The sequence below is a fragment of the Myotis daubentonii genome, chromosome 12 (genome assembly GCF_963259705.1).
Source record: "Myotis daubentonii chromosome 12, mMyoDau2.1, whole genome shotgun sequence".
Taxonomy (NCBI): domain Eukaryota; kingdom Metazoa; phylum Chordata; class Mammalia; order Chiroptera; family Vespertilionidae; genus Myotis; species Myotis daubentonii.
Window position 1 is genome coordinate 6,774,552 of NC_081851.1, and position 71,712 is coordinate 6,846,263.

The 71,712-nt window shown below is 46.9% G+C and overlaps 2 protein-coding genes across 8 annotated transcripts in view; both read right to left on the reverse strand.

Annotated features, from left to right (window-relative positions):
* Positions 1–438: 438 nt before the first annotated feature.
* IL18R1 (interleukin 18 receptor 1) lies at positions 439–32,576 on the reverse strand. Of its 5 annotated transcripts, XM_059658856.1 has the most exons (12): positions 32,249–32,575; positions 31,697–31,843; positions 27,898–27,984; positions 26,545–26,782; positions 23,175–23,340; positions 19,853–20,003; positions 15,042–15,104; positions 12,623–12,743; positions 10,182–10,321; positions 7,214–7,372; positions 3,945–4,103; positions 439–2,189 (listed from the first exon to the last, which is right to left on the reverse strand). In XM_059658856.1, exons 3-12 carry the CDS (start codon positions 27,953–27,955, stop codon positions 1,825–1,827), a joined length of 1,620 nt encoding a protein of 539 aa, XP_059514839.1. In that variant the 5' UTR covers positions 27,956–27,984; positions 31,697–31,843; positions 32,249–32,575; the 3' UTR covers positions 439–1,824. The 5 variants fall into 5 exon arrangements, with proteins under 5 accessions (XP_059514839.1, XP_059514838.1, XP_059514840.1 ...); XM_059658855.1 differs by lacking the exon at positions 31,697–31,843 and having other exon boundaries at positions 32,249–32,574; XM_059658857.1 differs by lacking the exons at positions 31,697–31,843; positions 32,249–32,575 and adding an exon at positions 28,114–28,375.
* Positions 32,577–60,858: 28,282 nt separating this feature from the next.
* The window catches only part of IL1RL1 (interleukin 1 receptor like 1), a 14,302-nt gene continuing 3,448 nt past the window's right edge, over positions 60,859–71,712 (reverse strand). The window contains exons 6-11 of one of the 3 annotated variants that reach the window (XM_059658860.1): positions 70,602–70,673; positions 69,159–69,300; positions 68,923–69,080; positions 65,144–65,290; positions 64,045–64,212; positions 60,859–61,244 (exon numbers count right to left, since the gene is read on the reverse strand). In XM_059658860.1, the coding sequence (XP_059514843.1) occupies positions 60,886–61,244; positions 64,045–64,212; positions 65,144–65,290; positions 68,923–69,080; positions 69,159–69,300; positions 70,602–70,673 (1,046 nt within the window). In that variant the 3' untranslated portion in view covers positions 60,859–60,885. Of the gene's footprint in view, positions 61,245–62,872; positions 63,181–64,044; positions 64,213–65,143; positions 65,291–68,922; positions 69,081–69,158; positions 69,301–70,601; positions 70,674–71,712 lie in introns of those variants that run through there. The other 2 variants (XM_059658862.1, XM_059658863.1) reach the window with 2 other exon arrangements.

Here is a 71,712-nt window from a genome sequence, read left to right on the forward strand (position 1 = left end):
TACTAAAAAATAATTCAATATATTTTAAAGCATACATAATAACAGAGAAAAGCACAATTATTCTATAAATTAGAGACAATGATGACAGCAATAAAATTTCTCCTGACCATATATTTTCACATCTAAAACATGTAATACAATTTTTTACTGCTTTTAGCCAGTACAGCGAGGACAGGACACTGTAAGCTCTACAAAAGTCAAATCACTTGCTGACACTGGAAATCTAATGAAAATGTCACCTTAGCTTTCAGTGCCATGCGCTCAGCTGTGTGAGGCCCTGCCTGCGCGGCTCTGGCGCATTCGCACAGCAGCCCAGGCTCCCCACCCACCCCCGTGGCCCTTTCTCTTTACGCTGTTTGTCACTCACTCTGTGCTTTCCCCGGACAGACTTGCTGTGAGGCATCAGAAAGACCCAGCTCAGCTCTTAGGGAGACAACTTGCACATGTGCAGTGAAGAGCCACCTTTGGCCCCCGGTACTTTTCTACATTCCCTGTGTGCACAGCTGTCGCCCAGGGTAGCTGCCTTTCCAGTCTCTTTCTCTCCGCTCTCGGCTCCCAGTGGACCCCACAGCTAAAACGCAGACCTAGCCCTGACTGGGTGGCTCATGGGGAGTGCCATCCTGTACAGCACAGGCTTCGGGCTCTATTCCTGGTCAGGGCATGTACAGGAGGCACCAATAGGTGTTCCTCACATCAATGTTTCTCTCTCTCCCTCCTCCCTCTCTAAAACAGTCAATAAAAACATATCTTTGAATGACGATTAAGAAATTGATCTAAGTACTAATCAATAATAATAACAATAATAGTAATAACAACACTAACAGAATGTTGTCTGACTTTATTCATTTAGTGCCCCTGAAGTAGGTATAGTTCTCATGTATTCTCATTTTACAGATGAGCAAACTGAGGCACAGATGCTAGGAAAGGCTCCAGGGTTCACAGAAGTAAGCAGCAAAGCCAGGACTTGAGCTCACGCCTCCTGGCTGCACAGCTCACACCAAACCACCATGTCATGCTGCTCCCACCTTCCGGCATCTGATATGCAACCTTTTGAAAACTCAAGCACGTAACTACCATTCTTTGTTGCCTAATGGCTAATATGATCTGGCACCCATCCTGCACATAAATATTTATGTAGAATCAACAAATGTTTGTGACCAATTTGGAAAGATCAGGAGAACTATTTTAATTAAAACCCGTGTTTATCCTGAAAGATACAAAGTTGTTTTGGGTTGCCTTTAAGAAGTTCCTACAAATAGGCCCAGTTAAGCATGTCCAGCGCAGGGCCGCGGCTGTGCTCCAACAACCGGGGCTGCAGCTGTGGCAGGGCCACACGGAGCACGGCTGAGCCTCGCCCTGCCCCGGGGCTCCCCATGCCAGCTCCCCGCCCAGCACTGTCCCCATGTCCCCATGTTGAGAGGCGGTGGCTCATGTGCGAGAGTGCCAGTGTCGGCACTGTGCCCGTCCAATGTCACCTACTGGCTCGTAGAAATGCCAGTAAAAAACTTAAAATCCTTTAGTTCCATGGTTCGCATTCAGAACTCTTACAGTGCCCTTTTGAATGGCATGCGGCGTTTGCATAATCCCCAGCCGCACGCCCAGCTGTGGAGGAGGAGACAGGAGAGCCCCTTCTGTGGGTCCCAGGGTCTTCTGGGACCTCGGGCAGCTTGCTCCCAGGGCCTCCTTCGGGCAGGCAGCCGGTGAAGCTTCCTGGGGAACTGGGAGCAGGATTTCCTTGGAGTGAAATGGAGGAGCCACCCCTGCCCGCGGTGGGAGCGGCGCCTTCCTCAGCCCCCAGCGCTCGCAGCCCTCCCCCTCGGTTCCCTAAGGGGAGGACCCGTGGGCCAGCACGGGCTCGGCTTCGCATTCCCCGCTGCGTGGCTGGACGGGTTTTGCAGGCATCAGGTAAAGAAGGCTTTTCCAGAACCTTGAGTTATATGGGAGAGATTTGTCAGCCTTCCACTTCAGAACTCGGTGAGATTTCAGAAGCTGTAGTGACTGGGGCAAGAATGTGAAGTCACTGACGGGTGTAAATTCAATTAAGATGATTTTAATTTTCCTTTCCACCAGCGCTTCATGGAGTCCACTCTCGAGTTCATACCTCACTTCGTTAAGCATGTAGCTTGTACTTAGGACAATGATCAGTCTTCGGCTTTGCTCTATCAGTGAATGGATTTCATCAACAACAGCTGGAAATGCAAGGCATGGATATTGATTTAAGAGAACTGAGAGGGTGAACATGAAATAAAAATCATTCTGTGCAGCCTAACTGTATTAAGCTCTGAAGTTCACAAATAAGATTTTCTTTAAGATAAACCATGTGTTCTCAATGTTATATGCCGATTAAAAGCAATTATCAAATATCAAGGTAACAAGAATAATGAGTACTTACTTATCACTTACTCTGTGCCACGCCCTTTACTACCCGTTTTCTGTATATGCACTCATCGAATCATCATAATGACCCCATAAGGAAAGTATCATCCCCATTTACAGGTGAAGAAGCTACAGCACAGAGTGGTTTAGTAACTGGCCCAGAGTCACACAGCCAGTAAATGGCAGAAACAGAACCTGAACGCACTTGCTCTCGTCTGGAACACCGGTTTCTAACTGTTACACTGTCTTCCTTTCGCACACCTGGAGGAGCATGCTAAAATCAGAATTTAAAAATAAAACCAAAACCTGCCATTATTTTAGACCAGCGGTGGACAACCTTTTTGGGGCCTGGTAGTAAATATTTCAGGCTTTGCAGGTCATACAGCTTTTGTCACAACTCACTCTGCTGTGGTGACTTAAAAGGCACCTGCCATGGCCGTGCTGCAGGGCGGGTGGCAGGCCTGGCACCCGGGTGGTAGATTGCCACCCTCCGCTCTAGACCTCCATCCCTTTCCAACTATAGGCTTTTAACCGAAACTCACCACCACTGAGGACAAACATTTTTTATTTTTACAGTATTTAGGAAATAAGAAAAAAAAAATCAATTTTTCAAAATGGCTCCTAGAAAAAAATGACAAAATAAGAAAAGGGCTGTAAAGGCCAGAGTGATGCTCTCTGAGTTCTGAGAAAGCGCTCACGCACACAATATCACAGGCTCCGTGCGTCTGAGCAGGTGGCGTGTCATTCCTTCGGGAAGCCGCTCATCATTAAGCAGCACACAGCTTCTCCTCCTAACTGAGGAGGAGGAAGGCACGCTCGGTCCTTGTTTATTGCCTCGTCTGCAACGCCCAGCTCAGACCTGGCGCAAGGGTGGCGCCCAGAAGTGTTGAGAGATGAGTGAGGGACGGTGACCCGTGTCACATTGTTGGCGACACAGCAGCCCCCACGGCCCCCACTTCTGAATGTTTGCTCTACAGACTTCAGAGAAAACATGGAACTGCTTCTCAATATCTTTGATTCTCACTGTGCTTTGCTTCAAGATATGTGTGATGGCCATTTGTATTCACATATAAATTGAAAAGTTGCATTTTATAACTCAAATATGATGTGAACCACCAATGTCCTTTGATTTACTGCATTTTCCCAACGTCCCTCTTCCCGCCGCAGCTCTCTCACCAATGTCCGCACAGAGGACAAGCCCCGCCTGTCTGTGCTCACAGGATCTGCTGGCGAAGAGGCCTTCTCAGTGGCTGCCAGAGAACCGCCTCCCGAGGGTGCCACTCTGGGCCGCTTCTAAAGATGCTGCCCGCCCCCCCCCCTACCCCAGACTCCCCCCACGCCCCCCCATCGCAAGGAGCTGGGAGGTGCAGAGTGGCAGGTCCTGGAGGCCCCACAGGAGCGGCCACTCAGCTGCCCTCACTGCTCACTGTGTTGACTTCGCTGGTTATTTCTGGCAAGAGGACCAGGGTAAATTGCTCGATTTTAAGCAAACAGGGTTAGCCTAAGCTGTTCATCTTATAAAGAGAAAGCGTCTCCACTAGTTTTCTACCTGCCCTTCCCTTTCTCACCTCCTCCAGGTGCCACATCCCTCTCAAATATGCATAGCTTATACCCAAAGTGCTCCTCCAGCACCCTGGGCAAGACCTCCACAGCGAAGGCGCGCTCCGCCCCGTGCGCAGGTCCGCATCCCTTCAGGTAGGACACAAAGGCGTCGTATGTCTTCCCATCTAGGAGGTAAGGTTTGTTCCTTTAATTCGTGCGGAAATAAAAGTTCAAGTTCAACTTTGAATGAAAGTCACTAAAAACGAACATGGAATTATTGAAAAAGAAAAGTTAAATATGTCATCCTTGTGTCCACACACATCAAATTGTAGAGATTAAATATGCGCAGGTTTTTGTATGTTAATTATGCCTCAATGAAGCTGTTAAAAAAATAAGAAAATACTTTTGAAAACAAATTGAAAAAACAAAATAAGACTGTTTGGGTTAATCCCTAAAGTCCCTACATAGTCTTTGGTTTTATTATTCTTTTTTATGCATATTCTTTATCTCTGAATTTTTAAATGTCAATAAGCAATGATTATCTTCAATTATCATTTAAAAAATAGCATCCTCAAAGCTCATACGATAATCGAGCAATCAATTAGCAAGTGTTCTTACTTTTAAGCAGGTGCATTAAGACTCCCGCTGTTTGACATCACCGAGGCTTAGAGAGAAACGCATGTCACAGGTCAGACCATTCACAGAGTTTAAAGGTAGCAGAGGACCAAGGAGCCCAAATGCTCGTATGTCCTGGGCCCAGGATTAGAAAGTGCATGTCACCTCGGCTCATTCCACCTCAGTCATCTAATCCCATAACCATCCCTTGTCCACCTTCAGGACAGCCCCCGGGAAGCGGTGATGCAATTGGTTGTTACAAAGTAGTCCTGGGAGGTGAGGTACAGCCTGGGGAATGGAGGCAACAGCACTGTGTCCACTGTGTGTGGTGCCAGGTGGGCACCTGAAATGCCAGGGCGTCACTTTGTAACGCATGTGATCGTCTCACCACGATGCTGTGCACATGAAACCAATAGAATCTAATACTGAATGTGAACTGTGATTGAAAAATAAAATGTAAATTAAAAGTACAATGCTGCGTGTTTCCACGGGAGAGTGGGAGGAAGCAGCAGAGGCAATTGAAACAGTGTGCCTCAGAAACCATGCTATGGCATGGTGAAATTTTATATAACGCTGAAGGCCAGTAGGTGGAGAGGTTAGCATTGCTACAACTGCTCCTGTTTTATTCCTAACAATGAAGCAATGCTGCATATTCAGATGACTAAAGACACATTCAAGAGGAATGTGTTACCTAAAAACTAAGACCATTCTACTAACTGCTTTACTAAAAATATATTTACGTTTCTTTCTTCTACCTTTATCCATTCTGCTAGAGACAAGTTCGCAGACAAATGCAACAACTTGAAAAAGTTTACAAATAACACATTGGCAGACACAACGAAGTGTAGCACAAACAAAACAAAAAATAATCTGGTCAGAGAACGCGGAGTCACCGTGGGCATGTGTTCTGAAAGGACATGTGTTCTAAATAACATGCATGCGAGGGGTTACTCCATCCTTATCCCAGGGCAACTGGTTAGCTGATGGAGGAGTTAGATGTATGTTTGGGTCTAGGATTGGGATTGATGAATTTGCTTCTGAGTTGAAGACTAAATATTATTGGCTCCTTTATTAAAATTGAATAGGATGAAACCATCTGGGCCCACATTCTTTGTGGCACCACATCACCTGTGCTCAACAGCCGGGCCCCATTCTTTCACAGCATCCAGGTTCACAAAGGAACAGTTTCTGGCAAAAGCTGCTTCAGTCCCACCTACAGCCTCTTGTCCTGCAGTTTGAGTCAGAACCCACCGTGGGTGTATCGTAAAGCAATTGCTCTTCAGAATTACGTGCATGTGAATGACAGGACATTTTCATCAAAACTGCAAAATGATTATGCTTATCAAAGACAGGTTAAAAGTTGGTAACAATAAAGCCAGTTGTTAATATAAGTACGTGGTCCTGGATCGTCTTGTCAGCTTGTCATGAAATACAGCTGTTACTGGTGTTAGGATAAGAGCTAGCGCTCCCATCAGAACAGTCATCATGCCAGTGAGTGAAACAGGCACCAAGATGCAAGAAATGAATGAGTACACCTTTGTCAACGTGTATTTTTCTCACAATCAGAATGTAACTAATTGCAATAAATTGGAAAGGTAAATCAGTCGAATTTACATAGTGATATACATGTGACATAGCTTTCAAACTCATTTTTAGGCACCTCTTTTCTTGGTTTAGCAAATTCCTAATCTATATTATAATTTATTTTTCAACCCAAGGAATGAAAGTTTTGGTGGCTGTAATAACCGGAAATTACGTGAAGTGCCCAAGCTAAGTGATTTGAAAGCTGATAATTTTGTTCTGCATAAATGAAACCAACATGTGAATGGATATTTGGGACTACAAAGAGTCAGGACATGCTTCTTAGACAAACTCTGTGTGGCAAGTGGCCATGTTTTAACTCAAGTTTAGTTTTTGTTGTTGTTGATTGGTTTCTTTCATTTCCAGCTATTCATAAACCAATAACTGAACACAGTCTTGGATGGTGCAGCAATATTAAACTGCTGTATGTAAAAGTCTTAATTTTTGCACTCATTTCTTCATTTTTACTTTTTCATGACTTCTCTCTGTCCATGGACCACACTCTTAGCAGAGCTGCTGTGGAGACATCTCTGTCTCCAGGCACCGCCACCCAGGGTGCTAAGAAGTGTGAGTTCTCCGTGCTCAGCAACATGAATTTAAAAAAGTATCTGTGCAGCTCTGCTAAGAGTGTGGTCCATGGACAGAGAGAAGTCATGAAAAAGCAAAAATGAAGAAATGAGTGCAAAAATTAAGACTTTTACATATAAATATAACCAATGGACACAGACACCATTATCCAATTCAAATCAACGTAAATGATCTTTATTGAGTGACTGCTCTGCATAAGGTGCCTAGATGGTGTGCAAACAATGACGTTGAGTCCCTAGGAGCAAGCATCTCAAAGGGCACTTAGGAGGACACGCATACGTACATACAGGAAACAGTTAGAGGGCAATCTTGGGCAACATCTAAGTACAAAAGAAGGTGGCACAGACAAGATGCATAATAATGATACATTCAGAGCAATTTTCCCTCTGGAAACCCCTACCACACATTAAGTCACCAACGTAATGTAAATAAGATGAAGATTAATGTTTCTTTATCAGGTTTCCTAATAAAACCATAGGATAAGAAATCCCAATATTCCGGTATTCGTTACCTGTTAATGTTTCATCTCTTCCCGTGAAATGTCTATAAAATAGAGCCAAGTCAATTCTATAAAGAATGCCTGCAATCACTAGGCACACGATTCCCCCTGAGATCACGAGAGCTGTGACCATCCCCCTCGTGAAGATATGGCCTGGGATGTCACCCCGACCTGGAAAGAAGGAGAGAACGGGAGTGCTCAGTCACGGGCGCGGTGCCGCTGCTCCCCACCATCACTCTGGGATGTCAGTGTTCACCATGAACACTAACCAGCTGCCTGCCCAGCGTGGCCCACCAAGCTGCTCCACATCCCCGCCTTTCATTTGGAGCAGTGATTTTTCTGCTCCCATTTTTAACAAATTAAAATGTGTGCAAGGTATTCAGAGACCTGAACTGAAAGCATGTAATGTCGTCTATCCCTGTCTGTGGAAGGTGGCCTCTCGGGGTCTAAGATGCTGGGTGGAACACACAAATCTCTGGCCGCGGCTGTGAACACAGATGGAGGTGAGAGTCTTGGGAGAGCAAACACTAGCTAGACGATCTGGGCTGTCACCGGTTTTGTGTCCTAGGAAGTGTCACTGGCGCCCTTAACGCTTAGTCCCTTAAGCTGCAATCGAAACTAAGGACACGGTGCTTCACTCACGGGGCTGCCCCTGAGGGGCAGGTGCGGTGAGACCTTGCACCTCAGGAGTGGAGACCACATCTGGCACACAGCCCTGCGGATGTCAGCGCACTTTCTATAAAAACCCCCTTTGGGGAAAAGTACATTTCTTAGATTGATTCAGCTCATGCTCAATATGGAAAATGCGAAATAGTACAAAAGAGTAAAAACTATAAAACAATTTTTTACAACCATCCCACAATGTGGTGATGGGCATGCTAGCATGCTAGTCTATTTTGTTTTAGATTTTTATTTTCCCTAAAAATATTGACTTAATTGGGGTCATAGGGTAATCACTCTTTCTTGTATTACACTATATTATGAGCAGTTCGCTAGGTCTTTATAGTTATAATTCATAATGTGCCAGTATTTAGATTGATTGCAATGTTTATAAATATACCAATGCGTCAATGAACAGATGCACAAACCTTTATGCTTGTGCTTGATGATTCTGCTAGAGCAGGTTCTAAACGCTGAGGATTTCCAGATCAAAGAGCAGAAATGCATAAAACTCTTGACATCTTGGCACAAATGTTAGGGATGATCTTTCCAGTAAAATTGACTACTAGGATGTAAGTAAGCGGCCACATTTGCTAACTAAGTGAACTCCGAACAAAGCCAGTCCCTGAAGATCCTGGTCTGTGAAAGGCCTGCCTGTCTGTGACTGTGCCACGTGCACATGCGCGCGCACACTCATTCACAGGGGCACGCGCACACACACACACACACACACACACACACACACACGTTCGCACGGGCGCACTCCCGCGGGGTGACAGTGCAGTGGGAGGCCCTGTGCTGGCTGACATCTGCGAGCAGAGCAGAAGGAGAATGGCCGGGCGGAACCCTCTGTGGCAGGGACAGGACATCCAGCACTGATAAGGGGGAGGCAGCTGGTGACGATCATCACAAACCCAGGCATGTGATGAGCACGCAGAAGCAATGCTGGAAACCCTCCCTGCACATGCCCGTGGGCCATGGCATGTGTGCCCCGTGAGGCGGAAGGGGATCGTGACGATCCTACAGAAGGCAAGGGCTCAGCAGTTAGTCTCACAGCCTGTGGGGTCTCACAGCCCGTGGGGTCTCACAGCCCATCAGGGTCTCACAGCCTGTGGGGTCTCACAGCCCATCAGGGTCTCACAGCCCATCAGGGTCTCACAGCCTGTGGGGTCTCACAGCCCATCAGGGTCTCACAGCCTGTGGGGTCTCACAGCCCATCAGGGTCTCACAGCCCATCAGGGTCTCACAGCCTGTGGGGTCTCACAGCCCATGGGGTCTCACAGCCTGTGGGGTCTCACAGCCCATCAGGGTCTCACAGCCTGTGGGGTCTCACAGCCCATCGGGTCTCACAGCCCGTGGGGTCTAGCTTTGCTGTCTACTTGTGTAACGTGTTGTACTCAGGGTGAGCGGTGGTCAGAGCCTAGCACAGCCTGTGTGGATGAGCATGAAGAGCGTCAGCCATCCCTGTGAATACGTGGGTGGACTGAGGGCCTCGAAGAGGTGCTCCAGGTGAGTCATGGATGGGAACCAGGACCCCACACGTGGGGGGGAGGGAGGGCTTTAGGTCTTAGCTTCTGTGCCCCTCACTCCTTCAGTTTCTCACCAAAGCAAGACACAGCATACACCTCTCTCTCTCTCTCTCTCTCTCTCTCTCTCTCTCTCTCTCTTTCTCCCCCCCCCCCCCCCCTGTCTCTCAGATCCCGGTCTTTCCCTGCATATGGGGTGGCAGCCAGCCTGGGAGCGAGTGTGAGTGAGTAGTAACTGGGCACAGCTGTTGCTGGGAAGCTGCAGCTGGAGGCTCTGGGTGGGCTACTAGTGGAAGACGGAGGCAGCTCTGGAAAAACTCGAAGGGTCCTCTGACCAGGGCCGTCCATTGTCCACTTGCCAAGTTCGGGGTCTGGCCCGAGGCAGGGAGGCCTCCGCTGGCTGTTATTGAGGAATGAACACTCCCAGGGCCCTGCCCATCCAGCTGCAGGAGGCTGCACCCCCTCCAGTGCCGCTGGCTGCAACCCACGCTGAGCTGCGCTTCCCCCTCTCTCGCTCCGTGTCCTGCGGGGACTGGACTCTCTCCTCATGGCCCACCTGCCTCCCTGCTCCGGGCCCCTGGCTTCTACATAGGATTGGCACTGAGGGCAAAAGCATAACTGTGTGCGTCCTGCTCTGCTTGGCATTGGGCCCGGAGTTCCGGCGCGGCTGACCCCACTGTGCACACCTCGCAGGCCCGCTCCCCGCATGCACAGTGAGGAAGGGGTGATCTTTGAGGAGTCCCTCAGCAAAAGCTCAAAATTCCCAGACTTCCAAAACCAACATTTTCTCAAACCTTTTGTCACTAAGATGAAGTGTTTGGTGTCTGGGCCTTTGTCGCTGGACACAGTGCAATTATATGAAAAGTTTAGATTTTTCTCATTAATATTCTCAATTCTCAATATTCTTGAAGCCTGCCACTTGCCTTCTGAAGTCCTGTAAGGGAGAAAAGGAAGTTAGCAGAAGCTTCCTTCACCGCAGGGCATTACTGAGGAGGGTGGGGCGCAGGCGCCAAGCTCCCAGGCAGCAGCCCTGTTGACCCAGCGCATTCCCTGGGGGTAGGGGATAGGGGGGTGGGGAGGCCTGGGGGGGGTGGGGGATGTGTGTAGGAGGAGTAGGTGTGTGTGGGGGTGGGGGTGGGGTGGAGCGCCTGCTCCCAGGGGCCTCCGGCTCTTCAGGAAGCCAGAGGCCAACAGAGCCAGCTCCGCAGCCATCTGGGGATGGTGAGCAGCTACCTGAATTAAAACGCGTGGCAGAAAATGGTGCTAAATTAAAAATACAGGAAGATATTCCTTCTCTTAAATCTGTTTCCTATTTCTCCTCTCCTAACTGCTCAGTGTTCCTTCTATAGTGAGGCCACTAATAGCTGTAGCCAGACTGTGAGGTGCCGGCACAGACCACTCACGTCAGCATTGACCGTGCAATGCTGAAGGTCCCTTGTATTTTGTTCAGCATTTAACACAACACTATTCCCAGGCACCACCCTGGGAAGATGAGGACCAAGTAGGCTGCTCAGCAAATGTCCCCTCTCGTCCTAGGGACTCACGTCCGCACTGGGTGCAGGGGAAGCGCCCCCATACCCCCCACCCCACACGGCTGGAGCAGGCGGGCAGGCAGCAGCACTCCCAGCCACTCCCAGCGTGGCCACCCAGCTGTCCCTCACAGCAGGTGTCCCCAGAACCTGGGTCTGGACCCCCTGTGGCCCCAGCATGTGGAGCGGAGTCACCAGCACAGAATGCCCACTCTCTGACACACTGAACAACCTGAAGTGGGGTCCGCAAGCCACGGAGAGGCCAAAACCATGACCTACGAAGCTCGTACACCGACAGTGAAAGAGACCTCCTCACTTCTTGGCTGGAGTCAGCTTCACTTTTAATAGCCTGCCAAGTGCCTGCCGCTCTCCGAGGATTACCGATGGGCACTGGGGATGGGCCCTGGGGGAACCCGGCTCCGTGGCCCACGCTGAGGAGCGCAGTCGGTGGAGCAGCAGCCACTGAGCCAGCGCTCCCGGCGCGCAGCCTGCGAACCCCAGACAGGCTGTGGCTCTGGCAGCTGAGCTGTGGGCATCGTAGGGTCATTGCTGGCCAGCACCGAGGGCATCTGTGCACCAGGAATGACCACAGTGACCCAGTCTCTCATAAACGCGGGAATGACCACACACTCAGCTTGCTTTGTTTTCCGAAGTCTGGCCATTCCTTAAGGAAGGAATATAGGTGATTCAGGGATCAATACATGTCACTTGGAACGTTTTGCACCCACAGTGCCTCCTAATATTTATATCTCATCACTGTCCTGTCTGCTTCTTCTTCCCGTTCTTACTGTGTTTCCAATTTCTGTGAATGGACTCTGACAAGAAAATAATTAGTATGTTCAATGGGGATCCAGGTGATGGTGGTTTACATTCGTGTTTGCTGAGACAATCTCTGGAACCTTCCACACTTGGTGCCACCCTCACTGCTCTGTTCACTGCTTTAAGGAGGCGACCCCTGCAAGGGGCGTTCTGGTAGAAGCAACAACCGTCCCCAAAGGGCCGGAGCCAGCGGCTATGTCGGCGTATCTCTTGCCCGTAAAGTAATTCCCAGCACACACACATCACTGCGTGTGCATGGCCATCGCCTTCTTTGTGATGCTCAGAATTTCTCAAGTTTCTCATAATGGATAATTTCAACCATCAGACAAAAGAAAGGCCTGCGTGTAAGGACAGGCTGGAGGCCGGCCTGCGGGCCTGGACGCAGAGCCGCTGTGCATGCAGACCTGCTGCTCGCATGGTGGCACGGGGACACGCAGGGCACACCCACTGTTCACACCCACTGTTCACAGGGCCCACGTGAACTTACGCATGTCGCAGGCTCCGGACCTGGCCTTTACTCGGGCACATTCGTAAAAATAAAGCACCTAACAGAATTTTCAAAATCCGAACACCTGTGGGCTCGGTTGCCACTCCTTTATAAGAGGTGCAGGTACAACCTCTATCCCCATCAGAATCTGGCGGACTAGGGCTGCCTTTGCGAGGCGATGCTAAAAGGCCTCCTTGACTTTCTCTCTTCAGTTTAGATCTCAGCAATGAGTTTTTGAACAATCTACCAGCACAGAGTGTGGGAATTATAATACATAAATTATAACTTATGCCAAACGTTCCAGTAGCTCTTCAGGAGTCTGGAGTCTTTAAATCAGGCCTATATGATACAGGAACACTGACATATACAATGCTGTCCATCGCACATCACATCTGCATACCTGATCTTTATTTCCTCCCCTTCATGCTCATTTGGGTCCTGCCCATCTTTTCTATGGAAGCTCCAATAGACGTAATCCTTTTCATTCAGCCAAGCAGAGCAGTTGAGCTGCACATCTGTTCCTAGGAGAAGTTGACAAAGTTCTGACTTTATTTTTTTTTTTTTGTTTTTCATATGTTCTTTATTGATTTTAGAGAGAGGAAGGAAGAGAGAGATCAATGTGAGAGAGCAATATTTATCAGTTGCCTCCCATAAGCACCCTGCCCGGGGCTGGGGATCAAACCTGCAACCAGTAATGGAACCCGCGACCCTTCCATGTGTGGGCTCGTGCTCTGGCCACTGAGCAACACTGGACAGGGCCCAAGTTCTGATTTTAGAGACTCAGATTTCCCAGTTTTAACTTAGGATAAGAAATATATGCTAATGGATATATAATGCTAATATAGTGCTACTTCCAGAAAGAAAACAGACATGCTTTGTTTTAAATATGAAAAAGTATATAAAGCATAGCTATTAAGTGTCAGTTATAACTCATCACCAAAATATGAATTGGCTTCTCTTCAAAGTTATGTTAAATAAATGATTAAAACATAGGTGGCCCTATGTTTCCCACCCCTGACATAAGATAACCTCAACACACGCACAGCACAGCCCTGTCCGGATGGCTCCGTTGATTGGAGCATCATCCCGTGCACTGAAAGGTTGTGTGTTTGATTCCTGGTTGGGGCATGTACAGAAGGCAACTGATCAATGTTTCTCTTTCATATCAATGTTCTCCTCTCTCCCTCTCTCCTTTCCCCTCTCTCTAAAAGTCAATAAGCATATCCTCGGGCAAGGATTAAAAAAGTATATACATAAAGCCAAAATTAACATAACTAAAGGATATATAGAAAAATTGGCTCTCATAGAGACATTAACATCTCTCTCAGCAATAGTTAAAGAAAGCACACAAAAGATTAATAAGAATATAAATGACTTCCAACTTCACTTATTTGACATTAACAGAATGGTAAAACCAAAACTTGCAGATGCACATTTATTTCAAATGCACTTGAACATTCATCAAAATACACTATATTCTGCCCAGCTGGTGTGGCTCAGTGATTGAACGTCAAGCTATAAACCAGGAGGTCACAGTTCAATTCTGGTCGGGGCACATGCCTGGGTTGTGGGCTCAATCCCCAGTAGAGGGTATGCCGGAGGCAGCCATCAATGATTCTCTCTCATCACTGATTTTTTTTTTCTCTCTCTTTCTCCCTCTCCCGTTCTCTCTGAAATCAATTTTAAAAATATTTAAAAATACACTATATTCTGGTCCTTAAGTAGGTTACTACAAGTTTTAAAAGATTGAAATAATATGGTATATAATCTTGGATCATAATAGAACTAAATTGGACATCAATTACAGAAAAATAATACAAAATTGTCCAAATATTTGGACAGTAAAAAACACAAATAATCCATAGATGAAAGAAGAAATCGTAAGAGAAAGCTTTTAAAATGTTTTGAAAGAACAGCAATGAAAATCTGGTATGGAACAAGCAGTTAAAGGCATGATAAGGGAATTTAGAGCTGAAATTGCACACAGTGAAAGAGAAAGTAACTGGAAATAACTCCTTAACTCTCCATGCGGACAAACAAAAAAAGAGGTGCAAATAAAGCCCAAAATAAGGAGAAAAATAATAGACAAGTTCAAAAAAGTTGTAAAAAACAGAAAGCAGGAAAACCACAAATATAAATGGCCAAGTATCCGAGCAACATAGACCGAGTGTGTGGTAAACAGCCAGGACCGGCTGTGGCCAGAGATGTGGGCTGCAGATGTGGGCTGTCCAGTGGCTTTCCCAGGACAAACACTTAACCATTCAGAGCTTCAGTCGTTTCTTCCTGAAATGGAAAGACTCTCCAAGTTGCTGGAGAACTTAACTCATTAAGGTATTTCAATCACCTCACAGAAAAATTGGTTTACATTGTAAATATCTTCCTTCCTTCCTTTCTTTTCTTTTGGAGGGAGATGTTGATTCCTCCAGCCTTCTCTAGACAATTTCTGATTGTGCAGTCAATTCAGGGTTCAAATTCATTCATCAAATATGCTAATCATACGAGTCTGAATAATGTCTCTGAGCATTCTTACGGAGTTTTCATACTTAAAAACGACCATAGAGACTATTAGAGAAAAGCCACAAACATGGTGGCTAAAGCCCTCATTTGCAAACCACAGGCCTTCCCAGGCTGTTCATTTTAATCAGCTAACAATGGCGACACTCAAGCCATGACAGGCTTTGCTGCTTTCGTAATGTTCTTCCCTAGATACGCAATGTGTTATGCACATAGCATTGATCAGTAACACATCAGGCTTAGCCTTGGAAGACTCCACTTGCCCCATTCATAAATGCAGAGTAGATAAGTACGTGAAAATATACCTAATTCCACTTCAACATGGTTAATCTTTGGTCCAAGAATAGCTGGAATTATAGTACTGCGATCTAAAAGTGAAAAAAAGAGAAGCGTGTTATTGCTGCTGCCGCGCTCTCTACCGCCAACGATGGTTATCACCTGCGTCTTCCACGCAGCACAGACTCTCAGTCACCGACCGCGGACTTCCATTCCAGTCATGTTCGCATGACATGATGGGCAGTGACTGCGGCCTGTCGCTTCACTTCCTCAGACTCCAGAGCTCACTGGGCTGGAGGCAGCACACAGGCTTTAGCTTTCCCTCAAGTCAGGTCCCGGCCTCTGTCGCTGTGCTCAGCGCAGAAGGAAGCAGCTCATTGGGGAGATGGGGAGATGGAGCTGCAGGCAGAGAGGCCAGGCCACTGCTCCGCCTCCCCCTCCCCCCACCAGGGGCCTCCTCCACTCGGGGCCAGGTCCACTGGGAGAGGGGGGGCAGCAGGCACTCCTTCAGCCTCTTGCCCCGTGCCTCGCCCAGGGCCCCAGCCCTGTTAGGGTGCCTCCCCCAGGCTCAGCTCTACTTCTCCCCCTCAGTGACCTCTGCCCCCACCCCCCAGGTGCTCCCGTCTAGCTATTCTCAGGAAGGACACCAGCAGCCTGATGAGCATGCCTGGGACAACCTGAAGCCGCCAGTCACTGCAGAGCCCTGAGAGCCACGGTCACAGGCTGACCGGCTACAGGTCAAGTCCTTGCTGCTCCTGTGACAGCACTGCCTGCCTCGCCAGACTGGACCCTGGTGCCCATCTGGTGTTTGGGGGCATTTACACCAAGTCAGGGCAGCCTTCCCGGGCCTCGAGGCGCCCAATGCTGTGGAGGCTCCCGCAGCATGGCCCTCACAGGGGCAGGGCAGGGCGGAGGTGGAGAAGGGGTGGAGCAGTATGTGGGCAGGAACTGGAGAGTGAAACTAGGGCAGGGAAACCCCAGCAGGTCTGGCTCCTCTGAGATTCGGGCTCGCTGGGCAGGTCTGGAATCTCCGTGGGCACGGGGAGCCGAAATGGCTCCAAAGAACTGCCGCCCGGGCTGGGAGTGTGAGGAGCAGGAGTCCACGCAAGGACACAGGGCGGGCAGCTCTGGGCTGTGGGAAAACGCTATGGATTCTCTTCCTCTGGACCAGTCTCTAACACATGAAGTGAGTGACTGGGAACCAGAGCAGCACTGGGTTAGTGGGACTGGTGTCAAGTGAAGGCCGAGGCCCTCTTTAAGGTGCAGAAGGAAGAAAACAGCCTGGGACTTGCCCTGGAAGCCTAGTCTGACTGTAATCAAAATGGCAAGGCTGCCAGCAGGAGGGCACATCACCGCTCAACCAGGCAGCAGACAAAAACATAGATGCCGGGTGGGAGTTGAGAGAACTGATTCAAGACAACTGTGCTCAGCACATGGTCGCTGAGAGATCTACAGAGTAACCGGGTGCAGCGCAATCATGGCATCACATAGACCAGGTCGGAGCTCAGCTTCCCAGTGTCCTCAGTGGAGGTCAAGACACCTCCCATCTGTTCAGCTCTAAGCTCTGCTTTTTAGAAGAATGATGGCACACCTCACCGATCCAAAGGAAAATGGCCAGGATGGATAAGAGTCTAGACTTGCGAAATGAGGCTCAATAATTCACCCAGCAGACACATACTGAGCACCTACTATGCACCAAGTGCCAGGAGTCAGTGTGGGAGATGCAAGATGAGGAAGAGAACTAAGTTTGATCCCTTCTTTCCAAGACCTTCTCAGGGACAGACATGTGACCCCAACTCTGGCAGCAACCCGAAATATGAATAAGAGGCCACAGGGACACAGAGGCAGGGAGGCATTGAGTGAGTCCTGAGAGACACAGCTGGCAGCCCCCAAGAGACACAATCAATGCGATGGGTAGTTCAGGCAGGAGAGCAGCATGTGTAGTGGTGGGTGGGGAGTGGGACGCCGGAGGTGGTAATGACAACAGCGCGTTCCCTGTGCTTGGCACCATTCTCACTGCCTCACTCACATCCCTCTGTCCTCGGAGCAGCCCAGAGGGAGGAACCCGCACCACCCTGTTGACTATGAGGCATCTGAGGCACAAACTACTAATTTAATTCACCCAAGGCCACAGCTCACAGGGCTGCTGGGAGGAGTCCGTGAGATGATTCCATTAAAGCATCCGGTACAGTGTCTGGCCGGCAGTAAGTGCTCTTTTGATCATGAATATCCTTAATCCTCCCAGGGCAGAATAAGAGAGGAGCTGGTGGGTGAGACGCGGGATGTGTGGGTGAGAGTGTTGGTGGTGGAAATGTCAAAGTACCAGAGATGTATATGAGATTAAAGAATATATATGGGAAAGCAAAACTGAAGGATTTAGGGGACACATAGAGAATTTAAGATACCTGAGTTTCAGAGTTTAGTTATGGGATTCCCAGTTATAGGGTGTGGCAGGCAGAATAATGCCCCTCCAAAGAGCTGTTCACACCCTACTCCCCAGATCCTGTGATTATTAGACCTCACATGGCAAAGTGACCTGCAATGTGACTAAATTGAGGAATTTCACCTGAGGACAGTGTCCTGGGTCCTCCAGGTGAGTCCGGTGTTATTACAGGGGCCTCATAACAAAGAAGTGTGTCAGGAAAGGAAGTGTGATAGTTGGGAGCAAAGGTTAGGGGGAGATTTGAAGATGGTCCATTTTTGGCTTTGAAGATGGAGGAGGCAGGAGGTGAGGGCACAGGTGGGCGATGGAGGAGGTAAGGGCACAGGTGGGACATGGAGGAGGCAGGAGGTGAGGGCACAGGTGGGAGATGGAGGAGGCAGAAGGTGAGGGCACAGGTGGGAGATGGAGGAGGCAGGAGGTGAGGGCACAGGTGGGAGATGGAGGAGGCAGGAGGTGAGGGCACAGGTGGGAGATGGAGGAGGCAGAAGGTGAGGGCACAGGTGGGAGATGGAGGAGGCAGAAGGTGAGGGCACAGGTGGGAGATGGAGGAGGCAGGAGGTGAGGGCACAGGTGGGAGATGGAGGAGGAAGGAGGTGAGGGCACAGGTGGGAGATGGAGGAGGCAGAAGGTGAGGGCACAGGTGGGAGATGGAGGAGGCAGGAGGTGAGGGCACAGGTGGGAGATGGAGGAGGCAGAAGGTGAGGGCACAGGTGGGAGATGGAGGAGGCAGGAGGTGAGGGCACAGGTGGGAGATGGAGGAGGAAGGAGGTGAGGGCACAGGTGGGAGATGGAGGAGGAAAGAGGTGAGGGCACAGGTGGGAGATGGAGGAGGCAGGAGGTGAGGGCACAGGTGGGAGATGGAGGAGGCAGGAGGTGAGGGCACAGGTGGGAGATGGAGGAGGCAGAAGGTGAGGGCACAGGTGCTTTTATAAACTGGAAAATGCAAGGAAACCTACTTCTCCCAGGACCTCCAGCAGGAGCACAGTCCTGCTCAGACCTTGATTTTATCCCAGTCAAACCATGTCAGACTCCTGACCTCCAGAACCATTAGGTAGGTAATTTCTGTTGTTAGAGGACAGTAAGCGTGTGGCAGCTTAGCGGTGAGCAATGTAGGGAGTCCCGCTATGTCAGTGGATAGTTAACAGGACGAGGAACCCCGCAGCTCCGGGTGGAGTGAGCCCTGGCTGCTGAGCGGGCGTCACAGGAGCCTGCAGACGCGGGAAGAGCGTCGGGAACACGTTAGGGGCCAGAGCATCGGTGTCACTGAGGAGAGGCTTCGGGAGGCATGTTGGACTCAGGAGGGAAAATGACTCTCAACAACCAAAGAGTAAAACCGGGGCCTCTGTGACCTGGAGATGTCCATGGTCATTCCCCAGATACAACTGGATGAGCCGACCCCGGCCACGGAGAGGGTAGCTCCCCTGGGAAAGGTTCAGTGAAGTTACCTCTGAGGCCTCCATCCCTCAAAACCCAGGCCTTAGTTTTTCCACGATATACGATCCGGGTCCACGGTAAAGCAGAAGTGCCCCTCCCGCCCCAGGCCTGGCTCCTGGCGTCCTCTCCTCAAGCTCCTGGCCCACATGCTTCCTGCCGCCGTCGCCAGCGCCTGGACAGGGCGCAGTCCCCTTCGCCTGTCCACTCTGCACTCCCTCCACCTCCCAGGTGACTCCAGGCCCATGAGCAGGTGACCCTGAGCAATGCAGGTCTGAACTGCATGGAAAAGTCACTTATATGCAGACCTTTTCACTGAATACAGCAAATGTACTTCCTCTTCCTTAAGATTTTCTTAATAACATTTTCCTCTAGCTTAATTAAGTGTAAGAACACAGAACATAATGCACATAACAAACAAAATATGTCTGATAAGTAAGGCTTCTCACCAAGACCTGTTAGTAGTTGAGTTTTGGGAAAACCAGATTCTACCCAGGTTTTTGACTGTCGGGCGGATCGGCACCCTTCACCTCTGCGTGTAGCTCTGTGTGACTCATCACCTTTCCTGATGGCAATCGGTTTCTTGAGGAGAGTAGGTTACTCACTTCATTTCCTATTTCCCTGCCCCCGCCCCCTCCCAGTGCTCAGTGGTTACTAAATGCAGCATCCTCAATAAACATTTGTTGAGGGAAAACATATGCTTAACAATAAAAGACCCCACAATTTATTCAAATACCAAATAAGGGAGCTGACTCAGGGAGGGTCGCCTTTATGAACTTTAACTACCACCCCCAGAATCTCAGACACAGTGAGCAAAGCCCTGGGACTGGGGCCCTTCTATTTGAATGAGTGGTGTGGCCCCAACGCCCACTAGGTTGCTTCTGGATTCCTGTACTGCTTTAGAAGAAAAAATATTTTATTTTGCTAAGATATACTTGTTTCTCCCCAATCTAAAATTTCTCTTACCTTCAACTATTGTTATATTGTAGGTGCTGGTGACATTAAATAGTTTTCCATTGTGATGAAGGAAAAACATGCAGGTGTAATATCCCTGGTCTTTAAACTCTGCATTCTTCTTTAAAGATGGGTTTTTATTGTTCTCTATCTTTTCACAGTTCTGTTTTTAAAAAGCAAGTTAAAATATTTTAGGTAAAAGCAACATTATATTATAATAATTCAAAATTTTACATAATTCTATTTCACGACAGGGGGAGGGGCATCGGAGCGAGTGACTCTGAGGACTGAGCACTTAGCAGGGACCCCTTTGAGGTCCTGCGCCAGGAGGCAGTGGCCTGATTAGAAATGCATGGAGAATATTCCAAGTCCAAGGACACACACACATGCACACACACACACGCACACGCACACACCTCTGCATCGCACACTTCCATCTGTGGCAGAGGGATTAACAACAAGAACGCCGCCTTTGCAGCCCTCTTCACTCATAGGTAGGTTATGAAGCGATCTCAGAGCCAGACGGGAAAACAGGAACTAATTCTGACTGTGTGCCGGTCCCCGCACGCTCCTCTCTCAAAGCGGCCAAGCTGGTGGCACCTGGCAGAGGGCTCAGCGTGGGCTTGGGAGGCACCCACATGGCCTCACTGCAGAGATTGCTTCTATAGACACCGAATGTTTAAACTCAGACTGATTTACCCCAGCCATGTAGAACAATCAGACTCTTCATTTTTCCAATCAGTTGTTTACTGATTCAGCGTCCTCGCTCCACTCCCTCAAGTAGGTCAGGGTCTGTAAACAGGCTGTGAACTGAGCCTGAGGTCAGCGTCCAGCTAAGAGCACCCTCCAGCTCCACCCTCTAAGCGGACTGTCTGCGTGTGGGGCTTGCTTAGGCCCGCACGCCGAGCCTCACGTGTCATGGGCTGCAAACATCTGCACGTTTGACAGGAAATGGGGTCAAGTCAACTGCAGACTGGCTCCGACATTTAGAAAACACTTTGCATAAGAGCTGCCCTTGAAAAACACAAGTAAACAGTGTTCATGCAAAAGGAACAAACAAACGTTCCTAGGAAATCGGTTTCATCTTTCCCAAGGTCTTCTGTTCAGACCACCCTCTCTCAGCTCTGCTACACAACCACGGCCTTCAGGCTTGTGCTTTACAGAAATGATATAATTTGCGTTGTGTATGTGCATGCATGTTATTTATGTATGTGTGCATGTTGTATTTGCATACATGTGAGTGTACAAATGCATGTGTATATGTAATATACATATGAGTGTATACAAATCTCTCTATATAATAATCTCTATAGTATTGTCTAAAAGAGCTCTTATAACTTAACAGGTAAAAGGTACACTAACTGAAGAAAATAGACAAAGAAAGTAGACAATCCACAAAAGAAATAATACAAAGATGCAATTAATACACAAATTTAATTTGTTATTAAGAAGAGTGGGGGGCTACTCAGAGCTGCAGAAGGCTGGCATGTCAGGGTTTAAAGGTCCCTGAGCAGCCCACCAGGGTGGTGGCCTGGCCCCTGGCGCAGAGTTTGATGTGTGTCGAAAGGCACACACCTGCTCTTAGCCTCTGATCCAAAAACTCCACGGTTTTTGGTCAGAGGATAAAGTTATATAGACACTCGGAGACTTATAGGAATAATATTTGTTTTAGTCTTAGTAATAATAGTGCGAAGTAGAAACTAGCAAATGTCTATAACAGGGGATTAGTCAGGTACAAGGACATGCATATGGAATCTCATGTTGGAAGAATGTTTAAAGATATGGAAGAATAATCATAATATAATTTTTAGTGAATAAAGAAAAAAATACAAGCCATTAAAAATACCACTTTTAAAAAAAGATGTTTACACAAGAAAAAATGTCTCTGGCTGATGGGATTATGAGTTATTTCTGCCACCTTCCTATTCATTTCTCTACCTTTCAATTTTATAAAATGAAATTATATAATCAGAAAAATCCTATCTAATAAAAGAGAAAAATGGTAATTGGCATACGACGATACCCTTTTCATTGGCTAATCAGGGCTATATGCAAATTAACTGCCAACTAAGATTGGCAGTTAACTGCCAACAAGATGGCGGTTAATTTGCATATGTAGGCACAATGCAGGGAGGCGAAAGGGAAAGCAGGAAGAAGCCCCCTGCCACTGACAGTGATCGGAAACCCAGGGGGGAGCTAAGAGCTGGGGGGCAGGGCAAAGGCGGCCCTGGGGCCGCCTTTGCCCTGCCCCCCAGCCATGATCGGAGAATCAGGTGCCTTTGCCGCCCTGGCCAGTGATAGCAGGAAGTAGGTGTGGAGCCAGCGATGGGAGCTGGGCACAGTCGAAGCTGGCAGTCCCGGGAGCTAGGGGTCCCTTGCCTGGGCCTAAAGCGAAGCCCACGATCGCGGGGCCGCTGCCACTGCGGGTCCCCGCTGCCCAGGCCGGACACCTAGGCCAGAGATGTTAGGCCTGGGCAGGGGCGGAGCCTGCAACCACGGGGAGCTGGGGCCTGCCCAGGCCTGACACCTCTGCCAGAGGCCTCAGGCCTGGTCAAGGGGCCGATCCGGTGATTGGTGATCAGAGGGTGATGAGGGTCAACTCCTCTGGCCGAGGCATCAGACCTGGGTGGGGGGCGGAGCCGGGGATTGGGGGGATATGATGGTCCCCTTGCCCAGGCCTGAAGCCTGGGTCAGAGGCATCAGGCTTGGGCTGGGGGTGGAGCAAGCGATCAGAGGGAGATGGGGGTCCCCTGCCCAGGCATGATTCCTGGGCCAGAGGCCTCAGGCCTGGGCAGGGGGCCAGAGCCAGTGATCAGGGGGAGATGGGGGTTCCCTGTCCAAGCCTGACACCTCTGGTGGAGGCGTCAGTCCTGGGCAAGGGACCGATCAGGCTATCGGAGGGTGATGGGGGTCAACGCCTGAGGGCTCCCAGTATGTGAGAGGGGGCAGGCTGGGCTGAAGGACACTCCCCTCCCCACACACACCTAGTGTGTATATAATAGAATTTAAAATTTTAAGTATATGTCGCAGAGGAAAATAAAAATCTTTAAACTAATATTTCTAAAAAATAATTTATTGAAAAAGAAGACAAACTAGTAAAGGACAAGAGAGAGGAAGCCTTGTCATTTACTGAACCTTAGTCTCAGGCAGGAGCGGTGCCCCTGCCTCATGTGTAGGCGCTCATCACAGCAGCCCTGGGGCCCCCTCACCCTGGGGCCTGTGGTCACACAGTGCACATGTCCTGAGAACAGCGTGCTCCACAGCCACCAGACCCTCATTTTGGAGTTTTTTCTTTCCTACCACGCCTGAAGTTAGAACATGTTGAATGCGTTACCTTATACAGTGCCGTTCTGTGGACCAGGTCTTGATAGTAACTATGGCTACAGTCTACCTGCAAAGCCTTTCCAACCTCCACAGTTTTACTAGTCACTTGTTTTTCAGTAAAACAGCTGTGTTTACTTCTTGTGATGACATTCAGTTTCCAACCATGAGTGTCATTTCTATGAAATAAAGGTTTACAGATATTTTATAATTAGTACAGGGACTTTGCAAATACCGTCATTGAGTAATCAATGCAACAACATTTTCCCCCCTATTTTTGTATAAAGAGACTCATTTACTGTTGCCCAAACTCTTCTCTGCCTCTTTCAGGTTCAGCGTAGCAAGAAATTTAACTGTCATGGGATGGGGGTAGACGGTGGGGAAAAGGTAAACCTGAGCAGGCCCTAAAGCACACACACGTGTGCACACACATGCGTGCGCGCACACACACACACACGCACACACACAGACACACACACACAAAGCCCACTGCAGACCAGAAATGTTTAAAACATCAAAGGTTTTGGCGATAAACAAGTTCAGAAATTCTTAACCCAAGGCAGGAGGGCGGCGCTGGCCTCACGGGCCGGAACGTGCTTCCTGAATGTCTGCATTTCTCGGGCCGCTTGGCCAATGCTTTTCTCTTACTGTCAGTTGCCCTTGCGTGTCCTATTAGCACTTTTTTGCCTCACTGAGCAGAGTTTATTTGAATAGATATTGTTGTTCCTTCTGATTAGAAATTAGAAATCTAAAAGAAAGAAATTTTGCAATGTTTTTAAAAGACAAAGGTTTGTAATGTAATATTTGCTTAAAATGCGCAAGCAGTATGTACAGTCCTATACCAGACCCAGCAGGTGCCCTGTGTGTGTGAACACAGACAGTCTGCCCGAGGAGGCGCTCCCAGCTCCCCTGGAGTCTCCATGAACGGAACCACTGGCACCCCTGGGTCCAGCGGCTGCACTGGCACCGGCGGGATGACTGTTGCCTTAGGTAAGTGAGAAAGCTAACCTTCAGGGGAAGGGCAACAACTCCCGTGTCACAGGCCTGGGAAGCCATCGCCAGGATGCACACCCATCTATTTTGGTCCTAACGGCCAGGAGTGTTTTGGAAAAGACTATGTTATGACAATCAGTGTGAATTTATACAGGATCGGCTGGGCTGGGAGCCAGGGCGCGGGGCAGGCCTTCCTCATCCTCGGGGTACAGGGGGGTCAGCGGCCATGACACAGTGTGGAGCAGCTGCGCCTTTCCCCAGGCATGGCTGCGTGCTCCCTGCTGGGCTGGCCCTGGGCAGGCCTGTTTAAAGGATCTCTCTGAAGCTGATGACGCCTCCCCACGCTCTCCCGTCAGGCTGTTTCCTGCTCTGCAGCCTTGGTCGCTATCACTCAGCAAGCACCACCCTCTAACCGCTGCCCCGCGCCCAGGTGCCCAGTGCTGAAACAAGGGGCGCCCTGCGCCTCAAGGAGCTCCCAGGGGGGCGTGTAGCTGAGCCCTGTCAGGGCTGGTCATCCTGGTGCGAGAACCACCCCTGGCGACACAGAAGCCCTGGAAGAGACCAGCCCACCGCTGCTCGGCCTGCGCCTGATCTGCAGGTGCTGTTCCCTCTGCCTTCACGCCTTTACCTCTAAGATCAAGGACGCTCCTGCATCCCCCCTTCTCAGTGGATTTCCTCCTTAAGACTTGATCTGACCCAGTGATTGTTGCTGCAGGAGTGGAGTATCCATCTCCAGAGGAATGTGATCACTAGCCATTGTTTCCTGAAAATTCCAGGGCTGCAGTTCTAAGGGGACAATCCAGGGGTAAGGTCTGCTCGGACAAGTCCCACAGGAGACCCAAGGCCTCACTCACTACAAGGCGCCCACTGCCCGTGTGCACACACATCAGTTGTACCACCTTCAGAAAGTCCGTATCTTCAAGGTTCCCACTGACTTTCAAAGCCATTGTCAAGCCTGCTCTTTCCACCATCGCTTAGTCTCATCTCACTCACCAGCCTCCACGCCCCTCAGAGTTTAGCACCACAGCCCATGAGCGCCTGGGCTCCCATTGCCTGGCCTCCTGGTCCCGCACCCCTCTCTGCCATCCGACCTCTGATAATCCCACTTCCCTCCCTAATGCAGGCTGTGTTCCACCTTCCGTGTTGGGGACAGGTCATGCCCTCTGTCCCTGTCTGTCTGCGAGTGGCGCTGGGGGAGGCGGGCCCCTCCGCGTGCTCTCTCTGCCCTGTTCATTTCCATGCTGCCTTCATTCCCCAGGCTCAGGAGCAGTGCTTCTCGCCCTGATGGCCAGTGTTCACTCTAGTTACTGTGAAAAGACCAGCTGTGACTCATTTCTGGAATCATCTCTCCTAAAAGGTCACATACAATTCACTGGTTAAAAAACAAGAGTTCTTGAACTTCTTTCTGACTCTGGTGCCTGTAAGTAAAAACAAACCCAATGACCTCACTTCCAGAAAACCGCAGGTGTGGCGCTAGGTTGCACTGGGACATCTCACTCTGCCTTCACCACGCGCTTGCGATCAGGACTCACTCCAGGTGCTGGTGACAGTGGCACCCTCCCCACCCGGGCTGAGCTGTTTCCTCTAGGCTGGTCTCAGAGCTCTATAAGGTACATGCACACATAGATACCCCAGTACACGCATAAGATCGCCACAGCAACTGATACCCACGCACCTCCATGTCCTCACCAGCGCCCACCGCAGAGCATGCCTTCTCCAGGCCCTCCCCTCCCACCTCACCAAACAAAGGATAAAGAGAGCGAGCTCAGCAGTTGGCATGCTCAGCCGGTTCCCTCCTTTCCTAGACACGTTCTGACTCAGGGTGTCCGCACTTGGTGCCAGGAGAAGGCTATGCCAGGCCCTTCGGTGCGCCCCTCCCCCGGCCCTGGGCAGAGCTGTGCCATCAGCTGCCATGCACACCTCCTCCACACACTGCCGCCGCCGGCCCTCAGCAAACACCTGAGAACTAGACCAGGGTGCATCTACGCCCGTCACCCCGCAGCCTGCGCACACTGCCAGGAGCGGGCACTGCCCCTGTTCCCTCTCACAGCATCCACGCCCAGCCACGCGTTCCCTGATTCAGCAGCCCGGCTGAATCTGAGAACAAACGCCACCCAGCCTTCACTTACTGTTGGCAAGAATACCCTAAAAGGGAACCATTCTAAGGGAATCTTTCACCATCTTCATTTCATTAAGACCACTAGGAACATAAACACAGGGGCAACACTTAGTTTACTTTTTCAATAATGAAGCATTTATTTCTTGTTGTAGGAAGAGTAGGGGAGACTAGATGCTTGGCTTGCCTGACCTTTCAGATTACAGTGCATTTGATTTGCTGAACCAAGCCCTGGAGCGCCGCGCACACACTAACAGAGAGAAAGGATACTCACCCCCTCTGGAAAACGTAAGATCCACTGTCATCCAGCTCAACTGGCCAAAACTCCAGGACATAATCGTGCAAAGTAATTCTGGGTGAACTGCTCGAGCGTAGCTCAACCTTTTCATCTGACTCACTGGTTTTGAACCATTTTGTGGTGCTTGGTTCATGCACAGGAGAAAGTGGGCAATATTTCAAAAAGAAAGGTTCTCCTTCAACGGCATTAATATGAGGACGTGAAATACAGGTTTCTTCAAAAAATTAGCAAAATAAAAGGAAAAAATCAAACACATGATGACATAGCTAATTTCCCAACACAGAGGCATTTCCAGAACATAAGTGAGGGCAGAGCTTCCAACGGGTCCTCCCAAAGAGGAGGGAGCGCCTGGCCCCCACCCCAGGAGGCAGGCACATGCAGAGCAACCTTGTAAAAGAAGGTGTTGCACAGGACAGCTTCCTCACACGGAAGCCACAGAAGACACAGGGTTGCCACACCTTCCCGAAAACATCTTAGTGAGGAGCCTCCATGGAGAAGATGCCAGAAACCAGGCTTCAGAGGGGCTTCTGCACGCAGCCAGTCCACTCAGCCAGCCACTGCCCGGTAGGCGCGGAGGTGGGTACAGATGCTGCATCCCACGTCCTGAGAGGTGGCCGGTTGGATTCCTGGTCAGGCACATGCCCAGGCTGCAGGCTCAGTTCCCAGTAGGGGGCGTGCAGGAGGCAGCCCATAGAAGTTTCCTTCTCATGTGGATGATTCTCTCCCCCTCTCCTTTCCTCTCTTTCTAAAAATCAATTTAAAATCTTTTTTTAAAGTCAACAAGCAGTCACTGCTAATAAATTAAAATTGGTATTCGACACCTGCCATAATGCTTCCTTGAGTTCCCTGGGCTAAGACGTGTCTTTCATATATACTAGTAGTTGCTCTGACTCGAATATTTTCCTTAACATTTGTAAGGCATTCCCATGAACATCCTGTGTTCTCTAATTATATATGGATCTTTGCCTTCATTTTGGGAAGGAGATAACTTGTGTAAAATGTTCTAAAAGTCAGTAAGAAAGTCGTCTGTGACATTCAGTTTCAAACAACACGAAGCAGATTTCCATCCAGACAAATGGAATTTATTTCAGGATGCAAGGTTCCACACCTGCTCTCTCTACATAAACTCGGGGGCCACCTTTTCCTCTTTCCAATAAACCCATACAGTTCTTTATTTGACCCCACTCCTGTGGCTTTTTAGTTTCTGTGCCAGAGACACCAAAACATTAGGCAACTATCTAAATTTAAAATCACTGGCTAATTTTAATAAATTCAGCATCTTCTATAGCCGCCTCCTAAAACCAGCAGCAAAACTTTGCTATGACTTACCTGAGGTGCCCCTAAGCATAAGCACCAAAAGCGTCAAGGGCAGTTGTCCCAGATGCATGTTTCAGGGTTCTGCTTCAAAACGTTTTCCTGGAAAACAGAGTAAGTCAGGTTCAGTTAGAACTTTCACATAAAAACATACCTGTCTTACGAAGAAGGTTTTAAAACACCTTCTGGCACACAAAATTTTAAAAATGGATCCAGAAAATTTTCATAGACCTTCATCTAGTCACCAAGTCTTCTTGGAACGTTCAGGAAGCAGAATTAATGAAATTTTAGTGCAATGAAGTTTGGCATCCTGAAGAAAGCCCTGGTAATACAATTTTCTAATACAGAAAGCCTCGTGTGTTTTGGGCTTGGTCTGCTAAGTCCTGCCCCCAAGAACAAAGTTGAGAACAACTGTATTTATGGAAAATCTGCTATTCTATGAACGCAGTCTGTGATTACTGAAATACGTTTGACATCCTGCCCCTGTAGGAGTGAGTGTGTGTGTGTGTGTGTGTGTGTGAGTGTGTGTGTGTGTTCCAGTTGTTTTTCTCTCATCTATCTTCTTGCTTCAGAACACAAGTTGCAGAAGTGAGGAACTAAGTCTACGTTACGTAACTGTCTCCCTGAAGTCCAGCACAATGCTTAGCACACAGTGAGCGCTCATCAATAGTCATTAATGAGAAATAGGTGCATGGATGTGTGAGCCTGTTTCTGCACTCATATGCCCATATGTGTTTATTTTAGGAAAATGGAGAGACAAAGTGGGAACTGCATACATTCCAGACAGAAACAGACTCAAAGAACTCAAATCTGAGTTGACTTTTGCTCTTACTCTAACCCAAGTTTTGTCCTACTAATTACAAATTTAGAGGTAGAATAGGTAGGAAGGGTGCGTTGGGGCTCCTATACCAGGTCTGAGTTTTTCATAAACAATCCCATGTTTCTTTTATTTTAAAAAATGCATTTTTTATTGATTTCAGAGAGAAAGGGGGAAGGAAAGAGAGATAGAAACATCAATGATGGGCATCATTGATTTGCTGTCTCCTCCACACCCCCTACTGGGATCGAGCCCACAGCCCCGGCATGTGCCCTGACTGGGAATCGAACCGTGACCTCCTGGTTCAGAGGTTGATGCTCAACCCCTGAGCCACACCAGCCAGCAATCCCATGTTTCTTTTATACCAGACACCTTGCTTTACTCACTGAGGAAGCGCAGCATCCTGGAAAGGGCTTGGTCTCTGGGCTTATGACAAACAGTGCGACCTTGGGCAAGTTACTTAAAAGTCTGAGTCTGTTTGCTCATTCCAAAATGGAGATGGTAAGAGTGCCTGTCTCCAAAATTACTGAGCAATCAAAGAGCTAATGTTTACGAAGACTTCCTGGGTTGGGTGCATGAAGCCTCGCAGCCCAAAGTCATTCTCTCACCAGCTACAGCTCGCCTCGCACACTGAACAACACAAAACTAAAACACACACCACCACCACCACCACCACCCGCTAATGCCCAGATCCTGGATAAAATGTAATGGCTAAGCTGCCAAACCATTTACATCAATCTTTATGAAGAAATCACCAAGCATTTGATGTCATTTCCAAGAGATAATAATCAATAATGTAAAGACAAAAGGGATAAGGATGTATGGAAAGTACCAACTGTTCATAATGAAATTAGAATATTTCTATGGCTTGAAATAAGCCCCTCCCCCCACACACGCACATGTTTTGTCATTATCTATTCTCTTATCTAGGGTAGAATGAAAAGTGCTGTTTCCTCTGATTAAGGTTGACACTGCCTATGAAGAGCACTGCTGTTTTCTTGGTTTGTGGTTTTTTAAATTTTCAAGGTCTACTAAGAGATGAAGTTATTATGAGATAACTCATCATTCTGATGACTTCACTCAGTTTCGATTTGAAACATGTTAAGATTCCAGTATATAAATTAGTTGGTATTTGCCCTGCTCTATGTCTGTGTATATATAAAATTACTAATGTACTTATTGCGAATTTAAAAGATTAAGATATTAAATTATAAAATTTAACTTCTAAAAGAAAAGTTATTCTGAAAAATATCATAGATAAAAGTTATAAAATATATGTAAGAGGGTATAAGTATTAAATTTCTTGCATGTGGAAATTCTGGAGATTTTTTTAGTGCTATGTTTGATATTGATATTATTTATTGCCTTTACATAATTTTAAAATTTCTTCCTTCTTTTCTTTCTTTTTAAAAATGTTTCTAATTTCTAAAGTAATATATGCCAATAAAAGGACATGTATAAAATGAAGATGGAAAAGCAGAAAATAATATCAACATGTCTAATACTGTATTTAGCATGTTTTCTTGTACTTTATATATTTTCAAATAATTAAGATGACCTTTAAATAATTTCCTATCTTGCATTTTCCTGCGTGGGAGAAATCTTTGTCAACACCGTTTTAATTGTCACACCAAATTCTTTCATATGGATAAGTTATGCTTTACAGCATGTGTTTTATGACAAAATGGCCCATAGCCATGTTCCCATGTAAGGCAGTTGGATCAGGTTCTGAAGCATGGCCTGTGCTGCCAGACGGGCTGGATTTACATCCTCACTCTCCTCATTTTTAGCTGAATGGTGCCGAACAAGTTACCCTCTCGGTTCTTCACTTTATCTAGCCATGAAAGGGAACAGCAATACCACTGCCGAGGGCTGGTGAGAAGGTTACATAAATTGCTATTACAAAATATCTGGTGAATAATAAGTATCACTCACAGGTTAGCTATTATTATTTATCCATAGTTCTTCTTTTCTTGGTGTCACTATATGGCAGCACAAAGAATACATTTTAAACATGGTAAATGCATACAGCATTCCAGAAATGCAGTAATAATTCATTATTCGCCTACCACACCCAAGTAAGCACTGAACATTCTCATCTTCAATTAGGTACTCAAATTAGTACAAAGTATCTCATGTTTTTTATATGCATTTCTATTGGTATAAAGAAAGCAAAATATTAGTCATGCCTTTTGTAGCTAGTTTTCTATGTTTATGAACTGTCTTTTTATGCCTTTTGTCCATTTTTAGATGTTTAGTGTTTTCTACAACCTGTTGTTCGGTTTACCTTTTAATGCCTCTGTCGATGCTTTAACATCTGGAAGCGTTTATATTTGTGCAGCCCACCTGTCCTGCCTTTGCTTTGTGATTTTTCCATTGCTACCTTACCATTTAGAACATTCCTTTCCCCTCAGGGGTCAAATATGTACTTACCTGTATTTTCTTTATTTGGTATGCAGATGGGGTCAACTTCACTTATTTTTCCCAAGTAGCTACTCAGGACTTCTGTCTGGGATTCGCAGTCCCGTCGTCCCTTACAGCGGCCGCCGGGCTGGCAGCCTCCCCCGACACCCACACACAGCCAGCTCCCTGGCAGCCTCCCCCGACACCCACACACAGCCAGCTCGGCACTCTGCTCCCTGGCCTCCCTCCCCCCTCCCACCTCGCCTGTTTTTTTATTTATATACTGTTCACTAACTGACATATTATCATTTTATGTCTGCTCGCTTATTTGTTTGCTGAATTAATGAAGGCATTGAATTAATGAAGGCATTGAATTAATGAAGGCAGAATATAGCTTTGGGGAGTCTACCCATAGCTGAGCATCTGACCCATTGTTGCATCTGCCTGTGAAATGCTTCTTAACCCTGACACCTTGAAACGTGTGTTTTACGTGAGATCTAGCGCCCTCACTCTCACTCAGAGTGAGAAAAAAATATGCCTGGGCTCCACATGCATGTCCATTACTACCCTATGCTCCCGGCTTCCACCACTTACCATTCATGCGTGTGTGAGTGTGTGCATACACACATACACATATACTTATATCCGAATCTTCACATGTAATGTATAGAGTTACTATATACTGTAATGCATATTATGTTACAGTATTGTTTTCGAGGTTAAAGCATTCCCACCTTTTTTCTGAAAAGTGGAAACAGCTAAAGTAGGCGAGAGTTTCCGTTCATTAAGCGCTCATTTGTGTCCGCCCCGTGAAAACATGCAGGTGGTTCTCTTACCCACCCTCCCAGGGGCCGAATGCAGGAGGCGCTGCCCAAGGCACAGAGCGGTGCGCGGCTTACCCAAGGGCATCAGCTACAGACCCAGGTCCGCATCCGGATTCCCGCTTCCCACCCTTCCCTTCCATCTCCGTCGGGAGGAGACCTCCCGCAGGCTGCACCCCGGTTATCAGAAAGGTCAGGGCTGGCAGCCGCCGCAGAGGGACACGCTTCCCCTGATCCCGTCTTAAACGGAATTTTGTTTTCAGAAAACCTGCCCAGCAGGGACGGAGGGCGCTGGGGAGGGCACAGCGGCGGGCGCGGTCCTTACCTCCAGGAGTTGGAGGCGGCGGGGCAGCGTCCCCCTCCACCCGGGCAGGGGGCAGGGCTCAGGCGGCAGGTGGGAGCGCGGCTGCCCCAGCTCCAGAAGCAAGGGGCAGGGCAGAGGAGCCCCGGGTGTGGGGAAAGGGGAGAGGCAACTGGAGAGTCCAACGGAGAGAAGGGACAGAAAATTGGAAGAAAGAAAAGCCGCCGCTGAGTGGGCTGGCGGAGGCGCGGGGTGGGGGCGCTGGCGGGCGGCGGCGCTGCTCCGGGTCCGGCGCTGGCCGGTGCTGGCGGGGATCTCCGGGGCGGCGACAGGTGGCGGGTCCCTGGAGCTCTAGGTCGTGGGTGGAGCCGAGTGGCTGTGGGGCTGGGAGACGCCGAGGCAGCTGTTGCGCATCCTCCGGCCACAGGGCTGTGCGCACCTAGATGAGGGAGCCACCTGTGCCCAGCCCCGGGGTGCGGGCATCTGCACTGACGGCAGGGGCGGGGAGCGGCTGGGGCAGAGTCTGAGGTGATCCAAAGGTCAGAGGAGGTCCCTGTCCAGCACCCACGTTCCCTGCTTAGCCTGGCGGGGGGCGGGGGGTGGGGGGCTTGCAGTTGGGAAGCCAGGGAGAGGCCCGCGTGTGGAACTGAGGTGAAATTGCTTAGAGGTCAGGCTGAAGGAGAGCTGCATGGTGGCACTGAGGGGCATGTTTCAGACTGGTCTGCGGTTGAATCTCTCAAACAAAAATGAAGAATGAAACCCTGGCTTACAGGGAAAGGATTTAATGAGACTGATTTTCATTTTTTTTATATATATATATATACAATTACTAGAGGCCCGGTACACGAATTCGTGCACGGGTGGGGTCCCTCAGCCTGGCCCAGACCCCATAGGACCCAACTGGGGCTGTCGGGGGGTGAGGGACTGTGGGAAGTTAGCCGGCTGTGGGAGGTTGTCTGTGGGAGCGCACTGACCACCAGGGGGCAGCTCCTGCATTAAGCATCTGCCCCCTGGTGGTCAGTGCGCATCATAGTGCTTGGTCGACCGGTCGTAATGATCACTTAGGCTTTTATATATATATACTAGGGGCCCGGTGCACGAAATTCGTGCACTGGGTGTGTGTGGGGGGGGGGGGGGGGGGGGAGTGTCCCTCAGCCCAGTCTGCTCCCTCTCACATACTCGGAGCCCTCAGGCGTTGACCCCCATCACCCTCCAATCGCAGGATCGGCCCCTTGCCCAGGACTGACGCCTCAGACTGAAGCGTCAGGCCTGGGTAGGGGACCCTCATTTCCCCCCATCACTGGTTCTGCCCCCAGCCCAGGCCTGATGCCTCTGGCCCAGGTGTCAGGCCTGGGCAGGGGACCCCCAGACCCCTCCGATTGCTGGCTCTGCCCCTTGCCCAGGCCTGACGCCTCCGCCAGAGGTGTCAGGCTTGGACAGGGGACCCCCATCTCCCCCCGATCACTGGCTCTGGCCCCCGCCCAGGCCTGAGGCCTCTGGTCCAGGAATCATGCCTGGGCAGGGGACCCCCATCTCCCTCTGATCGCTTGCTCCACCCCCCACCCAAGCCTGACGCCTCTGACCCAGGCTTCAGGCCTGGGCAAGGGGACCATCATATCCCCCCAATCCCCGGCTCCGCCCCCCACCCGGGCCTGATGCCTCGGCCAGAGGAGTTGACCCTCATCACCCTCTGATCACCAATCACCGGATCGGCCCCTTGACCAGGCCTGAGGCCTCCGGCAGAGGTGTCAGGCCTGGGCAGGGGACCCCCAGCTCCCCGTGGTTGCAGGCTCCGCCCCTGCCCAGGCCTAACGCCTCTGGCCTAGGCATCCGGCCCGGGCAGCGGGGACCCGCAGCTGCAGCGGCCCCGCGATCGTGGGCTTCGCTTTAGACCCAGGCAAGGGACCCCAAGCTCCTGGGACTGCCAGCCTCGACCGTGCCCAGCTCCCATCGCTGGCTCCACCCCTACTTCCTGCTATCACTGGCCAGGGCGGAAAAGGCACCTGATTCTCTGATCATGCCCCCCAGCTCTTAGCTCCCCCCTGGGTTTCTGATCACTGTCAGTGGCAGGGGGCTTCTTCCTGCTTTCCCTTTCGCCTCCCTGCATTGTGCCTACATATGCAAATTAACCGCCATCTTGTTGGCAGTTAACTGCCAATCTTAGTTGGCAGTTAATTTGCATATAGCCCTGATTAGCCAATGAAAAGGGTATCGTCGTACGCCAATTACCATTTTTCTCTTTTATTAGATAGGATAGATTAGAGGCCTTGTATACAAAATTCATGTACTGGGGAGAGGGGTCCACTTAGCCCAACCTGCGCCCTCTCCCAGTCCAGGAGCCCTTGGGGTATGTCCGACTGATGGCTTAGGGGAGCGGGCCTAAGTCGTCAGTTGGACATTCTCAGTTGCCACGAGTTGGGAGAGGCTCCCACCATGGCAGCTATGCTAGCCAGCTGTGAGCCTGGCTTCTGGCTGAGCGGCATTCCCGGCTGTGGGAGCTCATTGACCACCAGGGGGCAGCTCCTGCATTGAACGGGATCGGGTCAAAACCGGCTGTCCGACATCCCCCAAAGGGTCCTGGATTGTGAGAGGGCACAGGCCAGGCCAAGGGACCCCCAGTGCATGATCGGGGCTGGGGAGAGACGCAGGAGGTTGGCCAGCCGGGAGGGCTCCAGGGCATGTCTGGCCCGACTCGCTCAGTACTAATCTGACAGACCCCAGTAGCAAGCTAACTTACTAGTCCAAGCGTCTGCCCCCCTGGTGGTCAGTGCACATCATAGCGAGCTGTTGAGCAGCCTTAGCATATCATTAACATATTACGCTTTGATTGGTTGAACGGATGACCGGACACTTAGCATATTAGGATAATATATAGGATAATAAGTCATCATATGATAAATATAACATATAGTGCCAATATAATATTATATATAATAAATATAATAAAAGGAAAATCATATGATTAACTTGATAAATACAATTTAAAGAGTCTGACAAAAGTCAACACCCTTTCTTGATTACCAATGCTCAGAAAACTGCAACCAGGAGGGAACATCTGTAAGAAACCTAGAGGCAGTTTTATAGTTAATAAGGAAACGCTTTGCTTTTGCTAAGATGAGGAACAATATAAAGACAGCTCTCAACTAGGACAATCGATTTGTATCAAATAAAATAATGAAAATAGGAGATCTAAAGAAGGAAGGAATAAAACTACTTTTTTTGACAGAGAGCATATTTTTATTAAATCACCCTTTGAAATCTACAAAAATCTACTGGAAATATTAAATGAGTTTAACAAGATCATGGGATACAATGTCAACACACAAAAATCAATTGTAATTCTACACAGTCCTAATGGAAATTTGGAAAATAAAATTTGTTAGAAATATGATTTGCAATAGCATAAAATCAAATACCAAAGTATTAATTATTTGAAAAATGTACAAGATATCTACTACAAAATCTACAAAACACTGTTAAATAAACAAAGGGATATACTATGTTTATGGATTGGAAGACTCATTGATTGATATCTATTCTCCACAAACTATAGAGTTTATAGTCTATATATTTTTAGACTCAATAAGTTATAGAGTTCATATATTTCATGCAATCCCAATCCAAGTTTCATTAGGGATTTTCAAATAATTTGAGAAGCTATTTCTAAAATTAATGTAAAAACACAAACAATCTAGAATAGTCAGAGCAATCTTGAGAAAAGAAAACAAAGTGACTGGAAGTTTTACAATAAAGCAATAGAAATCTTTCTGTGCGAGGATTCCTATTTCCATTTATATGCTCTTTTGCATGAGCATATAAATGGAAAATAATAGACTAGAATAATAAATCCACACATATGTAGTCCCTTGATTTTTTTACCAAAGCACTATTTCAATTCAATGGAGAAAGAAAAGTCTTTGACATATGTTGTTGGAACCACTGGATATTTCTCTAGAGGGAAAGAGAGAGAAAAGAACCTTGACCCTTATCTCATTCTATACACAAATATTAATTCACCAGGGATTATAGACCTAAACAGAAAAGTTGGAATCAGAAACATTTCATAGCCCTGGCCAGTGTTGTTCAGTGGATAGAGCCATGGCCTGCACACCGAAGGGTTTCAGGTTCAATTCCCAGTCAAGGGTGTGTACCTGGGTTGGGGGTTTATTCTCTTACATTGACATTTCCCTCTCTTTCTCTCCCTCTCCCTCCTTCCCTTCTTTTCAGAAGCAATGGAAGGAATAACCTCAGATGAGGATTAATCAAAAAAATATATATTTCATAAAAATACATTGGAGAGCCCTAACCGGTTTGGCTCAGTGGGTAGTGCGTCGGCCTGTGGACTGAAAGGTCCCAGGTTCGATTCCGGTCAAGGGCATGTATCTTAGTTGCAGGCACATCCCCAGTAGGGAGTGTACAGGAGGCAGCTGGTTGATGTTTCTCTCTCATCAATGTTTCTAACTCTCTATCCCTCCCCCTTCCTCTCTGTAAAAAATCAATCCAATATATTTTTTAAAAACATACATAGGAGAAAGGGAAAAAAATACATAGGAGAAGGAGAACCAAGATGGCGGCATAGGCAAATGCCTGTACTTGCTGCCTCCCACAACCACATCAAAATTACAACTAAAATACAGAGCAACCATCACCCAGAACCACTGGAAATCTGGCTGAGTGGAAGTACCACAACTAGAGAAGTAAAGAAGAAAGCACGCTGAGACGGGTAGGAGGGCAGAGGCACGGAACGGGCTGGTCCAGCACCTATGTGAGCCACTTCTTTAATCAGGAGGGAGACCACCTCTGCAGAGGCTTCCAGGAGGAGCAAGGGATCCCATCCCCACACCAGACGCCTATCCCAGGGTCCCAGGGCTGGGAAAAGAAGTCCCTATGGGCAGTAAGAACTACGGGCTGTAAAAACAAGTGCAGATTGGGGCTCAGTGACATAGAAGCTGCTGGAGACCCAGCTGCTCCTCTTAAAAGGCCTGTGCATAAACTGAACTTACAAGCTACCTCTTCCTCTGAGCTCCAGTGCCAGGTGAGGCTCTGGGGGACCCAGACACATTTGAGGATGAACTGGACTGTCTGGCATCAGGGCAGGAACTCGGGGGCGGCTTTCTTCCAAATGGTGGTGCTCACAGTGGTCATTGTTCCCATGCTAGGACCTCCCCAGTCACAGGGCTGACTGGCAACCATTTCTGTTTGCTCCATTCTGGTGATTCCCTGAGACCCCACTCCACCCAATTTACAACCCTACCCAAGCTGTGGGCAGCGGCTTTTGCATATGAATGGCCTGTCCTTGCTCAGGCTAACAACCTGTCAAACAAGCTGCAGCTGGGTCAGGGAGCCCAAAACTATCAATAAAAGGCCCAAGACCTGGCACCAGCACCAACCTTCCTTACTTCACAGCTGGGCCTTGTCTGGGCACTTCTAAGAGGAGGAATCTGCAGATTTCTCTGTAGCTCCTACTGGGTGGCCCCAGGCAGTGGCTGACTTTGCACCTCCCTGGAGACCCAAGAGCCAATGTACCCAGTGATCAGTGTCAGACCATACCAGATTACAACCCTACACATCCATAAGTGACACATTCAAGGGGAAGACTCAGTGAGCACCAAAGCCCCACTGAAGTGAGGCCTGCTCCATAGGGGTGTCTCCTGCATAGCAGCTCTTCCATTATAGATGCAGCTGGTCCTCACAGCCAATTGGCCTAGAGGTCAAATCCTCACAGTGAGGCTAATTCTCCCACTGATGACAATTAAGGCTCAACTACAACAAGACTGTGCTCATAGCCCACAAATGGGTACACCTAGAGCTCCCAGCTCAGGTGACTGGGGAGGCTGAGCCACTGGGCCCTATAGGACACCTACTACACAAGGCCACTCTATCAACTCAAGGAGACTTAGCAGCTCTACCCCAACATATAGAAACAAACACAGGGAATCAGCCAAAATGCAGAGACAAAGAAACATGTCACAAACGAAAGAAATGGAAGAAGCAAGCAAACTACTGGATATAGAGTTCAAAACCAAAGTTATAAGGTTACTCAAGAATCTTCTAGAAACCTCCAAGGGACTTAGTGAGACTTTCAAAGATCTTAGTAAAAATGCCAAAAAAAAAAATATTAAAAATGGAAAAGGACCAGTCAGAAATTAAGCATACACTGACTGAAATAAAGAATAATATACAGGGATACAACAGTAGAGTAGAGGATCTGAAGAATCAAATCAATGATTTGAAATATTAGGAAGCAAAAAACACCTGACCAGAAGAGCAAAAAGAAAAAAGAATCCAAAAATATGAAGATAGTGTAAGGAGCCTCTGGGACAACTTTGAGTGTACCAACATATGAATTATGGGGCTGCCAGAAGAAGAGAGAGAGAGCAAGATATTGAAAACATAATTGAAGAAATAATGCCAGAAAACTTCCCCTACTTGGTGAAAGAAATAGACTTACAACTTCAGGAAGCACAGAGAACCCCAAACAAGAGGAACCCAAAGAGGACCACAAGACACATCATAATTAAAATGCCAAGGGCTAAAGACAAAGGGAGAATCTTAAAAACAGTAAGAGAAAAGCAGTTAGTTACCTACAAGGGAGTGCCCATATGACTGTCAGCTGATTTTTCAACAGAAAGTATGCAGGCCAGAAGAGAGTGGCAAGAAATATTAAAAGTAATGATGAATAGCAAGAACCTACAACCAAGATTACTCTGCCCAGCAAAGCTATCATTTAGAATTGAAGGTCAGATAAAGAGCTTCCCAGACAAGGAAAAGCTAAAGGAGTTTGTCACCACCAAACCAGTATTACATGAAATGCTGAAGAATATTCTTTAAGAAGAGGAGGAAGAAGAAAAAGGTAAAGATAAAAAATATGAAAAACAAAGTGGCAACAAATACATATCTATCAACAATTGATGGGAGAAACCAAGATGGCGGCATAGGTAAACACCAGAGTTTGCTGCCTCACACAACAACTTCAAAAATACCACTAAAAGATGGAACAGACATCATCCAGAACCACAGGAAGGCTGGCTGAGTGGAAGTTCTACAACTAGAAGGAAAGAAAAAAGCTTACCAAGACTCAGAGGAGGAGCAGTGCGGAAGTAAAATACTAAGGTACAGAGGCGCACGCGGAGCGGGCTGGTGGCTGAGGACGCGGTTGTCTTTTGCAATCGGGAGGGAGTCTCAGGCTCTGAGCTCCAGTTCCGGGTGAGTCTTTGGGGACCCAGACTCATATGGGAGAAGCAGGACTCTCTGGCATCGGTCGGAACTCAAGGGCAGCTTTCTCTCAGAGGTGCTTGCAGTGATTACTGGGACATTGAGAAGCGGAGCCTCTGAGGGCAGGACTGAGAGCAACCATAACTGCTATCCCCACCCTGTTGATCCCGTGAGACCCACCCCGCCCAAGCCCTGCAGGGAGGCTTTTGCTGGGTAGCCTCAGGCAAAGGCTAGATTAGCACCTCCCTAGAGAACCAGGAGCGAGTGTGCACAGTGGTCAGAGTGGGACCATCCAGTTTGCACCTCCTGGGACCCTTTAAGGACACACTCAGGGGGCAGACTCAGTGAGCACCAAAACCCCATTGAAGCAAGTCTTGCCCCAGAGGGTTGTCTCCAGCACAGAAGTTCTCCCACTGCAGACACAGCTGATTCTCACAGCCAATTGTCCTGGAGGTCAATTCCTCCCAGTGATGCCTTTGGGAAACTGTTTATTGCCTTCACTATCTGATAAGCGTAGACAGAGAACCCCCCGAAGGCTGGGTGCCTTTGAAGCCCTAGCAAAGGTTGGAGCTAGGCGCCACCTCTGTTTGTCCAGACAGTGGTAGCTGAAACTACTCCCCCATTTATTATTATGTAAATCCTTGCTGATGGGCTAGTCTGCTTGTTACTAGGGGGTCACCTGCCTAAGGGCTATGCTATAGGTGCATCCCAGATCAATAAAAGCTTGGTGAGGCCTGAGCACAGAGGAAGTCCTTCGGGACTTGCCTGCCTGGTCCCCCAATATTGCAAAATTATCTCGTGTCTTTTTCTCTCATTTGTTGTGCGGCTCCTCTTTCAGATACCGAACCCTACTCCACGCAGAACGTGGAGGGAGTCTTACTTGACAGATACCTACAACAATCAAGGCTTAACTACAACAAGACTGTGCACAAAGACCACAAGGGGGTGCACCAAGAGTGTCCTCCTCAGGTAATTGGGGAGGCTGAACCACTGGGCCTTAGAGGACACTTAGCACAGAAAACCACTTTATCAACACAGGGAAGCATAAACAAATGCGGAGACAAAGAAACAGGACACAAATGACAGAAACGGAGGAAAGCAAACTGCTGGATACAGAGTTCAAAACCACACTATTAAGCTTTTTCAAGAACTTTTTAGAAGCCGCCGATAAATTTAGTAAGACCCTTGAAAAGACTGGTGAGACCACTGATAAATGTAGTGAGATCCTCAAGAAATCTAGTCAGACCCTCGAGGTTATGATAAAGGACCAACTGGAAATTAAGCATACACTGACTGAAATAAAGAATATTATACAGACTCCCAACAGCAGACCAGAGGATCGCAACAATCAAGTCAAAGATTTGAAATACGAAGAAGCAAAAAACACCCAACCAGGAAAGCAAAATGAAAAAAGAATCCAAAAATACGAAGATAGTGTAAGGAGCCTCTGGGACAGCTTCAAGCGTACCAACATCCGAATTATAGGGGTGCGAGAAGAAGAGAGAGAGCAAGATATTGAAAACCTATTTGAAGAAATAATGACAGAAAACTTCCCCTACCTGGTGAAAGAAATAGACTTACAAGTCCAGGAAGCGCAGAGAACCCCAAACAAAAGGAACCCAAAGAGGACCACACCAAGACACATCATAATTAAAATGCCAAGAGCAAAAGACAAAGAGAGAATCTTAAAAGCAGCAAGAGCAAGAAAGGCAGTTACCTACAAGGGAGTACCCATACGACTGTCAGCTGATTTCTCAACAGAAACTTTGCAGGCCAGAAGGGAGTGGCAAGAAATATTCAAAGTGATGAATACCAAGAACCTACAACCAAGATTACTTTATCCAGCAAAGCTATCATTCAGAACTGAAGATCAGATAAAGAGCTTCACAGATAAGAAAAAGCTAAAGGAGTTCATCACCACCAAACCAGTATTATATGAAATGCTGAAAGGTATCCTTTAAGAAGAGGAAGAAGAAAAAGGTAAAGATACAAATTATGAACAACAAATACACATCTATCAACAAGTGAATCTAAAAATCAAGTGAATAAATAATCTGATGAACAGAATGAACTGGTGATTATAATAGAATCAGGGGCATAGAATGGGAATGGACTGACTATTCTTGGGGGGAAAAGGGGTGTGGGGGATGCAGGTAGAGACTGGACAAAAATCGTGCATCTATGGATGAGGACAGTGAGTGGGGAGTGAGGGCAGAGGGTAGGGTGGGAACTGGGTGGAGGGGAGTTATGGGAGGAAAAAAGAGGAACAAATGTAATAATCTGAACAATAAAGATTTAATTAAAAAAATAAAATTAAATTAAAAAAAACAATTGAATCTAAAAATCAAATAAATAAAAAATCTGATGAACAGAATAAACTGATGAATGGAATAGAATGAGGGGCATGGAAATGGGACAGACTGACAATTCTCAGAGGAAAGCAGGTGTGGAGAATGCAGGAAGAAATTAGACAAAGATCTTATATGCATGTATGTATTACCTATGGACAGACAATAGGGTGGCAAAGGCCTGGGGTGGGGTGGGAACCGGGTGGAGGGGAATCAAGGGGGGAAAATTGAGAGACCTCTGTAATAATCTGAACAATAAAGATTAATTTTAAAAAATAAATAAAAAATACATAAGAGACTATCTCTATGATCTTGGGATAGGTAAATGAAAAAAATTCTTTGCTGTGATACAGAAAGCAATAGCCATGACAGAAAAATGGATAAATTAGATGCCATCAACATTGAAAATGTCTGCTAATCAATGACACCATCAAAAAAATTAATAGGTAATTCTAGAAAAATTCTTATCTGAAAAGGAACTTGTATCCAGAATATAAAATAATTTCTACACATCCACAATATGAAGAGAAACTACACAATTTTAAAATGTGCAAAAGGGAGAAAAAATGGTGGCCGAATAGGCCGACCTGTCATGCACCTCCTCCCAGGGCCAGGCTGGAAATAAACCTAAAGTGGGGAACATTCACCCAGAATTACCAACAGAGGTCCAGCTGAGGAGGCATGTCCAGGAGGACAGAAAGCCCTGCAGATGTGCAGGAAGGGGGAGGTCCCGGGTGGAGCGGACCCAGCTCCCAGGGGCAGCAGGGGGCCGGGAGGGAGAGGAGGAAGCTCCTGGCTAGTAAAGGAGCTGTTCCCTCAGAAGGTCGAGGCCAGGGACCAGGCTGAGCTCGCAGCCCTGAGCGCCAGAGCCCACCTGTGGCCCACGGAGCACCTGCCCCGGAGAGAGGGCAGGGCTGCCCGCAGGGGAGTCTGGAGCTGGTAGACCAGAGCTGGTCAGAGACAAGGCCTCAGTTTCTGTTTTTTCAAATATATTTTTATTGATTTCAGAGAGGAAGGGGGAGGGAGAGATAGAAACATCAAACATGAGAGAGAACCATCGACCAGCTGCCTACTGCACACCCCACACTGGGGATCAAACGCACAACCCTGTCCTGGGTGATGCAGCCCTCCCCACCCTCAGGATCCCTGCTGGCATACCTGCATCTCAGCCTTTGCAGAGGAGACAGCCACGGAGGCCAAGCCTAGGGGTTTGAACAGTCTCAGAAAAGGTCTGTGACTGGGTTAGGGTGCGGCCATCCACCCCGCTCTCCCGGGAACCTGAGTGGTGCTTCCTCCCACAGGACAGCTGACAGAAACCCCAGGCTTCCAGCTGATCCCACTGGGCTGCATACGAGGACCTCCACCCAGCCGAGGGCAGAATAACATTCTGGACCACTGGCAAAGGAGGAGCTCTGGGGCAGGGAACACAGCCACCACTTCCCCAGAAATCTGAACAGCACCTCACCTCATGGGAGACCCGGAGGTCCAGACTCCGGATCCCACCTAACGCCCTTTCAGAAACAGACTTTTGAGTGATTAAGATTGACAGCTGGCTGGCAACTGAAGGCTGGCAGAAGCAGGGCCCGGGGAGCCTGGAGAAGCTTACTGCCCCAGCCCTGGGCCCTGGGCTGTTAACAAACCTGCCTTAGGGGGAAGCTTGGCCCCTCCTGCGTGCAGCCAAGTCCTGTGGAGACAGACACAAACTGTGGGTTGCTTGGAGCTTCTAGCAGGTGCTGAGAACCAAAAAAGGGCAGTTGCTGACAGGGGTTGGCACCTAAGTACCTCCTGGGAAGCCCAAATTGGCAGACAGGACAGTCAGCCTCAGTCACCAGAAGGGCAGGGTCCAAAGAGAGCTCCCAGGGGGCACTACACTTGGCTGAGATGAATACCACTTCATTTTTTCTTCTTGTTTTCTTTTCTTTTTTCTCTTCTTTTTCTTTTTTTCTTTATATATTTTTATCTATATGCTTTATTGATTTGTTATACTTTTGGTTTCTATTGATTCATTTATATATTCAATTTTTCTCTTCCCCTTTTCTACTCAATTATTTTTCTTTTCATCCTGCTTTCTCATCTTTTATCTTTTTCTTATTTTGGGTCTATGTACTTTCTCCTCTATTTCCCTTTAAAATTTTCTTCTTCTTCTTCTTCTTCTTCTTCTTCTTCTTCTTCTTCTTCTTCTTCTTCTTCTTCTTCTTCTTCTTCTTCTTCTTCTTCTTCTTTATTTTAAACCATTTTCCTTCCCCTATCCCCCTATCGTTTATTGTTATCTCATTTCGGCCCCTTCATACCTCATATTCCAGCCCTTTTTTTTCCTCCTCATATTTTTTCTTTCTTTTCTTCTACCAGTCTCACTCTCTTTTCTCTCTCCTAATTTTATAATGGTGCTTTTGTTGTTGTAGTAGGGTTCTTGTTAACGTTTTTGTTTTGTTTCTTTTCTTTCATGTTTTCTTGTGTTGTATTTTGTTCTGTTCTGTCAGTATCTGCACAACAACTGGCACAACATGGTCAGGGTGAGGCTCACAATCAGCCAGTCCGAGAGGAGATTTCATCCATAAATGGGACAACAACATTCAAGACCAATTAAAACAGGAAAACCCAAATGATTCAAACAAGGGGCTTTCCTGGAGTGCCAAGTTCAGGTGATCTAAGAGGCTGCATCACTGGGTCCCACAAAGCACCTACTACATAAGACCACCCACAAAGTCATGGAGGTATAGCAGTTTGATCTAATACATAGAAACAAATGCAAAGGGACAGAAAAAATGGGGAGACAAAGAAACAACTCCCAAATGAAAGAAAAGAAGGAATCACCAGAAAAGGAATTAAATGAAATGGAGGCAAACAATTTATCAGATAAAAAATTCAAAGTATAAATAAGCATAAATGAGCGGTAGAAACCATCAATAAGAATCAAACATAAATGAAGAATGACATAGCTGAAATAAAAAATATCCTGGAAGAAATCAAAATAGACTAGTAAAAGCAGAGGACTGAATCAGCAAATCAGAAGACAAGGTAGTAAAAAGCACCCATTAATTTTTTGGAAAAAAAATTAAAAAGCAGGAGAGTCTTGGGGAGCTTTAGGACAACACGAAACACAGCAACATTCCCATCATAGGGGAACCAGAAGGAGAAGAATCCAGGCAAGGAATAGGGAACCTGTTTGAAGAAATGATGGCAGAAAATTTCCCTAACCTGGTGTAGGAAAAAGTCACTACATAAGTTCAAGACACACAGAGTCCCAATCAAGATGAATCCCAAGGGATCAATACAGCAAGAGGATATAACTCTGGTAAACACCTAACACATCATAATTAAAATGGCAAACATTAAAGGTCAATAAAGAATCTTAAGGCTGCAAGAGAGAGACAGACAGAAAGTTACCTACAAGGGAGCTCCCATTAGTCTGTCAGCTGATTGCTCAAATAGGAATACTTCATGCCAGCCCTGGCCAGTTTGGCTCACTGGATAGAGCATCAGCCTGGGGACTGAAGAGTCCCAGGTTCGATTCCGGTCAAGGGCATGTACCTTGGTTGCAGGCACATTCCCAGTAGAGGGTGTGCAGGAGGCAGCTGATCAATGTTTCTCTCTCATCGATGTTTCTAACTCTCTATCCCTCTCCTTTCCTCTCAGTAAAAAATCAATAAAAAATATTAAAAAAAAAGAAAAGAAATACTTCATGCCAGGAGGGAGTGTCATGAAGTATACAAAGTAATGAAAAGCAAGGGACTGAATCCAAGATTACTCTATCCAATAAGATTATCATTCAAAATTGAAGGTAAAATAAAAGACCTTCCAAGACAAAAGAAGCTAAAGGACTTATTACCACAAAACCAGCATTGCAAGAAATCTTAAAGGGTCTGTTGTAAGAAGGAAAAAGAGAGAGAGTGAAGAACACAGGCAACAAATAAAAGAATAAAAATGGCAACAAACAAGTACCTATCAATAATAACCTTAAATGTTAATAGCTTAAATGATCCAATCAAAGGGCATAGGGTAGCTGAATTGATAATAAAATATGACCCACATATATGCTGTCTACAAGAGACCTACCTCAGAACAAAAGACTCACACAGAATGAAGTGAGATTTGGGAAAAAATTTTCCATTTAAATGGAAATGAAAAAGTAGCAGTACACATCTGACAAAATAAATTTCCAAATGAAGGCCATAACAAGAGACAATGAAGGCCACTTCACAATACTTAAGGGATCAATACAGCAAGAGGATATAACTCTGGTAAACATATATGCACCCAATACAGGAGCACCCAAATAGATAAAAACACTTCTGGAGGATTTTAAGGAAGAGATCGAAAACAACACAGTCATACATAGTAGGGAACATTAACACCCTACTGACATTACTGGATAAATCTCCTAGACAAAAAACCTAACAAGGAAACAGGGACTCTAAATGACACACTGGATCAGATTAATTGACATTTACAGAACATTTCACCCCAAAGCTACAGAATATACATTCTTCTCAAGTGCACATGGGACATTATCAAAGATAGACCACATATTAGTACAAATTAAATCTCTACAAGTTCAAGAAGATTGAAATCATATCAAGCATCTTCTCAGATCACACTGGCATGAAATTAGAAATCAATTATAGTAAAAATACTCAAAAAAATTCAAACACATGAAGGCTAAATAACATGTTTATGAACAATGAATGGGTTATTAAAGAGATCAAGGAAGAACTAGAAAACTTCCTGGAAACAAATGAAAATGAAAACACAACAACCCCAAATCTATGAGATGCAGTGAAAGCAGTCCTAAGAGGGAAGTTCAGGACTTCCCAAGTTCAGGCCTACCTCAAAAAACAAAACAAAACAAACAAACAAACAAAAAAAAGACAAGAAAAACTTCTGATAAACTATCTAAACCTACAACTTAAAGAATTAGAAAAAACAACAACAGGAAAAGCCCAGAGAAAGTAGAAGGAAGGAAATAATAAAGACCAGAGTGGAAGTAAATGACAGAGACAAAAAAAAAAAAAACATACAAAAGATTAAGGAAAGCAAGAGCTGGTTTGTTGAAAAGATAAACAAGGTTGATAAACCTTTAGCCAGATTCACCAAGGAACAAAGAGAGAGGACCCAAATAAATAATATTAGAAATGAAAGAAGTGAAGTAACAACTGACACCACAGAAATACAAAAGATCATAAAGAAACTACTATGAACAACTATATTCCAACAAGCTGGACAACCAAGATAAAATGGACAAATTCCTAAAAAAATACAATCTTCCAAAATTAAATTGGAGACGGAAGATGGCGGCGATATAGGCAGAGGCGTCCCAGGTCGTGTCCGGGAGCAAATGGAATGAGCAGCTGAAACTAGTAACACCCACACCGAATTGGCGAAATTGCTCAGCTGGTGAGACGGATTGCAGCCGGGAAGAGCAGAACTCCCCTGGTAAGGTAAAAAAACCAGGGATTTGGGCAGGAAAGTTTGCCAGACCTCTGAGCCCAGAGGGTTGGAGGGAGACCGAGTGGCAGACAGCCGCGTCCCTTGGGACAGGCACAGCCCCTGACGGGGGAAAGGAGAACCGCGGGATTCCTGGCGCCGCCAGGGAAATTGAAAGCTGGGTTCTGTGATCACGGAGGACTGAGCCTAAAGGGGACAGCCTGAAGAGCTGACCTGACCATGCAGTCCCGGTAAGAGAAGAAGCTTACAGAAACCAAGCCTTCCCCGTTTCCGTGGCCGGCGTTTGTTTGTTTGTTTTCACTGAATCCTGTTCATGGGACATTTCAGATACAGACACTCACCTGTGATGAAGAGAGGGAGAGTGTGCAGAGGAGTGGAATCTGGGGAGAGACTGGGGAAAGAGGGGGAGCCGGGAGAGGTGGCAGCGAATTGAGTGCTGAGACACCCCTGAGCCCAAGACTGGGGCAGCCATTCTCTCCAGAGAGTGAGACTCCTCCCCCCAGCCCCCAGGCAAGGAGCACAGCCACACCCAGATTCCACCCTGTACGAGATCAAGGATTAAAATAACCTTATCAGTCCCTGGGAGTTAACAGGGTCTGGCCTATAGAGGGATTTTCAATCCCAGCAACAACACAGCGCCAGTAACTAACTATTACGCAGTCAGCTCTGGGCAGTGAACTTCCACTGGACAGAGAGGCCCTATAGCCTGAGAGGCCAACCCCAGAACACTGCCACCCAGAGGCTGACCCACAAACTGACTCTTTGCTAAACACAAAATAAGGCAGTCTGGGAAATAAATGCGGCCTGCTTTACAATAAGGACTGTGGTTTACAACACAGAGGAACAGTATATCGCAGGGAAACTCAACACTCTCCTGAATACCTGGCAGGTCTAAGGCGAGCCACACTGAAAAATAGAAGAACCGAAGGACCTTCACTACTGCAATTTTTTTTTTCTTTTTTCACCTTTTAACTAAGAAACCATTTTTTTTCTTTTTTTTTTCTTTTCTTTTTTTTTTCTTCTTTTTCCATCAACTGATTTTACCCTTTTAATTACTACCTTCTTATTTTTAACCAGTATTATTACTGCTACCATTTTACCATTTTTTAAAGTGCCATTTTATTTTCTCTTTATTTTATTTTGGGATTAGTGTTCTCCATTCTATTTTCATCGTTATATTATTGGTTGTTTCTAGTTTGCATTCATCTCCAGGGAACTGTTGCTGGAATTTGTTGGGATTAATGGCTGTCCTATAGGAGTATTCTCCTCATATAAAAAGTCTCTTCCCCTCTTCCACTTCATTCTCTCTTTTCGCTCTATTTTTTTTTCTTTTCTTTTCTTTTCTCGCTTTTATTTTCCCCCCTCCTTTTTCCCAATTTTATTTTTGCACTCCTTTTTTTGGTCCCTACTTTTCTTTTCTTTTTTCTCTTTTCTCTTTTTCTCTTCCTTCTTCCTTATCCCCTAATTCTCTTAATTCAGGTGGTCACCTTTATTTGGGGTTATTAATATCGTGAATATATTTGTGTATAGTGCCTGGTACGTGGTGCCTTGTTGTGTTGTATTTTGTGCCTTTAAATCAACGCAGCAGATCCAAGCAACAGCAACCTCCTGAACACCACATCCTCTGCTGAGGAACAGCAGCTGTACGTGAAACCTCGCCCCACCAGCCAGAAGAGCCACCGCAGATGTGAACAGCACCCACCAGAGGAGCTGCTGCCAACTGAAGAGCAGCTGCTACCGCAACCGCCCGAAGAGCAACCACAGACCAAGGAGTCACTGCCACCAAGGGAGCAACCACTGAACGACTCAACGTCTAGATATGTCAGTGAGATCAAACATGGGTAGACAAAGAAACCCCCAAAGGAAAGAAGGAGGACTCTCCAGAAAAGCAGCTAAGTAATACAGAGGCATGCAACATGACAGAAAAAGAATTCAGAATAAGGGTCCTAGAGTGCATAAACCGGATGGAGGAAAAAATCGACAACCTCTGCAAGAAGCAAGAAGAAACAGATGAAAAAATCGACAACCTCTGCAAGAAGCAAGAAGAAGCAGATGAAAAAATCGATAACATATGGAAGAAGCTAGAAGAAACAGATGAAAAAATCAACAACTTAAGTAAGACCCAAGAAGAAATGAAGAATGATATAGCGGCAATGAAAAACTCCATTGAAAGTATCAACAGTAGACTAGGAGAAGCGGAGGACCGGATTAGTGAATTAGAAGACAAGGAAGCAAAACACACCCAAAATGTACTGCAATTGGAGAAAAAAATTAAAAGACAGGAGGAGAACCTAAGGGAGCTTTGGGACAACATGAAACGAAACAACATACGAATAATAGGAGTACCAGAACAACAGAAGGATGAACAAGGATTAGAAAACCTATTAGAAGAAATAATATCAGAAAACTTCCCTGAGGTGGGGAAGAAAAAAGTCACACAAGCCCAGAGAGTCCCAAACAAGGTGAACCCGAAAAGACCCACACCAAGACACATCATAATTACCATGGCGAATGTTCAGGACAAAGAGAGAATCTTACAGGCTGCAAGAGAGAGACGGAAAGTTACATACAAGGGATCTCCCATTAGATTGTCAAATGATTTCTCAACAGAAACACATCAGGCCAGAAAAGAATGGACTGAAATTTACAAAGTGATGCAAAGCAAAGGACTGAATCCAAGAATACTCTATCCAGCAAGGCTATCATTCAAACTTGAAGGGGAAATAAGAAGCTTCACAGACAAAAAAAGGCTAAGGGAGTTTATCACCACCAAGCCAGCAATGCAAGGAATGCTAAAGGGACTGGTATAAAAAGAAGAAATAAAAAGCTCAGAAAGAAAACAGCCACACACACACAAAAAAGAAATGGCTACAAACAAGTACCTTTCAATAATAACTTTAAACGTAAATGGACTAAATGCTCCAACCAAAAGACATCGAGTGGCTGAATGGATAAAAAAACATGACCCATACATCTGCTGTCTACAAGAAACCCACCTCATTAGAAGGGACTCACACAGACTGAAAGTGAAAGGATGGAAAAATATCTTTCAGGCAAATGGAAAGGAAAAGAAAGCTGGGGTAGCAATACTTATATCGGACAAAATAGACCTCAAAGTGAAGGCCATAACAAGAGATAAGGAAGGCCACTTCATAATACTAAAGGGTTCAATACAACAAGAAGATATAACCCTGGTAAACATATATGCACCCAATGCAGGAGCACCCAAATTCATAAAAAAAACTCCTGGAAGATATCAAAGGAGAGATCGACAACAATACAATCATAGTAGGAGACTTTAATACACCACTGACAGCACTGGATAAGCCCTCTAAACAAACAATCAGCAAAGATACAGCAATCCTAAATGACTCACTAGATCAGATGGACTTAATAGACATTATCAGAACACTTCACCCCAAAGCCAAGGAATATACATTCTACTCAAATGCTCATAAGACATATACAAAAATAGACCATATATTGGGTCACAAGCAAAGTATCCCCAAATTCAAGAAGATTGAAATCATAAAAAGCGTCTTCGCAGACCACGATGGCATAATATTAGAAATAAACTATAATAAAAACAACCCAAAATACTCAAACACCTGGAAACTGAATAGCATGCTATTAAATATTGATTGGGTTACCAATGAGATCAAAGAAGAAATTATAAACATCCTGGAAACTAATGACAATGAAAACACAACAATCCAAAACCTATGGGATGCATTGAAAGCAGTCCTGAGAGGGAAGTTTATAGCTCTACAGGCCTATCTCAAAAAACAAGAAAAAATGGTAGTAAATCATCTAACTCTACAACTCAAAGAATTAGAAAGACAGCAACAAGAAAACCCCAGAGTGAGCAGAAGGAAGGAGATAATAAAGCTTAGAGCAGAAATAAATGACATGGAGACCAAAAAAACAATACAGAAAATCAATGAAACCAAGAGCTGGTTCTTTGAAAGGATAAACAAGATTGACAAACCTCTAGCCAGACTCACCAAGAAGCAGAGAGAGGGGACCCAAATAAACAAAATCAGAAACGATAGAGGCGAAATAACAACAGACCCCACAGAAATACAAATGATTGTTAAAAAATACTATGGACAGCTCTACTCCACCAAACTAGACAACCTGGAGGAAATGGACAAATTCTTAGAAAAATACAACATTCCAAAACTCAATCAGGAAGAATCTAAAAATCTCAACAGGCCAATAACCATGGAAGAAATTGAAGCAGTCATCAAAAAGCTTCCATCAAACAAAAGCCCAGGACCAGACGGCTTCACAGGGGAGTTTTACCAAACATTCAAGGAAGAACTAAAACCTATCCTCCTCAGACTACTACAAAAAATTCAAGAGGAAGGAACACTTCCAAGCTCATTCTATGAAGCCAGCATCACCCTAATACCAAAACCTGGTAAAGACAACACAATGAAAGAGAATTACAGGCCAATATCCCTCATGAACATAGATGCCAAAATCCTCAACAAAATCTTAGCGAATCGGATCCAGCAGTACATCAGAAAGATCATACACCATGACCAAGTAGGATTTATCCCAGGGATGCAAGGATGGTACAATATCCACAAATCAATAAACGTGATACATCACATAAACAAATTGAAAGAAAAAAACCACATGGTCTTATCAATTGATGCAGAAAAAGCATTTGACAAAATTCAACAGCAGTTTTTGATAAAAACTCTCAGCAAGGTGGGAGTAGAAGGATCATACCTCAACATAATAAAAGCCATATATGACAGGCCCACAGCCAACATCATATTCAATGGACAAAAACTAACACCATTTCCCCTAAGAACAGGAACAAGACAGAGATGCCCCCTCTCACCACTCCTGTTCAACATAGTACTGGAAGTGTTAGCCATTGCAATTCGGCAAGAAGAAGAAATAAAAGGCATCCAAATTGGAAAAGAGGAAGTAAAACTGTCCTTATTTGCAGACGACATGATATTATACATACAAAACCCTAGAGAGTCCATCAAAAAGCTACTAGACTTAATACATGAATTTGGCAATGTAGCAGGATACAAAATTAACCCCAAGAAATCTGAGGCATTTCTATACACCAATAATGAACTTTCAGAAAGAGAGATTATTAAAACAATCCCATTTACCATTGCACCAAAAAAATTAAGGTACCTAGGAATAAACTTAACTAAAGAGGTAAAAGACCTCTACTCAGAAAACTACAGGACGTTGAAAAATGAGATAGAGGAAGACATAAACAGATGGAAGAACATACCGTGTTCATGGATTGGTAGAATCAACATCATTAAAATGTCCATACTACCCAAAGCAATCTATAAATTCAACGCACTTCCCATTAAAATACCAACAGCATACTTCAGAGATCTAGAACGAACTTTCCAAAAATTCATCTGGAATAAAAAAAGACCCCGAATAGCTGCAGCAATCCTGAAAAAGAACAAAGTAGGTGGGATCTCAATACCAGATATCTAGTTGTATTACAAAGCCACTGTTCTCAAAACTGCCTGGTATTGGCACAAGAATAGGCATATAGATCAATGGAATAGAATACAGAGCCCAGAAATCGGCCCGAACCAATATGCTCAATTAATATTTGACAAAGGAGGCAAGGACATACAATGGAGCCAAGATAGTCTCTTCAACAAATGGTGTTGGGAAAATTGGACAGATATATGCAAGAAAATGAAACTAGACCACCAACTTACACCATACACAAAAATAAACTCAAAATGGATAAAGGACTTAAATGTACGACAGGAAACCATAAAAATTCTAGAAGAATCCAAAGGCAACAAAATCTCAGACATATGCCGAAGCAATTTCTTCACTGATACAGCTCCTAGGGCACTTGAAACTAAAGAGAAAATGAACAAATGGGACTACATCAAAATAAAAAGCTTCTGCACAGCAAAAGAAACCATCAACAAAACAACGAGAAAACCCACTGTGTGGGAAAACATATTTGCCAATGTCATATCTGATAAGGGCTTAATCTCCAAAATTTATAGGGAATCATGCAACTTAACAAAAGGAAGATAAACAATCCAATCAAAAAATGGGCAAAGGACCTAAATAGACACCTTTCAAAGGAGGACATTCAGAAAGCCAGAGACATATGAAAACATGTTCAAAGTCACTAATCATCCGAGAGATGCAAATCAAAACAACAATGAGGTACCATCTCACACCTGTCAGAATGGCTATCATCAACAAATCAACAAACGACAAGTGCTGGAGAGGATGTGGAGAAAAAGGAACACTTGTGCACTGCTGGTGGGAATGCAGACTGGTGCAGCCACTATGGAAGACAGTATGGAGTTTCCTTAAAAAACTGAAAATGGAACTCCCATTTGACCCTGTGATCCCACTTCTAGGAATATATCCCAAGAAACCGGAAACACCAATCAGAAAGGATATATGCACCCCTATGTTCATAGCAGCACAATTCACCATAGCTAAGATCTGGAAACAGCCTAAGTGCCCATCAGTAGATGAATGGATTAGAAAACAGTGGTACATCTACACGATGGAATACTATGCTGCTGTAAAAAGGAAGGAACTCTTACCATTTGCAACGTCATGGATGGAACTGGAGAGCATTATGTTAAGTGAAATAAGCCAGTCAATAAAGGAAAAATACCACATGATCTCACTCATTCATGGATAATAGAGACCATTATAAACTTTTGAACAATAATAAATACAGAGGCAGAGCTGCCTCAAACAGATTGTCAAACTGCAGCGGGAAGGCCCGGGAGGGTTGGGGGTCAGGAGGTAGAGGGGTAAGAGATCAACTAAAGGACTTGTATGCATGCATATAAGCATAACCAATGGACATAAGACACTGGGGAATAGGGGAGGCTAGGGGACTGTCTAGGGCGGGGGGATAAAATGGACACATATGTAATACCCTTTGTAATACTTTAAGCAATAAAAAAATAAAAAATAAACATAAAAAAAAAGAAATACAAACTGGCAGTTACAAAACAGTCACGGGATGTAAAGTACAGCATAGGGAAGATAGTCAATAATATTATGGCTATGGGTGTGCCAAGTGGGCACTAGACTTATCAAAGGGATCACTTTGTAAGTGATATAATTGTGTACCTGAGACTAATGTAATGTGAACTGTAATTGAAAAATAAAAATAACATAAAGGCAAAAAAAAAATTAAATTGGACACAATCAAAAAACCTGAATTGGCCTATAACTATGTACTGATGAGATTGAAGCAGCAATCAAAACTCGCAGCAGGCCTACATGGCTCAGTAGTTGAGAGTTGACCTATGAACCAGGAGGTCACAGTTCAATTCCCAGTAAGGGCACATCCTGGGTTGCAGGCTCGATCCCCGGTACCCATGTAGGAGGCAGCCAATCAATGATTCTCTCTCATATTGATGTTTCTATCTCTCTCTCCCTCTCCCTTCCCCTCTGAAATCAATAAAAATATATTTTTCAAAAACTCACAGCAAACAAAAGCCCTGATCCAGACGGCTTCACAAGGGAATTTCACCAAACATTCAAATAAAAACTAACAACTATCCTTCTCAAATTATTCCAAAAAAAACAAACAAAAAAAAAAAAAAACAAGAGGCAGGGACACTCCCAAGCTCTTTCTATGAGGTCAGTATTACCCTAATTCAAAAACCAGATAAAAACACTACAAAGAAAGAGAATTACAGGCCAATATCCCTGATGAAAATAGATGCTAAAATCCAAGACAAAATATTAGCAAATCAGATCCAGCAATATATTACAAAGACCATACAAAATGAGAAAGTGGGATTTATTCTATGGATGCCAGGTTGGTACAATATTCACAAATCTATAAATGTGATAATCACATAAACAAATTGAAAGACAAACATCAAGTGATCATATCAATTGAAACAGTAAAAGCATTTGACAAAATCCAACACCCTTTTTTGATAAAAACTCTCAGCAAAGTGGGAAAAGAGAGATCATAATTCAACATAATAAAGGCCATATAGGACAAACCTATAGCCAACATCATACTCAATGGGCAAATGCTAAAACCATTGTCCCTAAGAACAGGAAGAAGACAGGAATCTCTGTTTCACCCCTCTTCTTCAACATAGTGCTAAAAGTCTTAGCCACAACAATCAGACAAGAAAAAAAGGCATTCAAATTGGAAAGAAGGAAGTGAAACTCTTATTATTCACAGATGACATGATATTGTACATAGAAAACCCTAAAGACCCCACCAAAAAACTACTAGATTCAATAAATGAACTCAGTAATGTTGCAGGATACAAAATTAACACCCAGAAATTGATGGCATTTTTATGCACCAATAATGAGCTCTGAGAAAGAGAAACTAAAATAAAAATAATCCCATTTACCATTGCAACAACAAAATTAAGATACTTAGGAAAAACTTAACCCAGGAGGTAAAACACCTGTACTCAGAAAACTACAGGATGTTGAAAAAAAAGATAGAGGAAGATATAAATAAATGGAAGAATAAACCGTATCATTGGATTGGTAAAATCAACATCATTAAAATGTCCATACTACCCAATGCAATCTACAGATTTGATGCAATCCCTGTTTCAATACCAATGGCATATTTCACAGACCTAGAAAAAACATTCCAAATATTTATATGGAACCCCAAAAGACCCTGAATAGCTGAAGCAATCTTGAGAAGGAAGAACAAAGTTGGAGGGATCATAATACCAGATATCAGGTTATACTACAAAGCCACTGTAATCAAAACAGACTGGTACTGGCACAAGAACAGACATATAGACAATGGAACAGAACAGAGAACCCAGAAATCGACCCAAGCCATTACACTCAATTAATATTTGACAAAGGAGGCAAGAGCATACAATGGAGTTCAGACAGTCTCTTCAATAAATGGTGTTGGAAAAATTGGATAGATACATGCAAAAAAATGACCACCAACTACATGATACACAAAAATAAACTCAAAATGAGTAAAAGATTTAAATGTAAGCCATGAAACTATAAAACTATAAAAATTTTGGAAGAAACTATAGGCAGCTAAATCTCAGACATCTCTTGTAGCCATATGTTTGACTATACTTCTCCTAGGACAAGGGAACCTAAAGAGAAATTAATGGGGTTATCTATACTAATAAAAGCCTAGGTAGCCCTTGCGCACAACATCATCACAAGATGGCTGCCACGAGATGGCCACCACAAGATGGCCATGCGCACAGTGAAGGCGGGGACCAGTGGCTACTCCATGCGATGAGGCTCGGGGTCCCGCAGCGCCACACGGCATGGAGGAGGCCGGTCCCGGTGTCTCTGCTGCCTTGTGCGGAGGAGGCAGGTCCCTGTGGAGGAGGCGGATTGTGGCAGGGGAGTGTAGTTGGGGGCAATCGGGCCAGCAGGAGAGGGCAGTTGGAGGCAATCAGGCCAGCAGAGGAGGGAAGTTGGGGGAGATCAGGACGGCAGGGGAGGGCAGTTGGGGTGATTGGGCTGACAGGGGAGTGGTTGGGAGAGATCAAGCTGGCAGGCAGGCAAGCGGTTAGGAGCCAGCGGTCCCGGATTGTGAGAGGGATGTCTGACTGCCCTGGATCAGGCCTAAACCAGCAGTCAGACATCCCCCGAAGGGTCCAAGATTGGAGAGGGTGCAGACCGGGCTGAGGGACATTCCCTCTGCCCCCCGTGCATGAATTTTGTGCACCGGGCCACTAGTATCAAAATAAAAAGCATCTGCACAGAAAGAAAAAAAAATCAATAAAATGAAGAGAGTCCATGGCACGGAAGAACATATTTGGCAATGATACATCTCATAAGGGGTTAATTTCCAAAATATATAAGGAATTTATACAACTTAACAAAAGGAAGACAAACAATCCAATTAAAAATTGGGCAAAGGACCTAAATTGACAGCTCTCTAAAGTGGACATACAGATGGCCAAATGACATGTCAAAAAATGTTCAGTCACTAGTCATCAGAGAGATGCAAATTAAAATGACAGTGAGGTATCACCTCACACCTGTCAGGATGGCTACCATCAACAAATGACAAGTGCTGGTGAGGATGTGGAGAAAAGGGAACCTAGTGCTCTGCTGGTGGGAATGCAGACTGGGGCAGCCACTTTGGAAAACATTATATTTTTCTCAAAATTTTAAAAATGGAACTGCCATTTGACCCAGTGATCCCACTTCTAGGAATATATCCTAAGAAATCTGAAGCACCAATCAGAAAGAATGTATGCATCCCTATGTTCATAGCAGCACAATTTACAATAGCTAAGATCTGGAAACAGCCTAAGTGCCCATCAGTAGATGAATGGATAAAGAAGCTGTGGTACAGCTACACCATGGAATACTATGCAGCTGTAAAAAGGAGGGATCTCTTACCCTTTGAGACAGTATGGATGGACCTGGAGAGGATTATGCTAAGCAAAATAAACCAGTCAGAGAAAGACAAGTACCACATGATCTCACTCATAATCTGAATCTAATGAACAAAATAAATTGTTGAACAAAATAGACCCAAAGACATAGAAACATGGAACAAACTGATGAATCTCAAAGGGAAGGGGGGGGGCGGGGTGATGGGAAGATTTTAACCTGGGATTTATCCTATATAATAAAAGGCTACTATGCAAATAGACCAAATGGCAGAACAACCAAACAACCCAACAACTGGTCACTATGACATGCGCTGGCCACCAGGGGGTGTGCACTGAATATGACAGGCATTGGCAGCCGTGGGGCAACAGTTGTTGTCATCGGGGCAAACCTCTGGTGGTTACTGAAAATTCTTTGCTCCTGCACACCGCGGTCCCGCCCGGTGCTTGCATCTGCTGCTGGCGCCTGGCACCAGCCCCGATCAATTGGTGCCATCAGTGGATGTGAGCCGTGGCTGCCAGCCATGATCACCCCTGAGGGCTTCTCCACCTCCCTCTGCTCCTGAGGGGTGATCAGGGCAGCAGCCACTGCTCACACCCACTAACAGCACCTGCCCGGCTCACACCCGCTGTGGCACTGCCCCTAATGGCTCCGTGTTCAGCAGATGCGAGCGGGGTCAGTGCTGTCAACGCATGGGAGCGGTGGCAGTGGGAGCGGGGCTGCTGGCAGACAGAGGACTGGGAGCTGTGGTGGGAGGGGCCAGGTGGGGTGTGGAGGGTGGGCTGAGACTTGCCCCTGTGCCCACTGCAGTCTCGTGGCCCACAGTTCCTTTCAAGGTACATGAATTCGTGCACTGGGCCCCTAGTATGTGTATATTCATGGCCCATGGACACTGACAATAGTGTAGTGAAGGCCTGGAAGGGGCGGTGCTGGGTGGAGGGGGTCAATGGGGAATAAGAGAGGGACATCAATACTTTGATAATAAAGATAAATTTAAAAAATAAATATCCACCTTCCCAAAATGACATATGAATGACCAACAGGAGCATGGAAAAGGCTCAGAGAACTGCAAATTAAACCACGAGATTCCTTAGCACCCACTATATAAGACAACGGAAGCCGGACAATGCCAGTCACTGGTGAGGAGTGGAGCCACAGAAGTCTCCAATGTAACTGCAGGGGATGGAAAACTTACAATTAGTTTGCAAAACAATTTGTCAGTTTTTTTAAATGTTAAATATATACCGATGATCTCTCCTAAGAATTGAACCAAAAAAATTTGTCCACAAGAATGTTCACAGTAGCCATATTCATAATAGCTATAAGGGGGAAAGGCCTGCATGTCCGTGAGCAGGGAAATGGTTAGGAAACTGCTGTGCAGCCGTACAGTGGAAACCGACTCAGTCACACGAAGGAACAAACTGCACACACATGCAAAGCATGGAGGAACGCGGGAGACATGACGGTCATTGTGTGGAAGTCAGGAGTCACAATGATGTCTGACTTTATTGATATGAATATCAAGATCTGACCAATCTAATCCATGGAGATAGGAATCAGAACAGTGCTTGTCTCCGAGGCAGGAGGGGAGTGTGCAAGGCAATGAAAACATTTCTCTCTTGCTTTGGGTGATGACTACACAGGTATGTGTAATTGTCAAACTCATATAGCTTAGGATCTACATTTCATTGTACGCAAATTTAACTGAATTAGAAATACTTCTGTTTTTTATTCATGTGAATTTTCAGCATCACCCTATGGGAGACACTCACAGGTGAGGCTGGATTCACGGGATGCACACGCCCTGGTGTGCGGGGCAGCACCTGCTCCTGGCAGTGCAGGTGAGGACAGGGCTGTGTGCTGGAATGAGGCTCTCTGACGTCTGTGTGTGCGCAGCTTGACCACGAGCGCTGAGCTGAGAAAGCCCTCGGGCTCTTCTCCACCCTCCCAGGCTTCTGTGGCAGGCACTGGGCCCGGAGCGCCCAGGTGGCCTGGGGATGGTGTGTAGGTCCAGGGAAAGGAATGACGGGGAGAAGAGCGCAGCTTCCCTGAGACCAGCCTGCCTGGCCTCTCTGAAGTGTTTCCCTCTCCCTCGCAAGTTCCCACAGTGGGTGCTAAACCCCATCAGATAAAACTACACACTGTGAAATCTTAGCTATATAAATGGTACGTTTAAGTATGAATTCATTTTTAAAAGCAAATACATAATTTTAGGATGATAGATCTATGGATTATTTTTATTTATTTTCTTCTTTTATACTTACTGTTCTATAATTTTTACAGTGAGAAAAGTATTTCTATAGACAACAGCAATATATGAAAGAAATTATATTTATTTATTTAATATATTTTTATTGATTTCAGAGAAGAAGGGAGTGGGCGAGAGGGATAGAAACATCAATGAGAGAGAATCATTGATTGGTTGCTTCCTGCACGGCCCCTACTGGGGATCGAGCCCACAACCCAGGCATGTGCCCTTGACTGGAATCCAACCCGGGACCCTTCAGTCCACAGGCAGACGTTCTATCCACTGAGACAAATCAGCCAGGGCTATGAAAGAAATTTTAGAACTGAAAATAATTTGATTATAATAGCAATTGGGTAAGATACTACAATACATTGGGCAATGATAAAACTAAGCTCTGATCAAATAAAATATAATAAATTCTGGCACATGGGATCAAGATTTACTACCAGCATTCTGCACAAGGGGATCTGAGTGTTCTTCCAGCTTATATAAAAATTTAACTCTAAAACTGAGTTTGATGTTCAAATGCAGGAAATTGACGAGGATGAAGGAGAGGGCAAACAAAGAGAGATGAAGAGGAAGAGCACAGTGAAAAGAACCCAGGCCTGGGTGGAGAAAGACCAGCAAAGGAAGGAGCGAGGGCCGCAGGGAGGGGCGGAGTGTGTGTGTGTGTGTGTGTGTGGGGGGGGGGGGGGGTGGTGGTGATAACATTTGGAAGCATTTTGTAACCACCCAGAATCAGGGGAAGGGGGTCCGGGTTCTAGACAAAAGCTGGGGCTGAGCACCATTGCCCTTCCCCCTGGGCCCCCACACCCCACCCCCAGCCCTCTCCCCGACCCCCTCTCCCTCACCCCCCACCCTCAGCCCCTACCTCTCTCCCCTTCCACCCCCACCCTCTCCCCCCATACCCCCACTCCCACCCTCACCCCTACCCCCACTCCCACCCCCACCCCTGCCTCCACTCCCACCCCCTAGGGCCGGCCCTAGGCGGTCCCAGGCGCAACTCCGGCACATGGGCACATCCGGGCGGCCATTCAGGGAGCCAAGAGGGCGGTCTTGCAGGGAGGCTTGCTGGGCACAGGCATGTGGTACCGCACGCGCTTCCAGAACTTGGAATTCAGGGACCGCTTGTTGGCCACGTGGTCCTCCCGCCACTTGATGGTGCCCTGGACTTGCACCAGGTGCTGCAGGGACCGGGGGAGCCCCGCGAGCTGCAGGCCGCCGGGAGCCGGCACCTCGATGAGGATGGCCTTGGCGTCGCCCTGCACCAGGGCGCTGTGCAGCGCCACCTCCTGCTCGTAGGCCAGCTCCTCGCTGTGCTCTGCCCCTGGCGCCAGGACGAAAATGTGCCGCCGGCTCTTTCGGATGTTGGTCTCCACCGCCGTGGCCACATCTAGGAATGAAAGACACGGAGGAGGTGGCCTGAGCTGCGTGTTAAGTCTAATGCTTTCGTCCATGTTCTGAACCTCAAACATTGTTATCTGGTGTGAGATTCTGACACCATCAGTTCCCCTATTCGGAAAAGGCTTGGATCCAGAGCCCCCGGGAGTCTGCCCCTTCCACTGAGCCTCCATCCCCCTCCCCCAGGTAGATCAGCCCTCAGGCAGAATCCAGGCTCATTAGCTGCGCAGTGTCTTTCTAGAGCAGCCGTTCTCAACCCCTTTGGGGGTCGCCTCAGACCATCGGAAAACACATATAATTCCATATTGTTTCTGTGATTAATCACTGTGCTTTAATTATGTTCAATTTGTAACAATGAAAATACATCCTGCCTATCAGATATTTACATCACGATTCATAACAGTAGCAAAATTACAGTGATGAAGTAGCAACGAAAATAATTGTATGGTTGGGGTCACCACAACTTGAGGAACTGTATTAAAGGGGCGCGGCATCAGGAAGGTGGAGAACCACTGCTCTAGAGTGTCCGTTTACATGTTTTAGAAGAGATTAGAACTTTAAGTCTCATTAAGGAGTGCACACTCAGGTCCTGGCCTGGCTCAGTGGCTTGGAGTGTCATCCCTGCACCAAGAGGCTGCGGTGAGGTTTCCCATCAGGGCACATGCCTAGGCTGCTGGTGCTCCACCCAGTCGGGGCATATAGGGGAGGCAACTGATCAGTCGGTCAATGTTTCCCTCTCTCTCTCTCTCTCTCAAAAAAAAAAAAAAAAAATCAGTGGAAACATCCTCTGGTGAGGATTAAAAGAAAAAGAGTGCAAACTCGGGAACCCTTGTTCCTCTGAAGGACTAAGTCTCCAGGGAGTCCTGGATCCCCTGCAACCCCGTGACCCCTGTTTGAGAGCTGGATGTGATCCAGACTAGAAAAACCTTTAGGAAGACAGAGCCCCTTGGCAAGTCAATGTTTATGAAGCATCAGCTCCAAAGAGATTTCAACTAACATCGGGGTGGACTTAGATAAACATTAAAACCCAGTTCTCACTGCAGAGTGATGCATGGTTAAGAAAACCCAGCGCGTGGCAGAACAGCCCCACATGTTCCCGAGAGTGGCTGAGAGACTGCCAATGTGCTGAGTGTGAGATAAGGAAGGAAATGTTAAACAGGGCCGGACAGAGACCTTGGGCCAGTCAGGATCCTAACAGAAAACAGGGCACACTCAGAAGGACAGATGAAAGAGAGTTTATGTGGGCAGAGCCAGGGAAATCAATGAGAGGCGGGGCAGACCCCCCACCCTGGCAATATCAGGGAGCAAATGCACTCTGCAGTGTGCAAGGAAGGAAGCAGCTATGAAGCCAAGGAGTGGAAAGGCCTGAGGAAGGCCGGCGACAGGAGCCCTGCTCCAGCAGAGAGAAGGGCAGCTAGCCTGGCAACATCACCCAGGGGCAGCTCCCTTTGGCCAAAACCAACGTGGAGCCGAGGGCGAGGGAGTGGTGGGCCTGTAATGATCAGCCACTCAGGGCTGCTGAACGGGGTTGCAGGAGCAAATGGAAGGTCTCTAGCAGGGAAGAAATACACTACATCGGTCAGTCATTGACATTTTCTAAGGAGAGGGTCAAGTTTGGTGTTATTTTGTTGGATTTCATTTTGCTTTGGCTGCAGTAAGGATGGAGGACACGCTTGAAGGGGAAGTAGAAAACTTTTCCAAATGAAAAACAGTGAGCACCAGTGAGCTGGCATTTACACTCGACTGGGAAGAGTTGTAACTAGAAATGAGGTTGATGAGCCTGGGAAAGAAGAGATGAAGAGCTTGCGGCCAGATGTGCACATGGTGTGACATCACTGCCAGCTGCAGTCCCTGCAACTTCTTGGGCGGATGTGCAATATGAAGAGACCGTTTGTGCTCCCTGCCTCCGTGGACAGCCAGTGGGAGAGCTGGAGGAAGAAGAGCGCCCCAAGAGAAGACTTAGCTTTCCGTTTCCTCAGGTGTGCATCGTACACGTCTCCCAAGCCCTGCCTAGGCGGTTAACATCACTCAAGCATGCCAGGGTCACCAGATTCACCTGCTGTGTGTGTCCTTTAATCTGTAAGTATGTGAGCTCCTCTTTTCAGTAGAAATGCCAGATTAAACTCACCGTCTACCAAACATCAATTTGATTGGACTCCTGCTCACTGTGTTCCTGCCTCATCGCTCTCAAATACTTCCTGGCCCCTGAGGAATTCAGGAAGGGCAAGGAGGGCTCATGTGATGCAAATACAGAGAAAGATAAGAGCAACTACTGAGTTGCTGGGACTGTGACGCCGCTTACAAAAGTGCATGAAATCAACTAGGAATATCAAGAAACAAAAGACACAGTCTTAGTTGTTCTTGTGAGAAGATAAATTTGCAAATGTTTCACCATCATAAGGAAAATCATAAATATTTTAGGTAATGACTCTGGATAGTAGAACAAAATTTCATGGTTTTAGAGTCCCCCTTCACATTTTCTAGAGAGAAGTAAGAGATGTTGAGTGATCTTAGTGATGGACATGGGAAGTAGGAGAGTGCCCTGCCAAGTCCACGTGCTAGGGGTGCCTTCCCCTGTCCTCACCTCCCTGGTGCAGACCTCTCGATCAGGGCGACCGAGGGGCAGGAGGAGCGAGGATAAGCATCGCCTTCCTCTGGAGAAATAGTGAAAGTCACCATTGTTGGGCCTAGAATGATGACACTAAGTCTTTATCCATCACAACGACGAGACCACCCTCCCTGAAGCTTGTGAGGAAGTGTATTTTGTCCTTGATGTATGCTGGTAGTGTTACCTTCTCCAGGTAGCAGGTCTCGCCCATAAATGCATAAGCTGTAGCCACATTTATTTTCAAGAACGTCGGGCAGAACCTGGTGAACAAAGTACTCCACAGAACAGGCCCCCTCCAGACTGTCCCTGTGGGTCCGTGGGTAGATAACGTAAGCGTCGTAGATCTTCCCATCTGAAAGGGAGAGCAGAAAGTACAACTTTAGGATTGGATTCTAGTATTCGCCATCAAGTTTCATGGTTACTGATGAATGTATCCAACACCCCGAAATATTGTAGATTCCAGATGACAATAGTATGCTGCCACAAATGTCATCAGAAAATCAATCTTAATTCCAAAACCTCCTCCTTTTTACTGTCCCAGATGGAATGAGAGAGAAGGGGCAAGAGGCTGACAGTTTAGTTCAAACCATATTGTCACATTTCATCAATACTCTATCAACAGGTATGTATAGTCATGGATAAGGTACGCTGTGCTGTAAGATCTCGATCTTGTCTTTTGTTTGCCTGATGCTTCCCCTGGGGAGGTAACATTGCTAAAGGCTGATAGTGGCAAGGGAGTAAAATGTTTCAGGGAACTGAGTTTCCAAAAGATCCAACAAGTAGCCCGAGTGGAGTGGACCCTGTGGACCAGCTGAAGCCCATCTGCCTCCGGGCGAGGTATTCACAGGCAGGGGCAGAGGCAGAGCTGTCTTCTTCCATGTGCGCGCCCCAGGCCTTGGTCAGACGGTGCAGCAGGGCCCCTGCACGCTGCTGGGCTTGTCTGACCTCTGCACGTCTGGGAACAGGAACAATTTAGTTAAGTTTAAATTCCAAAATGTGTAAACCTTTCTGGGACTTGGGCAGAGTCTGTTACTGGGGCTTTAGTAGGAAAAGCAATCTATTGGGGAGGAAGTTCGAATTGTTAAGTTGCATCTTAGAATCACAAGGAGCGACAGGCAGGGTGAAGAATGGCTTCTGAGTGGACCCAGAAAGGTTTGCGGAGCACATGCTGGTAAGCAAAAGGAAGCTGGGTTTTGTAGCGTAGCCATGAAGAGAGAAGGAGGCAAGTAACGAAGAGCTATTATGGTACCTTTTCTTTTGAAGAACTCGAAACTTGCACTCACCGTTCCTGGCTTTGTAAGGCCTCGCTACGTCCCTCCAGAGAAGAATAACCTCAATCCAGAACACCTTCAGCATTATCATCATGATGTTAATTAGCATTAACAATATGCCGAATCCAGCAAGCATGTAGTAGGTGCTTTGACGATCAACTATTCAAAAGATGTGGGAGGACAAAAATTATTACTGTGAAAATGAGTATACGAGGCATAGAGACACGTAAACTTAACTCAGGTAGGAAATAAAAGCATATGTCAGAGGTTTTTAGAAGGAGTGCTCACTCCATGCTGGGCTGGGAATGAAGACTTCCTGCAGGAGGCGGTCCCTGAAAAGGCAAACTGAGATTGCTGCAGAAAGAACTGTGTGACTCCTGGCAAGAGACAGCGCTGTGAGCACAAGGGCGGGGGTGGGAGCATGTTTTCTGAGGAACCGAGTAATTCAATTTGGGGAATGAAGATATGTTAAGAATCAAGGCTACTGCCAAGGCATTTCTCCTTTATTCTGAAGGTCATGGGAGCCAACGAAGAGGGTTGTGTGAGTGTTAACAATGAACGTGACTTTCAAGCAGGATTAATTTGATGGCAGTGGAAGGCTTGTTTCTGTGGAAAGAAACTTGGAGTAGAGTGGGTGGCAAGTTTCTGCAGCTTGGAGTAAGAGGTGAGGAGTGCAATAATGAGAAAGGAGTGGACGAGCCCAGTGTTGGGGCACTAAGGAGAACGCGTCAACAGGTCCTGGAGATTTCTGAATCTGGAGTTGGCAGCTGGAGGAGTGGGGAAGAAGCAAGAGCCACTTAAGCCTTAGAGCTCTCTGGGAGAGCAGTCAAAGCTCCGGGCTCTAGGTCCCACACAGACCCCTCCCTCTCTTACGGTGAGCATTATTTAGCCATCTCTGAACTGTAGCCTGCGCTCATTGCCCCACAAAATACATTTGTGTGGTGGTCCCCATCTTCAAGGACTTGTGACACGTATGTGCAAACTGAACATAAGAGCTGTGACCATTAACGGTCTTGGTGGCTGTTTCAGGTTTACTTCCCCCTTTGGAACTGCTAACTGCCATGTTTTGCAAGTAACCCCACTTAGTGATGCGCATGAGAAGAATCTCAAATGAGAGTTGGTTATATAGTTCTCCTTTGATTTTCACCTTAAACCTCAAAGCATGGGCTCCCAGGTTTGACATGGAAAAGCACGGGCCCATATTCAAAATTCCCTCCACTTGCCCACCACTTCCTGCGCGCCCAGCACCACGAGACCAAGAATGGCCAAGACAGACTGAGGGAGACAAGCACCGTGGACGTCACTCAGATGTGGGCTCTAATGAACAAAATGAACTATCAAGCAAAATAGAGACAGACTCGTGGAGAGCAGGTGACAGCTGCTGGGATGGGGCGGGACAGAGTGTGTGGAGGGGAGAGATTGAGCAAAAGGGAAAAAAGAAGGGAAATTTCATGGACATGGACAACAGTGTGGTAATTGCCGGGGGAGGGGGCTGAGGAGGGGGAGGAGGGTGAAGGGGATAAATGGCGGTGGACGGAGACTTGACTGGGGTGGTGAACACACTGCACAGTGTACAGATGTGCTGGGGAATGATGCACCTTCAACCTGCATGGTTTTGTGAACCATTGTCATCGCCCCCAAAACACACCAGAAGTATATCAGGATGCATCCTAGTGAGAGCCCTTCCGCACCACCAACGGAAGAGGTGACACTTTGAACTCTGTTAGAAGTAAGCAGGGCACCCACTCCTTACTCTGCAAGTCGGCAAACAGGCGGACTGGCGCTTACCCTGCCTCTCCTGCAGGCACTGGACCAGTTAGGGTCAGCAAGCAGCCGGGGGAACGAGGGGAAATTCCATTTCACAGCGTCCCAGCTAATGAGTGTGAAGGTGAGCGGAGTTACACACTGACCATTTCCGCAACTCCCGCTAAAATGACGGCTTCGCCGGCAGGAAAGCTGGACCACGGTGGGAGGAGGGAGGAAGGAGGACGGAGTACAGGACTGACCAGCAGGCTGAGGTCACCGCCAGGGCAGCCAGACCTGCGCCTCGTGCCTTCGTGTGATATGAAAGCCACAGCACCGTGTGTGAAGTATCTGGTTAAAACACTTCCATCTGAGCCTGACTTTAAAGGCTGGGCATGTCAGCCTTAGAAAGAAATGAAATCCTGGCTCAGGTGGCAGGAATGATGCTGAGTGAAATAAACCACATATAAAAGGGCAAATATTGTACGAGTCCACTTACATGAGGCACCTAAAATAGGCAAAAATAAATAAATAAATAAATAAATAAATAAATAAATAAATAAATAAATAAGAGAATGGCCAGGACGCTGGCAGAGAGCTCACTGTGCCGCCGGGGGTGTGAGCGAGTGCTCCCTCGCACAGGTGCCCGCCACAGGCCTCCAGCTCCCTCTCCTCCAGCTCCTGCCCTGGGCGCGGCTGCCACTTCCAAGGAAGGAGAGAAGTTAACCAGGACATCAGAGCAAGTGGCTCTGTGCCTTCCCAGGTGTCAGGGTCTCATCTACCCGTTAATGTTAATAAAGTGCAACATGTTAATTAGACCGGACGTCCTTCCAGACGAAGCTGGGGCTGTGAGGGACACTGGGGTGGGTCCCAGGTGCCAGAGGGAAGCCGGTTCCGGCAGCGGGGATGGGGGTGGGGGGCGAAGGCCTGCTCTTGCAGGAATGTCCTGCATCAGGCCTCTAGTCAGTGCGTAAAGGCCTGTTTTTATGAGACGACTGAGCACTGACTACTCCCTGAAAGTGCCTACAAAAGGAGCGCTGCCTGCGTGTGGTCGTGGCCCTGGAACCCCAGAACTGGGCAAGCTATTGGCCTCCCTGCGCCCCAGTTTCCGCATCTTTACAATTAGAGGGTAGTAGCAGCCCTTCTTATGGATATTGACTTTTAACTAAGGGGAAATCAAATGGAAAATAATTAGGTCCTGGTACAGAGGAAACAATAAACATGTGTAATAATATTATTGTTATGAGTATTGCATATTTATCAAATAATATTTAATAATATGGGGATATAGGCCTTTTAAGTTTTTGTTTTTAAAATTAAAGATAATGCTGTAATTTCTTTTATTCTATGATTAGAAATAAAGAAATTTGTCATGACAGTACAACAGTAGCAACCATTTTTGTTTAATTTACACAGTTGTTGAGACAGAACATAACCACATTGATTTGAAGAAAAACAGGTGAAAGGTACCAAATACAGGTAACTAGAAGGAACAAAACACCAGGTACAGGGAACATGAAAGCAGTCCCAGCCCCAGGTGCCAGAGAACGTTCCTAAAATGGCAACATAAGCAATGCACAGGAATAAGGTTTTCTCACTGGAACGAACAGAAATTAAATGCTTCACCATTTCGTTCACTTTGCCAGCTTCACTAACAAAATGTGTGCTGTCTATGGCAAAAATACATTATAAAAGGGCCGATGCTTATGACATGATATATGTTCACAGACAGCTGTCTTCTTTCACACACAGTGCGCAGGGAGGCCCAAGGAAGCGGCCCTGAGGCAGAGAACCCAGAGGCGGAATGGGGCGGGAGCCAGGGAGGGGGGGGGAGAAGAGGGCAGGGGAGGGAGGTAGCAGAAGGAAGTGAAGTGGGGGAGAGGCTGCCAGACACCTTGGGAGGCGCCCCTGCAGGGTCATGTGCCCCAGAGGAGAAGCGCCTTGGCTGGGGGCCCGCGCGGTCCTGCGGGCCGGCTCGCTGAGAAAAGGCTCTCAGCTCACAGTGGATACCGCGGGCTCGCGACCAGTGCCTCCGAAACACTCCTTACTTGGCTTTTTCCTCCTGAGTCTCAGCGAGCGCCTTCTCACGCCGTGGAGGTTCAGGGCCTTGCAGTCGTACCGCAGCAACAGATCCTCCTCTCTCACCTCCTCTATCCTCAGGACGGCGCTCCGGCAGGTCAGCGCGCTGCTGGAACTGAGAAGGCCACTGTTACCTCCGAGGCTATTTTGCAGTCGCCATTGTGTGGGAGGCCAAGGGGGTGTTTCAACTTCAATATGAAAATACCTTTGATTTTGCTCTTGCTCCTGCCAAATTCTTGCTTCACTAAAGTTCCTAACTTTGGTCCCGTTCACCTGCCACGCGACGACGGTCAAGATCTGCGAGCCTTTCCCAAAGCAAGCGGCACAAGTGATGTTCACTGCTCTCCCTGCAGGAGAAGAAAGCCACCAGTGATATTAAATGCTGCAAACAGTGTTTATTTCATGTGGAAGAAATGGCCGGTGCCTATGCCCACCCTGCCGTCCGCGCCACGCCCTCCCCGGTGTCTTTACGTCCCTCACAAGTAGGCTTCGAGCTCAGCCCCTCCACTCGCACCCGGAGAGGAAACCAGAGGGACAATGCCCCCAGCTTCGGTCCCACGCTGTCGTGCGTATTTCCCTTCACTGTGAGCTGGCTTTTCTTCGTAACTGCTCTCCGCACACATTTCTCTTCCGTTTGAGTTCTCCTCATCTCGCTCCAGGCGCGTAAAACTGCTTTCCCTGACCTGGCTGCCATCCCAGTATTTCATCGCCCAAGAGCCCTCTCCTTCCCATCCTTCAATGGAGACTCCCTCCCTTGGACCTGAGGCCTCCCTTAGACCTGAGGGCCTCCCCTGGAGGGCCTGAGGACATGCCCCCAGCCCTCCCTCCCCAGCTCCTGCCTCTAGAATTAGGTGTCTGAAGAGAGAAAAGGAGCTCAGGTCTCTACACGGGGGACAAGGGGGTAAACAAACAATGAGAACACCGGTGTTCGCTAGAGGTTGCGGCGACGTGGGACACAGGGAGAAGTCCCTGAAGGGAGAGGCTGCCTGCTGCACAGTCACCGGTGGCCCTGGGCTCCCTGGCAGCTGTGCTCCTGCTGAAGTGAGGGGGGTGGGGGTGGGAGGGAAATGGGTCTTTGCAGAGGCTTGCATTTGAGCTTCGTGTTGAGAGGGGAGAAGTGAAACAATGGGCAGAAGCAGGCACCGAGGTGGAAATGCCATGGCCGTGTCACAGCCAGGGGTGGTCGGGGCGATGGGACTGGCGTGGGAAAATGGCTGCAGATGAGCCAGCATGTGGGTGAGGACCAGTCGGGCGGGACGTTTACATGCAAAACCTTTGCATCCTCTCTCCCACCTCTGGGGGGACCGGGAAAGGCGGAGATGGAGAGCCTGGTTCCGGCCTATCACTGAGTTTCAGACCCTTGGGCACGTCATTGGTCCCCTTTACAAGCGTAAGGGGGACAGTTTCCGCCCGGACAGGAGTGACAGGGGCACAGGAGTTACAAAGTTGACTCCAGAGTAGGTGCCATGAATGGCTGTGACCACATGTCCCCTCTCCTAGCCAGTGCCCGGGGCAGGGCTGCCACCGACACCTCATGTAACCCTCAGGACGCGGGGCGCGCCGGCCCACCTGGGGGTCTCAGGCCAGCGGGCGGGGGGGGGGGGGGGGCGTTCCAGGCTACAGTTACCGAGTTTTTGAGTTTTCTTACCGACTTCCACGTCCCGGGTCTCGTTTTGTAGAGGTGCTATTATTTCTGGAAACAATGAAAAGCCTTCGTCATCTTGAATCAAAGACCAGAAGAGAACACAACGTTAGAACAGCTTTTGGATGGTCATCAATATAAACATGTATTTCAAATTTCTATCCTATTTCATAGCAATGCTTCTCAAATTTTCTGACGACAATGGCAGCAAATACACACAGACGCAAAGAAATAAAACTTTAAAATAAAATAGCATTTTCCCTTACTACTGATTATGCTCTTTGATATTTTCTATTCTCTTTTATCTCATTACACAAATACTAGTCCAACCCATTAATTAATTGTACAACCTAACAATTGTCAGAAAAGCACACTTCAGGGAAGGGGAAATCAGAACACCCATGAGAATGATCAACACAGGAGCCCCGCTTCTGCTGCCTCCTCCTCCTCACCCCCCCCCGACCCCCCATGGCCCAGCCTCTTGGGAAGTGCCGGGCCTGTGGCCTGGCACCCAGGGACCGAGTGCGGGCTGGTGCCCGGGTGACTGTGTGCCCCAGACTGGGCCCCACCACTGAGGGCCCATGGTTAGGAGCCTGTGGTTCCGCTGTGAGTGGTGATGGCTACTGGAGTGTGGTCCACGGCCCCTTTCCCTGTGGGAGCGGAGAGCCCACCACAGCCTTTCTCCACGTGGTTCTGCCCCAGGAAATCACACACAGGCCTGCTTCTTCCACACCCACGGCCAAGCCAGGCTAAGGGACCATCTGTGTCCACATGGCACTCTTGATTGCGATATCTTTTCCCTGAGTGGGCTTTTGTGGAGTTTAAAATAAATTGGAAAAAATTTATAATTAAGTGACCTACTTGAGGCCTTTGATGATGTTGAAAGTATTGCAAAGCAGGGCTGAAAGCCACTTGACAACACTCAGGTGTCTTTATAAAGGTTCTCACTCAACTTCTAGTCCAGTGAGTTACATCAGAGATTAAGTGGACCTTTTCTATTTACAGAACCTTTGACGATAAATTGGGGAAGAAATGTTAATCTTGCTCTTCAAATAGTTGTACTGCCAGTCAAAAACATTAAGTTAGCATTCGATCACATTATCTTTGAAAATTAAGT

Excerpts from the sequence above, each read along its gene's own strand:
- IL18R1 (XM_059658856.1), bottom strand. The coding sequence starts at position 27,955 with ATGCATCTGGGACAACTGCCCTTGACGCTTTTGGTGCTTATGCTTAGG. Across the intron at positions 10,322-12,622 it reads GGGGAGGAAATAAAGATCAG|GACTTCAGAAGGCAAGTGGC; the intron begins GTATGCAGATGT and ends TCTCCCTTACAG. Across the intron at positions 4,104-7,213 it reads AAGAGATGAAACATTAACAG|ATGGGAAGACATACGACGCC; the intron begins GTAACGAATACC and ends CTTACCTCCTAG.